The sequence below is a fragment of the Pinus tabuliformis genome, chromosome 9 (genome assembly GCF_031772625.1).
Source record: "Pinus tabuliformis cultivar Carrire ecotype Pingquan chromosome 9, CPIR1, whole genome shotgun sequence".
Classification (NCBI taxonomy): domain Eukaryota; kingdom Viridiplantae; phylum Streptophyta; class Pinopsida; order Pinales; family Pinaceae; genus Pinus; species Pinus tabuliformis.
This window is the reverse complement of record NC_142307.1, coordinates 446,860,463-446,932,551: the sequence shown is the minus strand read 5'-3', so window position 1 is coordinate 446,932,551 and position 72,089 is coordinate 446,860,463. Positions and strand designations below refer to the sequence as shown.

Here is a 72,089-nt window from a genome sequence, read left to right as displayed (position 1 = left end):
AGCAAATTTTTAGTAAAACATCTTCCTACATCTCGAGATCATTCCTTCCAACTACCTTTACCTAGGATAATCAAATTGTTTAACATTCTCCAATTGTCTAAAATATAATCCAAAGGCTCAATGTGATAACAGATGGACAGGAGGGAAGTTATTTTCAACGGGGAATGCCTGATGGTATAAATATAGGGAAGGGAAGTTATTATGTAACTATTGATCTCATTGTCTCCTTGCACTTTCCTACTTTCCATTGCCTTCTTTCTCCAAATCCAATGCGCTCCAAGAATTCTCCAAGAAAACTCTAAGTGTGGAAGAGTGTGAGAGAGAAAGAAATAGAAAGGAGCTCCAAGCTAAAGATGGAAAAAATCTAACGTTGAAAAATGACATGAACTGAACCTCAAAAGCCTATTTATAATTTAGGACTCTATTTTCCCCATTTTCCTCTATTTTTCCTTAAATTTCATTCCCATGAAAATATGTGACCTTTCACCTTTCTTTTCTCCTATTTTCCAATTTTTTCATAAATAAATGTCAATAAATGCCTCTTTTTCTTTACCATTTCCTTTTCCAATTTGCTTTAGCCATAATAAACCAAATGAATACCTAGGACTTTTTTCCCAATATTCATCTTGGGATATGTGTCCCATGACCTTGGTCTTATTTTTTCCTTTATTAACTTTATTACATGTATTTTTATCCAGGGTTATTACATAACACTCCCCCTTAGGGGAACATCATCCATGTTGTTCAATGATACCTATAACCAGTAAGACCACTAAAAACCGAAACATACTACCCCATAGAGATTTATAACCCAATTCATTGCAATATTCATAATGACATCTTAATGAAAACATGACAACCATACCATGTACTAGATCTTTATAACAAAACTCATTACAATACTTACAATCAGAACCACATATACTCATGAACATTTTCTTCAACTAGCAAATAATAATACTTTTTATGGAGCTTTAACCACAACTCGATAGAGTATTTACGAGAAATAATTATCACACACATCTACACAATTATTTTTGGAAAAATGTCCCGAGAAAAACTTAGTGTGGGAAAACTAGTGCAGTAGTTGAGGGTTTGTATGATTAAGGAGTAGTAATCTAAGTACAAATCTATGGATGCTTCAGAACTAGCAATCCATGCAGAGAAAACATATGAAAAACATCTAGTGAGAAAGTTCCCACTTCCATTGGTAATTCGACACTAACCTTAGCTCAAGATGAGCTGCCCCTTGCTGCCTTTGTGCTGCCTTTTCATTAGCTTAATCAGTTTTTTGTCAGCCTGCTGGGACAAGTGTAGCTCTCTCCCTCTGCTCCTGATTAGCTTCTACTTTTGAAAATAGATCTTTTGGCTCTCCAAGCTCCCACCCTAGCTTCTTCCTCTAAAACTCGACTTCTCCTCATTCAATACGAATCACCCTATAAAGGTATGCGCTGCCTCTCTTCACTACTTCTACATTTCTGTGGAGTACACTCTCTCGCTTCTATGCACTCCCCGGATCTGGAAAAACTTCCTTCCAAATACTATCTCTTTCCCTGACTGCAAAGAAACCACTACAAATCTCTCTTTGGTAACTATTGCGTCACTCCCTTCAGAAATTTGATCTCTGATATCTCACTCGATGTTCTCTCCAAGTTCCGAGTAAGCCTGCTCTTATAATCATTCAATTGAGAAACAATGACCCAAATTAAATTCTAATCAATGACTCAAATAATTTTTGATTGATCATCATCTTCTTCTAGAAGTTTCACCCATATATTGATTAATAGCATTTAATTATTTTAATTTCCTAAGCTTAGACTTAGGGACCCATTAAAAATAATTAATTATTTTAATAAAACTGTCTCGAGGTGGAATTTCCCAAAATGATTTCTATGTATTATGGAATACATGTGCCCAAGCCTCCCTACAATTTTTGAAGCTTACAACACATCGGATACTATCAGAAATCAACAACTTACACCTTTATATGTCATGCTAGCCACATATTCTAGGAATCAAAAGTGCATATCATCATGTTTATATTCATATCATCACTAAGTTTGAAATTGTCCTTTTTACAAAGAGTGGTATGCATGACATCTACACTTTAGCATAAGTCATTCTAGCCACATATTCTAGGAATCAAAAGTGCATATCATCATGTTTATATTCATATCATCACTATGTTTGAACTTGTCCTTTTTACAAAGAGTGGTATGCATGACAATCTACACTTTAGCATGGAAATTAGAGAACCAATAACATATCGAAATCTTCCATTCCTATCATTTGAAATTATGATGTCAACACATTCATAGAATGCACAACCATCATCAAAATTATATGGTAGAGCCCCACTTCCTTCTCGAAAAATAATGAGGATGATCCATTTCTTGTGTTAACATTTCCAAAAAATTTAAATATTACAATTCATCATGACATCTGCAATATGGGTAGTAAAAGGGTTTTCACACTAGAATACAAGTCTACACCTCAGCTTCACATTTTTGACCTTTTCAATGGTCCATAAGGCCAAAAGTGTCAGCTTTTAAAACTCAAAACAACAAAGATACTTTTTCAAATTGGGGCGCATTACTAAACATTAAAACCCACTATTCACATTAAGAAGTTTTGTTTTGAGAAAGATACAAGTTCCTTTATTCCATTTTATTTCTAATGATAGACTATTTAATGGTAGTCATAGGTAGTTATGGTAAATTTCTAGTGAGTATTCTAAGTGATTGATGAGTCATTCCTAAAAAAAATACTCATTTTACTCTCTAATATTTAGTTTTGAGCTATTTCAACTAATGTATTTCAAAATCATATATTTGGAGAGCATTTTCTAGGCAATGTAAGGAAATGTCACTTGATAAATAGGTTTAGATGTTTCTAAATTTACATTGTTATCGTATTAATATAAATATGTCCCAAAAGTAAAAATAATATTACACATGTTTTAATGAATCCAATGATTAAGAAATAGAGTAAATTAGAAAAATAAAAGCATTTGTTACCACTTTATGTATACTTCTATTCTTTCTTCCTTCTCAACATCTATAGTTGTATTCAAATGACAAATCTTTGATGTCGAACATTATTAGATATAGGAAGAATGAGATCTCATACAATAGATATGATGTAATAACTTATTATAATAAGGTTGTTAGGTATGAATTCTCTCAATTTTCCTATATGACCATAGTCATTACTAAGAATTTTGTTGAAAAACATGGCAAGTAGTCCAAATCATATGTATGAGTTCCTTGTTTCGTTCGAAGCACACGTCATTTCTTCTAGAAAAATTACAATGAGAAACAAAAAAAGGAATGAAAATATTTAAGGATGAACATGCAATACTATGAATCATTTAGCCCATATCTTAGAGTTGATTCATGACTAAATTTACATGCATGCCATGTATAATTCTTTTATGATATACGAAAGGGTTAAGAAATATATATATATACAATTTTTTAATACACAAGTTTTAGAAATATTAATGGACCAAAATTAAATGTTGAAATTAAGTTTCATTTTGTATCATTTGGATGGATATTCAATTTATTACAAAGAAACATTATGAGATATGTTAAATTTTTAATCATTAATTGACATGCCTTGACCTCAAACCATGTCTTTATATTTGATCCTTGAAGGCAACCGTTATCACATCATGATGAGAACAAATCATTTAGAAAGTCGTAAACACTATCTATATCCTAAGAGTTAATAGATAAATTCACAATTTTTCCATAAAATAATCTTACAATTGATATGTTAGTTTAAAGAGTATCAATATAGAGAAAAAAATAAAATATTAATTAAATTTAAAAAAATACTATTTTTAAGTTTAATAAAGCTTTATAATATGTAATAGTATTGTGTTTATCACCACTAACAATATAAATGTGTTCAAATACTATTCAGATAAAAGAGACATTCATATCATCATGCATAAATAACTAACTGTAACCATTATTTTAAAACTTATACCAACAAAGTTCACAAAATTTTATTGAGATTGAGATAAGAGAAATGTTTTGCCAAATGATTACATTACATGAATGGCATTTATTTATTTACTTGCTAGGAGGTGATGAGAACCTAAGGTAAAAGCAAGCAGACCACATTAGTGATGTGCATGTGCTCCTGGTGAGATTTAATAACACAAAATATGAGACCAGGGAGATTAAGCACGCGGGATAGGACGAAGGCGATGGGAATGGGGAGGTGGAGATGGAGGGCAGTGAGAATGAGGGGGTACAGGGTAGCCCGGTTTGTGGCACCCGGATGCGGCCTTTGTGGACCCTTCTGCCAATCTTCCAGAACCTACTTCTTCGTTAGACTTAGCGGCAGCAGCTTCAGCTTCAGCTCCAGCGTGTGTCACCAGGATCGTCGAAGTTAACAACAGCATTGCTACTATTGATATCAAGCACAACCGCGCCATTTCCGTCTTCTTGGATTTCATGGCCATGGCCATCTTGTTGATATAAAGTGAAAATAAAATGATGAATTCTAACTCTACTTGCAGAATGTATAAGGGAATCGATAATAGAAAAAGGAATTGTGAATTGCGTTTTGGAATTGTAGTGCGATGGATGGATCTTACTTATAGACAACACACAGGCATGGCATGGAGGGTTTACAATCGGTCGAAGGAATGCAGTGAAACTCAACACGAAATCGTGTCAAAGCGAAACCCGACTTTCTCACTCTCCCTTACGGTCAACATCTATTTGTGCGTGACACTTGTTTTGCAGAATCACCCCATCTCTCAAATCTGTTACATGAATCCCCAGTATTTGATTTTGCGTGTTAATCTTTGAGTCTTGAAATTTAGAATCTGATTTCGACTTGCACGATGATGGAATCCTTGTTGCCTGGAATGAAAAGAAGTGCGGGCCAATTCAAATTTAATTTATTCTAAAAGCCCTCATGGTAATTTCTTAACTCGCTTTCTTATTCAATGTTGTTTTTGTGTTTTTTTATTTTTTTGTTTTTCATTTTTTTAACTCTATTTATAGTTTATCTTTAATGATTAAATGCTATTATTATTTATTAATTAATAAATGTTTTTTTGGTCGGTAAGCACCCACTAAGATTTGGACCAGTGACCTATCACAAGGAGTGCCTTAACAATGCACCCATTCACTGTCAATCCAAAGCCCCATGGGCTTATCACTTAATAAATGTTATTTTAATTATGTTGGTTCAAATCTATATTACTAAAAAATATCAATTCGAATCAATGGTAAATTTCGGAGTGCCTTAACAGTGCACCCACACCGTCAATCCAAAGCCCCATGGGCTTATCACTTAATAAACGTTATTTTAATTATGTTGGTTCAAATCTATATTACTAAAAAATATCAATTTGAATCAATGGTAAATTTGGAAATCATACCCTTCTAAGATACTAGCTAGCTTGGAAATTTGGAAATGGGTGGTTTGTGAATGTAGGTATGGATGTCTTATTGAATGTGATGGTTCTCTCACGACAATGTTTTTTTAAGATGCAATGAACCCGTAACTTTGACTTGTTCTGCTGGCAAGAGTAAAGACATTCTTTGGCGAAATGGGTGAAGAGCTCAGTGAGCATTGTCTTTATTGGGAATTGAAGTGATGTTGTTTAGTAAAATGACTATATCAACAAGATTTAGTTGTTTCATATGCATTTATCTTAAAAGCATCATCCCACCTTTCTCAAACTTCGATGATACTCTCTTTGTGGGTGCTTTTTTTTGTGGGAAAATGAATGTTAAGGTAATTAGTTTGCCACATTGGTTCATCATACCAATTTGCATAGTTTTGAGATATCATAGTTGTAATCATATGTCTATAGTTACAAATTAGTTATCAAATAGAAAAAAATAAAAATGATACATATTCTTAGTGGCTTTAAAGTTATACATAAAATCCCGCACTTCGAGAGTATCACAACAATACATGGAGCAAATGTGTATCGAATGTCATTTTTCTAACCACTGAGTATAGTACCACAAAGGTATATTATACATGTCTTCATCAAAGGTACAACAATCTTAATTATTGATATGCTTCTAAGCCAAAAACATTGAACCCCCAAAGAAGCCATTTATTTCAACATTTCCGGGATTATTTTCAAAACCTTGTGTATAGGGGTATCCTCTTTTTGCAATCAACCTACCGTTTAAGTTTTTAAATGCATTCATGTTTTTCCACACAGAAGGATTGACTCGAGTATCTAATATCTCTTGGTCCACTTCTCCCAAAGCTTGTTTTTTGGCATAATGCTAGTTACATAAACAATTTGAAGATATTTAGTAATATAAAAAGGGATTCTATACTTTATAAAAAGAAACAAGTATCAACACAACCATCAATGCAAACTACACTACTACATGAAGGAGGAACAAATATTGGTAATATGGTATTACAATATACCTGAGGAAATGAAAACATTGTTTTGCAGCAATTTGCAATGAGAACATTGTATGGTATGTTGTTACGTTGAATACAAATTCAAGCACTACCAATAACATCAGAGGGATCCTCCAAAGTGTTACCCCCTTCAAAAACTAGGCCCCTCACAGGATAGTCAAGAAGCTCCAAGATATTGTCCCCACCTTCTCAGACTTCCATGGTACTCCTTTTGTGGGTGAGGGAAATAATCATTCCACATTGATTCATCACATCAAATTGTACAATTTTAGGATATCACAGTTGTAATCATATCTCTACAGTTCAAAATAAGTTATTGAATAAAAAAAATTAAAACAATGAATTATTTAACCTTTTATTTATGTTCAAAAGTTTCATTGAAATAGTTTCAATGAGTAAAGAGTCACATCTTGCAACGAAAATAGTGTACTTAAGTGAAAGTGTAGATGGTTTATAGTTGCAAAATATCTGAGGTTATTGTAACCAAGACGAAAAATTGGATTACTAGCCTCGAAAACCAAATGCAATGGTAACGATAAGCTATCATGGTAAATACCTTGGGGAAAGCATTCCAATACTCTAGGCATAGTTACCACATGCCCCTATTCAATTGGATTCACCTGCAGTATAGAAAAGAATAACATCAGAAGTGCGTCAATGAACAATAAAAAACCCCAAACACTGCATGAAAGGGTGTTGTCATAATCGTTATTTTTTATTAAATTTATGGAACACACATTTGTACTGTCAAAGGCATGAAGCGTCTCTTTCTTCCCTACTTTGGTGAAGTTGAATTTATTGGGGTTGAAGCACTGCAAGACCTTCTACACTTGAAATTCAGTAGGACATTTCTTAAGATGATGTCCTTCATTCAGTTGAGAAATGAAACCATATTTGTCTTGGATGATCTACAATTTAATACCCCCACATAGTCTGCGGATAGAATCCATGTTAAAACGTGTCCTTAAAAACATCACCCCAAAAGGCATAACCAAATTAATGTAAGTTCAATAGGAAATTTCAAGAATTTGCATCAAATTTTGCACTTTGAAATTTTATATGTTCCTACAATTTTCCATACTTTCAATGCTTTTATGGGATGTAATATTTTTAGTATGTATTAGGTTCCTGCATCTAAAAAAATTCCAACAATTCTTAGTAACTCTCACAATAGCTAAACTGTTTATTTATATAGCAATGAATATAAAAGGTGAAAAAGTGAGGGTATTGCTTTAAATCTACAAAGGAGTGGGATACCTATTTGAAAAATAAAGAAAACAAGTGTATTAGTCTCACCTCGTAAAACCCAATAAAATTCCATAGGAGACTGACATTCATGCGAAAAATGGAGAAATTGGCACAAATAAAAAATTTTACAAGCTCAAAGAAATGTAAATGGGAAGGCTAGATATAACCCATAAAATGAAGAATAATTTTCATTAGTATGGTCATTACAAAATGTAAGTCTATCAATGTAGTAGCTGCATAGAAAGAAAACAAGAACCCCGCTTCATAGATTAGAGAATTCACCCATCTAACACATATTCTTCCCATTCCCCCAAATTATTGGTAATGTTGTGACCTAGAATAGAAATAAATGTAAATCACTCAAACTCTCTCTCTCTCTCTCTCTCTTAGAAATGTATATGTATTAGAATTTCACATCAAATAAAAGGTTTCAAGCTTAATGATTTGTAAACAACACAAGTAAAAAATCAAAAGAAGTCATCTAACCAGAGGATAAATATCAATAAACTTTGAAATTACAAATGCTTCAATACGATAAAATTAAATAACAGGAGATCCTCTACATTGAGACGAGGTGTTTGTCTTACATATAAATTCTTTGATAGTTATTTATGAGCTTGATATAGATTCTCAGTAAACTCTGTCACTACTTTAGTGGTTTGTTGAACAGTTTCTTGATGATATTTTTGACCTTTTTGGGTTCTATGTTTTCAAGATTTGCAAAGATAATGATTATTTAAAATGTTTTGTAAAAGTCTAGTTAATACTATTAGGTATAAGTAATATATCAGCCCAATTTTAGGGTGTTATGATAGTATTTATATTTTATTGGAATAGTAAAAAAGAACCAAACTTTGTGAGAGCTAGCAAAATGTTCCACACAGATGTATGAATCCTTAACCAAGGGACAAAACAAGTGTGTTGTGTGTAGAACAAAACGATAAAACCGGGTCTTACGTATCCACTGAACTATATTTTTGGTTAGTTTTTTTGCAATTATACGTAAAATCCCTCATTTGGAGTGTTTCATAACAATACATGTAGAAAATGTGCATCAAATGCCATCTTTCTAACCATTGAGTACATTACCATAGTATATTATACATGTCTTCATCAAAGCTATGACAATGCTCATTACTGATATGCTTCTAACCCAAAAACTTTGAACCCACAAAGAAGCCATTTATCTAAACATTTCCTGGATTGTTTCCTAAACCTTGTATATAGGGGTATCCTCCTTTTGCAATGAACTTACCATTTACGTTTTCCCACATAACAATATTAACTTGAGTGTCTAATATATCTTAGTCCACTTCTCCCAAAGCTTGTTTTTCTACTTAGCATTAGTTATATACACAATTCAGAGATGTTTAGTAATATAAAAAAGGATTATACACTTTATTAAAAGAAACAAGTCTTAACATAACCATTAATGTTAACTACACTGTTGCATGAGGGAAGAACAAATATCGGTAATATGCTACTACAATATAGCTAAGGAAACAAAAAACCCTTTTTTCCACCAATTTGAAATGAGAACGGTGTATGGTATGTTTTTATCTTGAAGACATATGACAACACTACCGACATCATTGGAGAAATCCTCTGAAGTATCACCCCCTGAAAAAAACAGACCCTCACAGGATAGTCGAGAATCTCCATTATATTGACCCTGCCTTTCTCAGACCTTCATGGTACCTTTTTTGGGTGCTTTTTCAATGAGGAAAGGAATGTTGAGGTAATAAGCTTTCCGCATTAATTCATCATGCCAATTTTGACAATATTTAGATATCACAGTTGTAATCATATCTCTATAGTTTAAAAATTTGTTATCGAATAAAAAAAATAAAAAGAATGAAATATTTAACCTCTTCTTATTTCTATTCAAAAGTTCCACTAAAATTGTTTCAATCCAAAAAGAGTCAAATGTCGCAACCAAAATAGTGGAGTTAGGTGGAATTGTAGTTGGTTTATAGTTGTAAAATCTCAGAGGCTCTTGTACCCATGACAAGAAAATGGGTTCCCAACCTCGACAACCAAATGAAATTGTAACAACAAACTATCATGGTTGCGTTTAGGCAAGCAGTCCAATACTCAAGAAGCACATTCTCACACTCAATTGGACTCACCTGCATTATAAGAAATAATAACACGAGAAGTGCATCAAAGTGCACTCAAAAACCTCAAACACTGCATCAAAAAGTGCTTCTGTCCTCGCTATTTATGATTTTATTTATGGCAATCATATTTGGACTATCAAATATAGGGAATTTTTCCAAGTACTGAATTTTTTTTTGCTCACTTTGTTCAAAATGGTGAAACACCTCTTCCTCGCCTACTTTGGTGAAGTTGAATTTACTAGGGTCGAAGCCCTAAAGCACCTTGTCCGCTAAAAATTCAGTAGGACATTTCTTAATATGACGTCGTTCATTCAATTGACAATTGAAACCATATTTTATGGGGATGATCTAGAATTTAATACCCCCACATAGTTTGTGGATACAATCCATGTCAAAACATGTCCTTAAAAACATCACCCACAAAGGCATACCCAAATTAATCTATGTTTAGTAGGAAATTTGAATAATTTGCATCACATTTTGCACATTGAAATTTTATATGTTCATGTTGTTTTCCATACATTAAACACTTTTATTGGATGTAATATTTTTTGTATGTATTCGGTTACATATAGAAAAATAACAACAATTCTAAGTAACTTTGACAACATCGCAACAATTTATTTACATACAAATGAACAAAAAAGGTGAGAAAGTGAATGTCTTGATTTAAATCCTACAAAGGAGTGGGATACTTGTTTGCAAAATAGGGAAAACAAGTCTATCAATCTCTCCTAATAAAAATAAAAATAATTCCACATGAGACTCACATTCATGCCAACAATGGATAAATTGGAACATATCATAAATTTTGCAAGCTCGGAGAAATTTTGTAAGTCTGTAAATGTAGTACCTGCATAGAAAGAAAACAAGAACTCCACTTCATAGATAAGAGAATTCACCCATCTAACACATATTCTTACCACTCCCCCAAATTATGAGTAGTGAAAGAAAACAAGAAATTCACTTCATAGATTAGAGAATTCACCCATCTAACACATATTCTAAGGCATGAAGCGTCTCTTTCCACCCTACTTTGGTGAAGTTGAACTTACAAGGGTTGAAGCCCTGCAAGACCTTCTCCACTTGAAATTCAGTAGGACATTTCTTAAGATGATGTCCTTCATTCAGTTGAGCAATGAAACCATATTCGTTTGGGATGATCTACAATTTATTACCCCCACATAGTCTGTGGATAGAATCCATGTTAAAACGTGTCCTTAAAAGCATCACCCAAAAGGCATAACCAAATTAATGTATGTTCAATAGGAAATTTCAAGAATTTTCATCACATTTTGCACTTTGAAATTTTATATGTTCCTACCATTTTCCATACATTCAATGCTTTTATGGGATGCAATATTTTTAGTATGTATTAGGTTCCTGCATCTAAGAAAATTCCAACAATTCTTAGTAACTCTCACAATAGCTAAACTGTTTATTTACATAGCAATGAATATAAAAGGTGAGAAAGTGAGGATATTGATTTGAATCCTACAAAGTAGTGGGATACCTATCTGAAAAATAGAGAAAACAAGTGTATTAATCTGACCTCGTAAAACCCAATAAAATTCCACAGGAGACTGACATTCATGTGAACAATGGAGATATTGGCACAAATCACAAATTTTACAAGCTCAAAGAAATGTAAATGGGAAGGCTAGATATAACCCATAAAATGAAGAATAATTTTCATTAGTATGGTCATTCCAAAATGTAAGTATATCAATGTAGTAGTTGCATAGAAAGAAAAGAACAAGTCCACTTCATAGATTAGAGAATTCACCCATCTAACACATATTCTTCCCATTCCCCCAAATTATGGGTAATGTTGTGACCTAGAATAGAAATAAATGCAAATCACTGAAACTCTCTCTCTCTCTCTCTCTTAAAAATGTATATGTATTAGAATTTCACATCAAATAAAAGGTTTCGAGCTTAATGATTTGTAAACAACACAAGAAGAAACTCAAAAGAAGTCATCTAACTAGAGAATAAATATCAATAAACTTTAAAATTACAAATGCTTCAATATGATAAAATTAAATAACAGGAGATCCTCTACATTGAGACGAGGTGTTTGTCTTACATATAAATTCTTTTATAGTAATTTATGAGCTTGATATAGATTCTCAATAACCTCTGTCACTACTTTAGTGGTTTGTTGAACAATTTCTTGATGATATTTTTGAGCTTTTTGGGTTCTATGTTTTCAAGACTTGCAAAGATAATGATTGTTTAAAATGTTTTGTAAAAGTCTAGTTAATACTATTAGGTATAAGCAATATATCAGCCCAATTTTAGGGTGTTATGATAGTATTTATATTTTATTGGAATAGTAAAAAAGAACCAAACTTTGTGAGAGCTAGCAAGATCTTCCACATAGATGTATGCATCCTTAACCAAGGGACAAAACAAGTGTGTTGTGTATAGAACCAAATGATAAAACCGGGTCTTACATATCCACTAAACTATATTTTTGGTTAGTGCATTTGCAATTATACATAAAATCCCTCATTTGGAGAGTCTCATAACAATACATGGAGAAAATGTGCATCAAATGGCATCTTTCCAACCACTGACTACATTACCACAATATATTATACATGTATTCATCAAAGCTATGACAATGCTCATTACTGATATGCTTCTAACCCAAAAACTTTGAACCCCCAAGGAAGCCATTTATCTACACATTTCCTGGACTATTTCTCAAACCTTGTATATAGGGGTATCCTCCTTTTGCAATGAACTTACCATTTATGTTTTCCCACATAACAATATTAACTTGAGTGTCTAATATATCTTAGTCCACTTCTCCCAAAGCTTGTTTTTCTACTTAGCATTAGTTATATACACAATTTGGAGATGTTTAGTAATATAAAAAAGGATTATACACTTTATTAAAAGAAACAAGTCTCAACATAACCATTAATGTTAACTACACTTCTACATGAGGGAGGAACAAATATTGGTAATATGCTACCACAATATACCTAAGGAAACAAAAATGCCTTTTTGCCACCAATTTGCAACAAGAACAGTGTATGGTATGTTTTTATCCTCAAGACATATGACAACCCTACCAACATCATTGGAGAGATCCTCCAAAGTATTACCCCCTTAAGAAAACAGACCCTCACAGGATAGTCGAGAAGCTCCATGATATTGACCTCGCCTTTCTCAGACCTTCATGGTAGTTCTTTTGTGTGCTTTTTCAATGAGGAAAGGAATGTTGAGGTAATAATCTTTTCGCATTAATTCATCATGCCAATTTTCACAATATTTAGATATCACAATTGTAATCATATCTCTATAGTTTAAAAATTTGTTATCGAATCGAAAAAAGTAAAGAGAATGAAATATTTAACCTCTTCTTATTTCTATTCAAAATTTCCACCGAAATTGTTTCAATCCAAAATGAGTCAAATGTCGCAACTAAAATAGTGGAATATAAGAGAGATTCTTCAGCGTAAATCACAAGAAATTTCATTTGTCGACGCGTTTTGCATCAACAAGTGTGGTTCATCTTGAGGACAAGTTGAATGAATAGATCAGGCTTAGTAAAATTTAATAGATAGAGCAGAAACTCCAACGGCTGTATTCCAAAACCAAGTAACCGCTATATTGACAACGACTTGATTTGACTGGATTAGGGGAATAAGCAATATTTAATTAAAAAATTGACTATGGTTAGTTAAATTCTTAAAAGTGAATGGGCCCTTTTTAACCACTTATATCCAATAAAAATAAATTATAACCTAAATTAATTTACATTAATAATTAGTTATCAAAGTTTTTGTATCTAAAATCTTTGATAACTAATTATTAATGTAAATTAATTTAGGTTATAATTTATTTTAATTGGATATAGGTGGTTAAAAAGGGCCCGTTCACTTTTAAGAATTTAACTAACCATAGTCAATTTTTTAATTAAATATTGGTTATTCCGCTAATCCAGTCAAATCTAGTTGTTGTCAATATAGTCGTTACCTAGTTTTGGAATATAGTCGTTCGAGTTTCTGCTCTATCTGTTTAATCATACTAAGCCTGATCTGCTCATTCAACTTGTCCTGATGATGAACCACACTTGTTGGTTCGAAACGCGTCGACAAATGAAATTTCTTGTGATTTACACCGAGGAAACTCTCTTATACTTGATATGGATCACAGAAGCCACAATTCAACAATAAAATAGTGGAGTTAAGTGGAATTGTAGTTGTTTTATAGTTGTAAAATCTCAGAGGCTCTTGTACCCATGACAAGAAAATGGGTTCCCAGCCTTGAAAAACAAATGAAATTCTAACAACAAGCTATCATGGTTAATGCGTTTAGGCAAGTATTCCAATACTCAAGAAGCACATTCTCACACTGAATTGGACTCGCCTGCAGTATAAGAAAGAATAACATGAGAAGTGCATCAAATTGCACTCAAAACGCTCAAACACTGCATCAAAAGGTGCTTCCATTCTCGCTACTAATGCTTACATTTATGGCAATCAGATTTGTACTATCAAAGATAGGGAAATTTTCCAAGTACTGAAATTTTTTTTTCTCACTTTCTTCAAAATGGAAAAAGACCTCTTCCTTGCCTACTTTGGTGAAGTTGAATTTACTAGGGTCAAAGCCCTAAAGCACCTTGCCCACTAAAAATTCAATAGGACATTTCTTAATATGACACCATTCATTTAGTTGAGAAATGAAACCATATTTTATAGGGATGATCTAGAATTTAATACCCCCACACAGTTTGTGGATACAATCCATGTCAAAACATGTCCTTAAAAACATCACCCAAAAAGGCATACCCAAATTAATCTATGTTGAATAAGAAATTTCAATAATTTGCATCACATTTTGCACTTTGAAATTTATATGTTCATGTTGTTTTCCATACTTTAAACACTTGTATTGGATGTAATATTTTTAGTATGTATTCGGTTCCATATAAAAAAATACCAACAATTCTAAGTAACTTTGGCAACAGCGCAACAATTTATTTACATATAAATGAACAAAAAAGGTGACAAAGTGAATGGATACTTGTTTGCAAAATAGGGAAAACAAGTCTATCAATCTCACCTAGTAAAAATAAACATAATTCCACATGAGACTCACATTCATGCCAACAATGGATAAATTGGAACATATCATAAATTTTGCAAGCTCGGAGAAATTTTGTAAGTCTGTAAATGTAGTACCTGCATAGAAAGAAAACAAGAACTCCACTTCATAGATAAGAGAATTCACCCATCTAACACATATTCTTACCACTCCCCCAAATTATGAGTAGTGAAAGAAAACAAGAAATTCACTTCATAGATTAGAGAATTCACCCATCTAACACATATTCTTCCCACTTCCCCAAATTATGACTAGTGTTGTGACCTAGAATAGAAATAAATGCATATAACTCTAACTCCCTCTCTCTGACATAGAAATGTATATGTATAACAATTCCACCTCGAAGAAAAGGTTTCGAGCTTAATGGTTTTTACCAAAAAAAAAAATTAAAATAAAATTGAATCAATGAATATTATTACATGTTTCTTTAAAATGTATTTATGTATAACTAATATATTTATTCTTTTAATAAAAATAATAATAATAATAATTAAAAAATAAAATAATAATTTAGTTATGTTTTATGATATTGAGATGTATAATGAAGATGTAATTTTGATATGTTTATCAATGTTTACCAATCGTTTAATTTATATGATCATCCTAATTTAATTATAATTAATTAGACACACGTTTCAATACTAATATCATAAAACCATACATCTTTATAATTCACAGACTCGTTTAATTTATATGATCATTCGAATTTAATTATAATTAACTAAACAAACTTTTCAATACTAAAATTATAGAACCATACAACTTTATAATTGACAGACTTGATTACCTACCTACGGAACCATGGTGCAATTTGAAGAAAACAAAAAATTTGTATCAATTTCTTGTTTTTGTATTTTTGTATTGTATTCTTTCATGTGGGCATGATCTTAAATTAACCTTTTATTTCCTGAATGAATTTTACTTGTATTTTTTCCCTCTTAATTTATCTTAAATTAATTAATTAAAGAAAATATCATATCAACACATATAATATAGGCATGTGGTATTGATAAGTAGTGGTATTGGCCCATGGTATTATAAGAAGAGATATTTACAAGTTAATAATTTCTATGATAAATTGAATCAATAAATATTATTACATTTTTTTTAAAATTTATTTATGTTTAACGAATATATTTAGTCTTTTAATAATATTAACAATAATTTAAAATCACAATTTAATTAATATTTATGATATTGAGATGTATGATAAAAATGTATTTTTGATATATTTATCAATGTTTATCAACTATATAATTTATATAATTATTCTTATTTAATTATAATTAACTCAATACACTATTAAATATTAAAAAATAAAACCATACATCTTTATAATTCACAAATTTGATTACCTACATTTTAAATATAAATATCTTTTCCTATCAACTTTTTATTTTAATATTTATGTATTATACTCTTTCATGTATGCATGAACCTAAATTAACATTTTCTATTTCTTAAAAAAAATTTACTTTCATTGTTTTTCCCTTATTTCGTGTTTATTAAACCAGATTACCTACGAAACCATGCTCCGATTTAAAAAAATAAACATGTTTTCGTATTAATGTTTTGTTTTATTACATGTGTATTATATTTTTTCATATGCGAAGTTGTATTAATTTTTCCCATTTATATTTAGTACTCGTTGAACTCGAACCATGTTACGATTTTAAAAATAAATACGTTTTCCTATCAATTTCTGATTTTAGTACTGGTATATTGTAAATTTCATGTGCACATGATTTTAAATTAGTTTTTTTATCAAATTTATTTGTATTTTGTTTCTCTCTTATATTTTATATTTGTTAATCGATAGGTTTTTTTTTAATCTAATCATACCACTTGACCTTACTCATTATGATGAATTTGGGATTCCACAGAATACTCAAGACTTTGAAAATATTCAATATTTATATCTAGATGAAAATATAAAGGGGTAACATATCCTGCAGTGCTTATTATTTCATCTTATCAAACAAAGTATTATGTCTACATTTTTTATTTGATTTTTTTTTTAATTTTGACAATATTACATAGGAATCATCCTTTCCAATTTGATTGTGATAGAAGAACCACTGAACAGAGTGTGTACGTAGTTTTTTTCTTCTGAAATTTCAATAGCTATTTTTCTGATACTACAATTTTGTTTGACTGCGCTGATTATGATGAATTTAGGAATTGATGATGAATTTGGGAATCTAGGGAATACTGAAGACTTTGATTATATTCAATATTTCTCTCATGATGAAAATATTTAGAAAGGAGGCACATTATTTCATCTTGTAAAATGATGTATTATGTTTACATATTTTTAGTTCGAATTTTGTTCTAATTTTTGATAATATTACATAGGAATCATCCTTTCCAATTTGATTGTAACAAAAGAACTGTTGAATATTATTGAAAGCCCATATATAGACTCCTTTTTCTCAAATTTTAACAATTGTTTTTTTGATATTACAATTTTTTTTATACATTTTAAATGCCGATATGGAATATTGAAAGGAGGTATTAATTGAAAATTTCTCATTTCATTGAAAGATTCTAAAAAATGTTTGACCCTTTAGATTTGAATGTCAGTTTAGGAAGTTACGAAATCGATTTATATAGTTTGAAAATACAAGAACAAGGACACTCTACGCCCAGTTCTGTTGAATGTAATCGTGGGCACTATAGAGGAAAATGGATATCTATAGTGTAAGGAGACACTATAGAGGAAAATGGATATCTATAGTGTAAGGAGACATATCTATAGTGTAAGGAGACAAAAAAACTACTAAAGATTAGGATCATATGATATTAAAGATTAGGGTTACTGATCTAGGAGGATTTCGTTGATTCAATTGCATAGGTGTTCAAGTGTCGTCATAAGTATTCAGTGTTGTCGTCAATTCAGTTAAGCTTCGACAGTTCGACAGTGTTGATTATGGATCATGTTGTTCATGTAATGTTTATGGTTTTCATGGCATTTAGTGGATATGGGTTTGTACTTGGCTGTCGACTTGTGTCCATCAATAGTTCTGCCAAGATTGGTCGACGACATGTGTCATGTCATTACCTCATAGGTTGATCATCATTATGGGTTGTCATCCACATTGCAGGGTTTGATATGGTTTGTCGACATAGGTTATCGTCCTGTGATATTGGTACAAATGTAACTTTGTGACGAAGGAAAGGTACATAGGTTATTTTGTGAAACCTAAACCTAATACAAACCTAATGCTAAAAACCTAAACCATAAGTGCATTAACCTAACACCTAAGCCCTAAACCATTTATCAAAGCCTAATTCTATACCTAATGAATCATTGCCTAAGTCTAAACCTCTAAACCTATGCTCATATAACTTTGGACTATATTCCTATGTTAAAACATTGTAAAACAAATATAAAACCAAGACCATAGGCCTTGACCACAACCACATTGGAGGTTAGTTGCCAGATGTAACCGCTGGGTAATTGTCACATGCGGGTGGTTAACGAAGCCATCGCCGAAACTGTCGGGATAGCTGCCAAATGTCAGGTCGTGGTTAGACCACCCCATTCACATGCAGGCGGTCAACCTCCTCGACCCAGTTAGCAAGCTGCGAACGATCCTGTGGTTATTATAAAGTTTATTTATGGTTTTTTTTGTTGATGTTGTTAAAGCAACAAATGTGATGGTCATTAAACCTCGCCTAGGTGTCATGGAACCACAAGATCAAGTTCCAAAACTCATCCTGAGGCAACCAAATTCACCCTGAATTTAGCCAAGGTGGTTTTCATGAACCTAGAGGCTTTTAAAAGGTGAAGTTTTCCTTCATCGATGAGGAGAGTGGTTTTTTGACTTTTTTATTGCAGATTCTTGAGGTCCTAGGCAATTGTGTTTTCATTGTTATAGGAGCATCCGGGGTTAGAATTGGAATTCATAAGAGGCATTGGAAAGCTAGTTCAGAGGACTACCTAATGACAATGAGCAGAAGTTCCTCTGTGCACATTTATACTGATCAAATATCTGTGTAATCAACACCTTCTTTTCATTCCTAATAAAAACAGTCATCCATCTTGAAAGCAGACCTAGAGACGTCCATCAGGAACGAACTTCGTCATCAATCTCGCTGTTTAGTATCACTGTGTTTTTACTATTTTCTCTTCTGTTATGAATCTTTATTGTGTTTTTACTATTTTCTCTTCTGTTATGAATCTTTATTATGTTTAATCAACTATCGTAAAGTCTTCCTCTCAAGTAGTTTTCCTCGATTTCCGCACTTTCAGCTAACATTCAAATCATTAATGGTCAAACAATTCTACATCAGTTTTAGTTTATGATCATTTCAGATCATATAATTTGGTGTCAGAGTAGGTTGCATTTTTAGAATTTTCCATTTAGTGTTAACTAGGTCAAAGTCACAACGAGGAGAAGGAATCCTTGAGTAGATTGATCTAGAGATTGGAAAGCGATGAGTTGATAATAAATTGACCATGTCAGGACGTGATATAGGTGAAAACAATGAAACTAAGATGAGTGAAGAACAGTTTCATCAGGCATTCTTGACTATGCAACAGATGTTGGGAGAATTGTACGAATAGAAGAAGGTGAGAGATGTAGATTCTTCTTCAAAGGCATCAGAGAAGGACAAAGGTAAAGGGAAGACTGATAAACCACCTTCACCTCCATCATCTCCATCATCATCATCATCTTCTTCTTCTTGCAGTGTAGAATCTGAAATGGAAAAGAAACCTAAGAAAACATATCTTTTGAAACTTTATGTTAAATTTGAGTTACCTATTTATGATGGAAAAATGAATCTTGAAAATCTAGATAAATGGATTAAGAAGTTAGAAGTGTATTTTCGTATTCAGAACATTTCTAGCAATAAAACTAAAATTCAGTTAGCTACACTTAGAATGGGGGGAACAACTTTAATCTGGTGGGAAAGTAAAAATCAGATAGATGTAAAGCATAAAGGAAAAGTCATCTCTTCATGGTCTAAGTTTTTAAAAGGTCTTAGGAAACAATTCTATCCTATAGGATACATGCAACAAGCTATTATTGATTGGCAACATCTGAGGCAAGGTAAAGGGCAGAGTGTTTAGGAGTTTACTCAGGAGTTTAGAAAGAAAGCATTGGCACTTAGTATTTCATTGGATACACGCGATTTTTTTTTAAATACATCGACAATTTACATTCATATTTGCAACATACTTTATTGATGTTTACTCCTGATGATTTTGACGAGGTGTGTGTTCAGGTCATACATATTGAATCAGGTGGTAGACCCTTCAAGTTTTCATCACAGTCATCCAAAGAGTTGGAAACCAAATATTCTAGTGACAGTAAGGGGAAGAAAAATTCGAAGGGGGAGAAATCAATGATTTCTCAAAAGGAAAGACCTACTTTTTCTCATTTCCAGAGAATCAGTCATGATGAATCGAAGTGCTGGAAACTTCATCCAGAACTTAAGCCCAAAAAGTTCCTTAAGGAGAAGGATGAAAATAAGGCAATTGCAATAGTCCAGCAAGATCTAGGTTTAGATTCAGGTGATGAAAAGAGGATAACCATCATGGCTATGATAGGTAAACTTCTAACACTGGTTCAAGATCGAAAGCTATTGCATATTAATCGAACATAAATCCTCCACATGAGGATAAGAGAGTTGATTTGTTTAACGTAAGGATAACTTCTAAGCATACAAAGCTAGATACAATGTTTGACAGTGGATCACAAGCGAATGTAATCTCTGAATATTTAGTTAAAAGTTTGGGTTTGGAAAGACAGAATCATCCAAGACCTTACCCATTAGGATGGCTAATCAGTGGAAACATCATGAAATAAATGAAGAAAAAGTGATTCAAACAAATAAACAACTAAGTCAATACTTTCAAAGACAAACTAAGTTGCAGCAAGTTCACTTAGTAAATAGGAAGCAGAAAAGTATGTCAATTCAAGTAGCTGGTTTTATATCAAGTATACCTTTGATTGTCTCTATCATTATGAAAAATAGATTGTCTATACATATTGATGGTATTAAACAACATCTAGTAGAGACTATTTTCAAAGATTTTGAATCACTAACTCATAGTTCTTAGTGGAAATAAATCAATTTCCATGTTGATAATAAGTTGCTTGCCCATCATCGTAAGTTTTTCATACTACAAATGGATGAAACAGGTCACCGACTCAAAATGTTCCATGGTCAACATCATCACGGTAAACACTTTCAAGTAATTGATCGAATGTATTGGTACATCGTTAAGTCAAGGTGGAAAGAGAGGGAGTTCTACCCTCATCGACTAATTTTTTAGTCGAACTTTTGTGGTTCAAAAGCTTTCAAGTGAAGAGGAATTATCCAGGAGGATTCCATTGATTCATTTGCACAGGTGTTCAAGTGTCATCATCGGTATTCAGTGTCGTCGTCAATTCTGTTAAGATTCGACAGTTCGACAATGTTGGTTATGGATTAGGTTGTTGAGGTAATGTTTATGGTTTTCATGGCATTGAGTGGATATGGGTTTGTACCTAGCTGTCCACTTGTGTTCATCAACAGTTCCGCTAGGATTAGTCGATGACATGTGTCATGTCGTTACCTCAAAAATTGATCATCATTATGGTTTGTCATCCACTTTTCAGGGTTTGATATGATTTGTCGACATAGGTTATCATCCTATGATATTGGTACAAATGTAACTTTTTGATGAAGAAAAGGTACATAGGTTATTTTGTGAAACCTAAACCTAATATGGGAACCTAATGCTAAAAACCTAAACCCTAAGTGCATTAACCTAACACCTAAGCCCTAAACCATGTATCAAATCCTAATTTTATACCTAATGAATAATTGCCTAAGTCTAAACCCCTAAACCTATGCTCATATAACTCTCGGACTATATTCATATGTTAACACATTGTAAAACAAATATAAAATAAGGACCACATGCCTTGACCACAATCACGTCGGAGGTTAGCTTCCAGATGTAACCGCTGGGCAGTTGTCACATGCGGGTGCTTAACGAAGCCGTCGCCGAAACCGTCGGGATAGTCGACGGATGCCAGGTCGCGGTTAGACCGCCCCGTTCACATGCAGGCAGTCAATCTCCTCTGACCGATTAGTAAATCGAAAGCGGTTTTGTGGTTATTATAAAGTTTATTTATGGTTCTTTTGTTGAAGTTGTTAAAACAACTAATGTGATGTTTATTAAACCTAGCCTAGGTGTCATGGAACCACAAGACCGACTTCTAAAACTCAACTTGAGGCAACCAAATTCACCCTAAATTCAACCAAGGTGCTTTTCATGAACCTGGAGGCTTTTAAAAGGAAAAGTTTTCCTTCATTGATGAGAAGAGTGGTTTTTTGACTTTTTGCTGGTAGACTGTGGAGGTCATAGGCAGTTATGTTTTTAGTGTTACAGGAGCATCCGAGGTGAGAATTGGAATCTGTAAGAGGCGTTGGAAAGCGCATTCAGAGGGATATCTGATGACAGTGATCAGAGGTGCCTGCGTGCACATTCAAACTGATCAAATCTCTGTGTAACCAACACCTTCGTTTCATTCCTAATGAAAACTATCGCCCATCTTGAAAGTGGAAATGGAGATGTAGGCCATCAGGGACGAACTCCGTCATCAATCTTGATGTCTGGTATCACTGTGTTTTTACTTTTTTACTTTTGTTATGTATCTTTATTATGTTTAATCAGCTGTCGTGAAGTCGTCTTCTCAAGTAGATTTCCTCTATTTTCACACTATCAGCTAACATCCAAATCATTAATTGTCAATCAATTCTACATCAGTTTTAGTTTATGATCATTTCAGATCAGTTACGTAGGCATGGGGTTTAAAATTTGACTATCTCAATATCATTCTCATAAACATGCCCAATTAGGAACTTGCAGAGGCCATGAAAATCACAATCTACTAATTCCATATCGAGCTCTCATGGCCTCATGTATCTTTCTATGCCAAGCTTTGACCTTGAAATGACTTTCTAAACTATAAGAAAATGCCTATAAAGGATCATCTTTCTAAAAGAAAACTTCTGCTTCAGGAACTTCAGCTCTCCATTCGTCCAAAAAATAATGAAAACTAAAAGCAAATTTTTAATAAAACATCTTCCTACATCTCGAGATCATTCCTTCCAACTACCTTTACCTAGGATAATCAAATTGTTGAACATTCTCCAATTGTCTAAAATATAATCCAAAGGCTCAATGTGATAACAGATGGACAGGAGGGAAGTTATTTTCAACGGGGAATGCCTGATGGTATAAATATAGGGAAGGGAAGTTATTCTGTAACTATTGATCTCATTGTCTCCTTGCACTTTGCTACTTTCCATTGCCTTCTTTCTCCAAATCCAATGTGCTCCAAGAATTCTCCAAGAAAACTCTAAGTGTGGAAGAGTGTGAGAGAGAAAGAAATAGAAGGGAGCTCCAAGCTAAAGATGGCAAAAATCTAACGTTGAAAAATGACATGAACTGAACCTCAAAAGCCTATTTATAATTTAGGACTCTATTTTCCCCATTTTCCTCTATTTTTCCTTAAATTTCATTCCCATGAAAATATGTGACCTTTCACCTTTCTTTTCTCCTATTTTCCATTATTTTCATAAATAAATGTCAATAAATGCCTCTTTTTCTTTACCATTTCCTTTTCCAATTTGCTTTAGCCATAATAAACCAAATGAATACCTAGGACTTTTTTCCCAATATTCACCTTGGGATATGTGTCCCATGACCTTGGTCTTATTTTTTCCTTTATTAACTTTATTACATGTATTTTTATCCAGGGTTATTACATAACACTCCCCCTTAGGGGAACATCATCCATGTTGTTCAATGATACCTATAACCAGTAAGACCACTAAAAACCGAAACATACTACCCCATAGAGATTTATAACCCAATTCATTGCAATATTCATAATGACATCTTAATGAAAACATGACAACCATACCATGTACTAGATCTTTATAACAAAACTCATTACAATACTTACAATCAGAACCACATATACTCATGAACATTTTCTTCAACTAGCAAATAATAATACTTTTTATGGAGCTTTAACCACAACTCGATAGAGTATCTACAATAATATACACATATATACATATGAACATTTACTTAACCAACAAATAAAAGGATATGGTGACAGTATAAGCAACAAGGGAATTTATAGGCTTACACCTCCACCCTCAAAGTAGTACTAGGATTCACCTCCTTCTTAGGAAGTCTGGAATCCACTGCCAAAGACAAGACTACATCCATTTTCCACGCTAAAATCGCGTGCCACTTGTCTTCTCAATGAACAACTACTAGCTCATTATTCTAGGGGACCCCCATGTTGGAAAAAATACTGAGGGGGTTGGGGTGAATCAATATTTTAAAACTCACTTAAACCTTTCATTTTCTTATTTAGATTTCTGTATGCTACTTTCATTAAGTAAAACATTGTATGTACGCACCAATGATGAAGGACAACTACATATATCCAATTAACTAACTTTTCATATATTTTGCCATTTGTTCTACTTTAACAAGTGTATCATCACTTCATTAAAATTTCATTAAAAGGTATGCATGAGAAGTAAAAAAAAAAAAACCATCATACATAATCAACATAGCAACACATGAGGAGACCATAATTTTTAGGTGGAAACCCAATGTGCAGAAACCATTGTTATTGTTCTCTTTGTCTTCATCCTCTATTATAAATTAAAATATCTTACAATCTTGTACTGGCACATACTATTACCAGTACGCAATCACTGACCTACACAAGGATACAATCATCTCTCATTCTCCAACACCCACTAGAAGGAAATCCAATCCCCTGATCTCATTTACCGGTACCCACTGGAAGAGAGCCCCAATCCCCTAATCATATTTACCAACTACGAGTTCATATTGATTTATCTTCTTCTTGTTCATATTGTTTTGATCGATCTATTGGCTTCCGCTATTTGAAAGTAGAAGTAGAATCTTCTCATGTGCTCTAGTACATTGCATGAGCATGTGAATCTACAATATTTTCTATATTTAACATAGGTTTTGATATCCTGCTCATCTAGAAGGCATGATATCCTTGTCTTCCAGATCACGTAGTTGGATGCACCCTCCAACTGATCCTGATCTCGCAACCCATGAGCTGTCATTTTTTCCAGTGAAATGTCAAATTGCCTCCTCTCTCCTTTGCGTTGCTGGTGGGCTGGCCTACGGACCCCATGTTGGAGTTAGTAGATCTGCGGCTCCCTCCTGCTACTTAGAAAATTAGAATTTAGACTTCTTGGATGGAAGTCCTTTGAGGAAGAGGTCCGTTAAGTGAGTCTTCTTCTCACCCCACTGATGCTATTTTGACAACAACTGCTGCAAAATATCTGCGTCGCCATCGAAGATATGCTCTACAAAGAAACGTAGGATGCTCACTTCTACCTGTGGAAAGCTTTGATTTGGAGATCAAATTTCTCTATCAACGCACTCTGAAAAATTGAATTCTCCTCAAAACTTTGACCTCCTTAGCCCAAGGACTACGCTGCCTCTGGGGTTTCGAATTGCCACCTCTGCAGTAATTTTGAATTCCTCTTCCTTTCTGCTTCTGATCTCTTCTGCTCGTGATTTGTGTTGTTATACCATGTGAAAATTTAGTTAGTTGATTCCTACTACAACAACTGATTTTAATTCTTCTTATTGTTAATTCAATTAAACAATTTACTTGCTGTGTTCTACGAAAAATATTGAATTAAATACACTACAACATACACAAATACAAACGGTGGAAGCTAAATACAAGACAGACGAGAAATAATTATCACACACATCTACACAATTATTTTTGGAAAAATGTCCCCAGAAAAACTTAGTGTGGGAAAACTAGTGCAGTAGTTGAGGGTTTGTATGATTAAGGAGTAGTAATCTAAGTACAAATCTATGGATGCTTCAGAACTAGCAATCCATGCAGAGAAAACATATGAAAAACATCTAGTGAGAAAGTTCCCACTTCCATTGGTAATTCGACACTAACCTTAGCTCAAGATGAGCTGCCCCTTGCTGCCTCTGTGCTGCCTTTTCATTAGCTTAATCAGTTTTGTGTCAGCCTGCTGGGACAAGTGTAGCTCTCTCCCTCTGCTCCTGATTAGCTTCTACTTTGGAAAATAGATCTTTTGGCTCTCCAGGCTCCCACTCTAGCTTCTTCCTCTAAAACTCGACTTCTCCTCATTAAATACGAATCACCCTATAAAGGTATGCGCTGCCTCTCTTCACTACTTCTACATTTCTGTGGAGTACACTCTCTCGCTTCTATGCACTCCCTGGATCTGGAAAAACTTCCTTCCAAATACTATCTCTTTCCCTGACTGCAAAGAAACCACTACGAATCTCTCTTTGGTAACTATTGCGTCACTCCCTTCAGAAATTTGATCTCTGATATCTCACTCGATGTTCTCTCCAACTTCCGAGTAAGCCTGCTCTTATAATCATTCAATTGAGAAACAATGACCCAAATTAGATTCTAATCAATGACTCAAATAATTTTTGATTGATCATCATCTTCTTCTAGAAGTGTCACCCATATATTGATTAATAGCATTTAATTATTTTAATTTCCTAAGCTTAGACTTAGGGACCCATTAAAAACAATTAATTATTTTAATAAAACTGTCTCGAGGTGGAATTTCCCAAAATGATTTCTATGTATTATGGAATACATGTGCCCAAGCCTCCCTACAATTTTTGAAGCTTACAACACATCGGATACTATCAGAAATCAACAACTTACACCTTTATATGTCATGCTAGCCATGAACTTACCATTTATGTTTTCCCACATAACAATATTAACTTGAGTGTCTAATATATCTTAGTCCACTTCTCCCAAAGCTTGTTTTTCTACTTAGCATTAGTTATATACACAATTCAGAGATGTTTAGTAATATAAAAAAGGATTATACACTTTATTAAAAGAAACAAGTCTTAACATAACCATTAATGTTAACTACACTGTTGCATGAGGGAAGAACAAATATTGGTAATATGCTACTACAATATACCTAAGGAAACAAAAAACCCTTTTTTCCACCAATTTGAAATGAGAACAGTGTATGGTATGTTTTTATCTTGAAGACATATGACAACACTACCGACATCATTGGAGAAATCCTTTGAAGTATCACTCCCTGAAAAAAACAGACCCTCACAGGATAGTTGAGAATCTCCATTATATTGACCCTGCCTTTCTCAGACCTTCATGGTACCTTTTTTGGGTGCTTTTTCAATGAGGAAAGGAATGTTGAGGTAATAAGCTTTCCGCATTAATTCATCATGCCAATTTTGACAATATTTAGATATCACAGTTGTAATCATATCTCTATAGTTTAAAAATTTGTTATCGAATAAAAAAAATAAAAAGAATGAAATATTTAACCTCTTCTTATTTCTATTCAAAAGTTCCACTAAAATTGTTTCAATCCAAAAAGAGTCAAATGTCGCAACCAAAATAGTGGAGTTAAGTGGAATTGTAGTTGGTTTATAGTTGTAAAATCTCAGAGGCTCTTGTACCCATGACAAGAAAATGGGTTCCCGACCTCGATAACCAAATGAAATTGTAACAACAAACTATCATGGTTGCGTTTAGGCAAGCAGTCCAATACTTAAGAAGCACATTCTCACACTCAATTGGACTCACCTACATTATAAGAAATAATAACACGAGAAGTGCATCAAAGTGCACTCAAAACCCTCAAACACTGCATCAAAAAGTGCTTCTGTCCTCGCTATTTATGATTACATTTATGGCAATCATATTTGGACTATCAAATATAGGGAATTTTTCCAAGTACTGAATTTTTTTTTGCTCACTTTCTTCAAAATGGAGAAACACCTCTTCCTCGCCTACTTTGGTGAAGTTGAATTTACTAGGGTCGAAGCCCTAAAGCACCTTGTCCACTAAAAATTCAGTAGGACATTTCTTAATATGACACCGTTCATTCAATTGAGAAATGAAACCATATTTTATAGGGATGATCTAGAATTTAATACCCCCACATAGTTTGTGGATACAATCCATGTCAAAACATGTCCTTAAAAACATCACCCAAAAAGGCATACCCAAATTAATCTATGTTTAGTAGGAAATTTGAATAATTTGCATCACATTTTGCACATTGAAATTTTATATGTTCATGTTGTTTTCCATACATTAAACACTTTTATTGGATGTAATATTTTTTGTATGTATTCGGTTACATATAGAAAAATAACAACAATTCTAAGTAACTTTGACAACATCGCAACAATTTATTTACATACAAATGAACAAAAAAGGTGAGAAAGTGAATGTCTTGATTTAAATCCTACAAAGGAGTGGGATACTTGTTTGCAAAATAGGGAAAACAAGTCTATCAATCTCACCTAATAAAAATAAACATAATTCCACATGAGACTCACATTCATGCCAACAATGGATAAATTGGAACATATCATAAATTTTGCAAGCTCGGAGAAAGGTAAATGGGAAGGCTAGATAAATCCCATATAATGAAAATAATTGGCTTCATTGTGGTCATTCCAAAATGTAAGTTTGTAAATGTAGTAGCCGCATAGAAAGAAAACGAGAACTCCACTTCATAGATAAGAGAATTCACCTATCTAACACATATTCTTACCACTCCCCCAAATTATGAGTAGTGAAAGAAAACAAGAACTCCACTTCATAGATCAGAGAATTCACCCATCTAACACATATTCTTCCCACTTCCCCTAATTATGAGTAGTGTTGTGACCTAGAATAGAAATAAATGCATATAACTCAAACTCCCTCTCTCTGACATAGAAATGTATATGTATAATGATTCCACCTCGAAGAAAAGGTTTCGAGATTAATGGTTTGTACCAAAAAAAATTAAAAATAAAATTGAATCAATGAATATTATTACATGATTTTTTAAAATGTATTTATGTTTAACTAATATATTTATTCTTTTAATAATAATAATTATTATTATTTAGCTATGTTTTATGATATTGAGATGTATAATAAAGATGTAATTTTGATATGTTTATCAATGTTTACCAATCCTTTAATTTATATGATCATCCTAATGTAATTATAATTAACTAAACACACTTTTCAATACTAAAATGATAGAACCATACATCCCTATAATTCACAGACTTGTTTAATTTATATGATCATCCGAATTTAACTATAATTAACTAAACACACCTTTCAATACTAAAACCATAGAAGATACATCTTTATAACTCACATACTTGATTACCTAAGAAACCATGGTGCAATTTGAAGAAAACAAAAAATTCCTATCAATTTCTTGTTTTAGTATTTCTGTATTGTATTCCTTCATGTGGGCATGACCTTAAATTAACCTTTTATTTCCTTAAGGAATTTACTTGTATTTTTATTTCCCTCTTAATTTATCTTAAATTAATTAATTATAGAAAATATCATATCAACACATATAATATTAGGTATGTGGTATTGGCCCACTGTAATATAAGAGGAGTTATTTACAAGTTAAGAATTTCCATGATAAACTGAATAAATGAATATTGTTACATATTTCTTTAAATTTATTTAGATTTAACTAATATATTTACTCTTTTAATAATAATAATAGTAGTAGTAATTTAAAAATAAAATCACAATTTAGTCAATTTTTATGATATTGAGATGCAAAATGGAAATTTATCTTTGATATGTTTATCAATGTTTACCAACCTTTTAATTTATATGATTATCCTAATTTAATTATATTTAACTCACCATACTTTTCAATACTAAACATAGAATCATATATCTTTATAATTCGCATACTCGATTACCTAGGGAAGTATGTGGCGATTTTAAAAATAAAAATGTTTCCCAATCAATTTCTATTTCTTGTTTTAGTACCTGTGTATTGTATTATTTGATGTGCACATAGTCTTAAATTAACCTTTTATTTCCTAAAGAAATTTACTTGTATTTTTTCCTTCTTAATTTATCTTAAATTAATTAATTAAATAAAATATCATATCAACATATATAATAGTAGGCAAGTGGTATTGATAAGTAGTGGGATTGGCTCATGGTATTATAAGAAGTGATATTTACAAGTTAATAATTTCTATGATAAATTGAATCAATAAATATTATTATATTTTTTTTAAATTTATTTATGTTTAACTAATATATTTAGTCTTTTAATAATAATAACAATAATTTAAAATCACAGTTAATTTTTATGATATTGAGATGTATAATAAAAACGTATTTTTGATATATTTATCAATGTTTATCAACCATATAATTTATATAATTATTCTAATTTAATTATAATTAACTCAATACACTTTTAAATATTAAAAAATAAAACTATACATCTTTATAATTCACAAATTTGATTACCTATAAAATATCCGTGCATTTTAAATATAAATATCTTTTCCTATCAACTTTTTGTTTTGTTTTAGTATTTATGTATTATATTCCTTTATGTATGCATGATCCTAAATTAACTTTTTTATTTCCTAAAAAAATTTACTTTCATTGTTTTTCCCTTATTTCGTGTTTATTAAACTAGATTACCTACGAAACCACGCTGCGATTTAAAAAATAAACATGTTTTCGTATTAATGTTTTGATTTATTACATGTGTATTAAATTTTTTCATATGCGCTCGCATGATCTTAAATTAACCTTTTACTTCTTAAAGAAAGTTAACGATTTAAAAATAAATATGTTTACCTATCACTTTCTGATTTTAGTATTGTTATATTGTATTTTTCATGTGCACATGATTTTAAATTAATTTTTTATTTCCTAAATAAATTTACCTGCATTTTGTTTCTCTCTCATATTTATTGCTTATTAATCTTGTAATTTTTTTCCCCTTATATTTTATATTCGTTAATCGGATAGGTTCTTTTTTTAATCTAATCATACCACTTGACTTTACTCATTACGATGAATTTGGGAATTGAGAGAGTAATAAAGACTTTGAAAATATTCCATATTTCTTTCTTGATGAAATTATTCAGAAGGAAAAAAAGACACGTATTTTTATATATATATATATATATACTAAAATTTGATAATATTAGATATCAATGATCCTTTCCAATTTGATTTTGATAGAAAAAAGAATTTTTTTTTCTCAAAATTTAACATTTTTTTCGGATATTACAATTTTGTTTAACCCCACTCATTATGATGAATTTGGGATTCCATGGAATACTCAATACTTTGAAAATATTCAATATTTATGTCTAGATGAAAATATAAAGGGGTAACATATCATGCAGTGCTTATTATTTCATCTTGTAAAACAAAGTATTATGTCTACATTTTTATTTGATTTTTTTTCTAAATTTTGATAATATTACATAGGAATCACCCTTTCCAATTTGATTGTGACAGAGGAACTACTGAACAGAGTGTGTACGTAGTTTTTTTTCTCAAATTTTAATAACTATTTTTCTGATAATACAATTTTGTTTGACCGTGTTGATTATGATGAATTTAGGAATCGATGATGAATTTGTGAATCTAGGGAATACTGAAGACTTTGAAAATATTCAATATTTCTCTCGTGATAAAAATATTCAGAAAGGAGCCACATTATTTCATCTTGTAAAACAATGTATTATGTCTACATATTTTTAATTTTATTTTTATTTTTTCTATTTTTTGATAATATTACATAGGAATCATCCTTTCCAATTTGATTGTAACAAAAGAACTGTTGAATATTATTGAGAGCCCATACATAGACTCCTTTTTCTCAAATTTTAACAATTGTTTTTCTGATATTACAATTTTGTTTGTACATTTTAAATGCCGATATGGAATACTGAAAGGAGGTATTAATTGAAAATTTCTCATTCCATTCAAAGATTCTAAAAAATGTTCGACCCTTTAGATTTGAATGTCAGTTTAGGAAGTTGCGAAATAGATTTATATAGTTTGAAAATACAAGAACAAGGACACTTTACGCCCAGTTCTGTTGAATGTAATCGCGGGCATTATAGAGGAAAATAGATATCTATAGTGTAAGGAGACATATTTGGAGACTATTTTTTTATCAAAATGATGGACAAAAAAACTACCAAAGATTAGGATCATATGATATTAAAGATTAGGGTTACTGATCCAGGAGGATTTCGTTGATTCAGTTGCATAGGTGTTCAAGTGTCATCATCAGTATTCAGTGTTGTTCTCAATTCAATTTAGCTTCGACAGTTCGACAATGTTGGTTATGGATCATTTTGTTCATGTAATGTTTATGGTTTTCATGGCATTCAGTGGATATGGGTTTGTACCTAGCTGTCGACTTGTGTCCATCAACATTTCTGCCATGATTGGTCGATGACATGTGTCATGTAATTGCCTCGCAGGTTGATCATCATTATGGGTTGTCATCCACATTGCAGGGTTTGATATGGTTTGTCAACATAGGTTATCGTCCTGTGATATTGGTACAAATGTAACTTTGTGATGAAGAAAAGGTACATAGGTTATTTTGTGAAACCTAAACCTAATACAAACCTAATGCTAAAAACATAAACCCTAAGTGCATTAACCTAACACCTAAGTCCTAAACCATTTATCAAAGCCTAATTCTATACCTAATGAATCATTTCCTAAGTCTAAACCTCTAAACCTATGCTCATATAACTCTGGACTATATTCATATGTTAAAAAATTGTAAAACAAATATAAAACCAAGACCATAGGCCTTGACCACAACCACATCAGAGGTTGGCTACCAGATGTAACCGCTGGCTAGTTGTCACATGCAGGTGGTTAATGAAGCCATCGCCAAAATTGTCGGGATAGCCACCAGATGTCAGGTCGTGGTTAGACCGCCCCGTTCACATGTGGGTGGTCAACCTGCTCTGCTGGGTTAGCAAGCCGCCAATGGTCTTGTGGTTATTATAAAGTTTATTTATGGCTTTTTTTTTAAGTTGTTAAAACAACAAATGTGATGGTTATTAAACCTAGCGTAGGTGTCATGGAACCACAAGACTAAGTTCCAAAACTCATCCTGAGGCAACCAAATTCACCCTGAATTTAGCCAAGGTGGTTTTGATGAACCTGGAAGCTTTTAAAAGGTGAAGTTTTCCTTCATTGATGAGAAGAGTGGTTTTTCTACTTTTTGCTTACAAATTCTTGAGGTCCTAGGAAATTTTATTTTTAGTGTTATAGGAGCATCCGGGGTCAGAATTGGAATCCGTAAGAGGCATTGGAAAGCTGGTTCAGAGGACTACCTGATATATCCCATTGAGTGAAAATAATTGGCTTCATTGTGGTCATTACAAAATGTAAGTCTGTAAATGTAGTAGCTGCGTAGAAAGAAAACAAGAACTCCACTTCATAGATAAGAGAATTCGCCCATCTAACACATATTCTTACCACTCCCCCAAATTATGAGTAGTGAATGAAAACAAGAACTCCACTTCATAGATCAGAGAATTCACCCATGTAACACATATTCTTCCAACTTCCCCAAATTATGAGTAGTGTTGTAACATAGAATAGAAATAATAATTATCACTCAAACTCCCTCTCTCTGAAATAGGAAGGTATACGTATAATAATTCCACCTCGAAGAAAAGGTTTCGAGCTTAATGGTTTGTACCAGAAAAATTTAAAAATAAAATTGAATCTGTTATGAAACTAGCTCACAAAAAGATAGAAAAGATAGATCAACGCCTTAGAATTCAGCCTCTTCGAGGGGGCAACCTCCTTTACATTACACAAATGAATGATTCTTTGATGATTCAAATGACAAAACCTCCTTTCTATATATAGGAGTCTAAGGAGTCACAATATAACCCATCTGACCTAACAATAATAATATAAAAGCACAAAAATAACAATAGAGGGATTTTATGGGGCACAGTAATAACAATGTGAGGAAAATAGGGGCACAAAAATATTAGTAAGGGATATAACTACAATAGTAATGGGGTAATCACTAGTATTATAGGGACCTAACATGCCCCTCTCCTTCAAAAAAGTGTTGTCCTCAACGCTTGAGTAGTTCTAGATGCTTCTGTATAAAATTCTCATCCTCCCATGTGGAATCTTTAGTGGATAAGTTCTTCCACTTGATGAGATACTCCGAAATTGATCAATTTCATAGTTGTCGAGTTCTTGTTTCTGTGACTGCTTCCGGTTCAAATATATTTTTTTCTTCCTCATCAAGTTTTGGCAATATTATTTGAGCTAGAAGCTTGTCGCCTATAAACTTCTTTAAACATGAAACATGGAAAACTGGGTGCACTCGAGAAGTTGCAGGAAGCTCCAATTTGTATGGCATAGTACCAATATTTTGCAACACCTTGTATGAACCATAAAACTTTGGTAATAATTTATTATCCTTCTTAGCTTGCTTGAGGGACATTTGTTTATATGGCTGTAGCTGTAGGAATACCCAATCACCTACATCAAAACTTCTTTCGTTGCGATGTTGATCTGCCTGTTGTTTCATTCTATTCTGCGTCAACACGAGGTTATCCTTTAACAGTTGGAGCACTTGTTTTTGATGCCCGATGTGATGTTCCACTACTTGAACCTTAGAATTTTCTCTTAAATATGATGTGAAGGATGGTAGTTGATATCCATAAAGTGCCACAAATGGGTCATTTTTGTTGTTGTATGGAAGGAAGTGTTATACCACCATTTAGCTAGAGGTAACCATTTGTCCCATTATGTTTGTTTATCATATACAAAGCAACGAAGATATCCTTCCAAACATTTGTTTACTATCTCAATTTTCCCATCAAAATGAGGATGATAAGATGACCTATGAGTTAACTGAGTATCGAGACAAGAAAATAATTATGTCCAAAAATTTCCAGTGAAAATGGGATCTCTGTCACTTACAATAATCTTTGGGTTTCCATGTATCTTTTGAATTGTTTCCATAAATGCAGCATAAACTATATTGGCTTTAAATGGATGTGATAATGCACAAAAGTGTGCATATTTGGTAAGTCTGTCAACTACCACCATGATGACACTCGTTCCCGCAGAATTGGGTAAACCTATGATAAAATCCATTGAAACCTCCTCCCAACGTTGGCTTGGAATAGATAAAGGTTGTAATAGACCTGGGGTCTTAATTGTTTCAATTTTATTTTTTTAGCAAACCAAACATTCTGCCACAAACTTTGAATATCTGATTTAAGGCCATCCCAAAAAAATTCCTCCTTTACCCTGTGGTAAGTTTTTAAAAATCTTGAGTGCCCTCCTAAGGGAGAAGTATGCAATTCCACAAGAATATTTTGTTTGAGTTGGGAATTCTTACAGAGGTATAAGTGATCTTTGTGCCGTAACGAATCATTTTGCCAGCTAAATGTATCAGATGTACTGGAATCTTGTTGTAACTTCTGAAAGATGCCCACACTTCTTCATCATTCTTCCATTCCTCCCTTGCTTCGTTTATCCAATCTGGTTGGATAATAGAAATGGTGCACAACAATGCTTCCACATCCTCATCCTTTCTTGAGAATGCATCTGCCACCATATTTTGCTTCCATTTTTTGTAGATGATTTCAAAGTCATAACCCAAACATCTTTGTGACCCAATTTTGTTGCTCTTCAGAGGATAGTATTTGTTCTAAAAAGTATTTAAGGCTATCATGATCCATTTTTACCTTGAAGTGTCTTCCCATTAGGTAGGGTCGCCATTTCTTAAGTGCATGTAATATTGCCAACATTTCCTTCTCATAAATGGCTTTGTGTAAAAAATTTCCCTTGATTAGATGACTTTCAAAAGCAATGGGTCTTTCATCATACACTAAAACAACACCAATTCCATTTCCTGAAGCATCACATTCCACAATAAAGGTTTTTGTGAAGTCCGGTGTAGCTAAGACCGATGCTTGGCACATTTCCTCTTTAAGATGTTTGAAGGTCTTTGTTGCTATTCTCCCATAATTTTTAACAAACTTGCGATAATACCCTGTCAACCTAAGAAATCCTCGTAGACGGTCTATGGATGTGGGTATTTGCCATTCCTTAAAGGCTTTAATTTTTCTAAGGTCTACCTTAAATCCTTCATGAGATACAATATGACCTAGATATTCCACCTCTTGTACTCCACATCGAAATCATCTGATTCCAAGAAGTGTTCCTCCAAACATGAGGCCGTATAGATATTCCTATGCCCAAAAGAGTGAAATTGAACATATGGTTGTAGAAATGCTAGAGGCTGGTATAATTCAACCTAGTCATAGTTCTTTCTCTGCTCCAATAGTATTAGTGCACAAGAAAGATAGATCATGGCGCATGTGTTCGGATTATAGGGAGCTCAACAAGTTCTGATACCAAATGTTATGAAACTAGCTCACAAAAAGATAGAAAAGATAGATCAACGCCTTAGAATTCAGCCTCTTCGAGAGGGCAACCTCCTTTACATTACACAAATGAATGATTCTTTGATGATTCAAATGAAAACACCTCCTTTCTATATATATAGGAGTCTAAGGAGTCACAATATAACCGAGCCGACCTAACAATAATAATATGAAAGCACAAAAATAACAATAGAGGGATTCTATGGGGCACAACAATAACAATGTGAGGACAATAGGGGCACAACAATATTAATAAGGGATATAAATACAATAATAATGGGGTAATCACTAGTATTATAGGGACCTAACAGAATCAGTGAACCATACATCATAGAACCATACATATTTATAATTCACAGACTGGATTTCCTACGAAACCATTCTGCAATTTAAAGAAAACAAAAAATTTCTATCAATTTCTTGTTTTAGTATTTCTGTATTGTATTCTTCCATGTGGGCATGATCTTAAATTAACCTTTTATTTCCTACAGAAATTTACCTGTATTTTTTCCCTCTCAATTTATCTTAAATTAATTAATTATAGAAAATATCATATCAACACATATAATATTAGATATGTGTTATTTAGTCGTGGTATTGGCCCATGGTAATATAAGAGGAGTTATTTACAAGTTAAGAATTTCCATGATAAATTGAATCAATGAATATTGTTACATGTTTTTTTTAAATGTATTTATATTTAACTAATATATTTACTCTTTTAATAATAATAATAATAATAATAATAATAATAATAATTTAAAAATAAAATCACAATTTAGTTAATTTTCATGATATTGAGATGCATAATGGAAATGTATTTTTCATATGTTTATCAATGTTTATGAACCATTTAATTTATATGATTATCCAAATTTAATTATAATTAACTCACCATACTTTTCAATACTAAACACAGAATCACATATCTTTATAATTCACATAGCCAATTACCTACAAAATTACGCTACTATTTTAAAAATAAAAATGTTTTCCTATCAATTTCTATTTCTTGTTTTAGTACATGTGATTGTATTCTTTCATGTGTGCATAATCTTAAATTAACCTTTTATTTCCTAAAGAAATTTACTTGTATTTTTTTCCATTGTAATTTATCTTAAATTAATTAATTAAGGAAAATATCATATCAAAACATATAATCTTAGGTATGTGGTATTAATCCGTGGTATTGGCTCATGGTAATATAAGAGGAGTTATTTACAAGTTAAGAATTTCCATGATAAACTGAATCAATGAATATTATTACATGTTATTTTTTAAATGTATATATATTTAACAAGTATATTTACTCTTTTAATAATAATAATAATAATAATTTAAAAATAAAATCACAATTTAGTTAATTTTTATGATATTGAGATGCATAATGGAAATGTATTTTTGATATGTTTATCAATGTTTACCAACCATTTAATTTATATGATTATCCTAATTTAATTATAATTAACTCACCATACTTTTCAATACTAAACATAGAATCATATATCTATATAATTCGCATACCCAAGTTTGATTAATAAAAATCCTTCAATGTCTTTCAATAGTCTCCCTGATTCAACCTCACTCCATTAAATTCACCCACAATCTCGATTTTCTCCACTCCTAACCATTCTCACATACAAAACCTTTGATGCAATAAAATAAGACACAAAGAAGTCTCAATTTGATATAGCAATTACAATGCCAATTCTATATATTTCCATGAATATATTCAATCATGAATTCTTGGATAACTTTCCTAAGAATGATAATTCCTCATCTGCATGATCTGGAGGCACCTTAGTTATGGTCTTATGATGGGCATAAACATTGGTGTTTCCTCTCTCAGGTATCACACCATTTATCTGCAAGTAAATGAACTCAATGTAGAGGAACCCATTTCAATTTTAGGAAACAAACTTGCAAAGCCATTCATACATGACACAAACACACTCATCAGCCTAATCAGTTTTGTGTCAGCTTGCTGGGACAAGTGTAGCTCTCTCCCTTTGCTCCTGATTAGCTTCTACTTTGGGAAATAGATCTTTTGGCTCTCCAGGCTCCCACTCTAGCTTCTTCCTCTAAAACTCGACTTCCCTTAAGAAAATACGAATCTTCCTCTAGAGGTATGCGCTGCCTCTCTTCACTGCGTCAATATTTCTGTGGAGTACACTCTCTCTCTACTATGCACTCCCCGGATCCGGAAAAACTTCCTTCCAAATACTATCTCTGCCCCTCACTGCAAGAAACCACTTCAAATCTCTCTTTGGCAACTGTTGCGTCACTCCCTTCAGAAATTTGATCTCTGATATCATACACGATTTTGTCTCGAACTTTCCACTAAGCCTGCTCTTATAATCATTCAATTGAGAACCAATGACCCAGATTAGATTCTAATCAATGGCTCAAATAATTTTTGATTGATCCTTGTCTTCTTCTAGAAGTTTCACCCACATATTGATTAATACCATTTAATTATTTTTATTTCCTAAGCTTAGACTTAGGGACCCATTAAAAATAATTAATTATTTTAATAAAATTGTCTCGAGAGAAAGTTCCCACTTCCATTGGTAATTCGACACTAACCTTAGCTCAAGATGAGCTGCCCCTCGCTGCCTCTTTGCTGCCTTTTCATCAGTTTTGTGCTAGCCTGCTGGGACAAGTGTAGCTCTCTCCCTCTGCTCCTGATTAGCTTCTACTTTGGGAAATAGATCTTTTGGCTCTCTAGGCTCCCACTCTAGCTTCTTCCTCTAAAACTCGACTTCTCCTCATTAAATACGAATCTCCCTCTAAAGGTATGCACTGCCTCTCTTCACTGCGTCTACATTTCTGTGGAGTACACTCTCTCTCTTCTATGCACTCCTCGGATCTGGAAAAACTTCTTTCCAAATACTATCTCTTTCCCTCACTGCAAGAAACCACTTCAAATCTCTCTTTGGTAACTATTGCGTCACTCCCTTCGGAAATTTGATCTCTGATATCTCACTCGATGTTCTCTCCAACTTCCGAGTAAGCCTGCTCTTATAATCATTCAGTTGAGAACCAATGACCTAGATTAGATTCTAATCAATGACTCAAATAATTTTTGATTGATCCTCGTCTTCTTCTAGAAGTTTCACCCATAGATTGATTAATACCATTTAATTATTTTAATTTCCTAAGCTTAGACTTAGGGACCCATTAAAAATAATTAATTATTTTAATAAAACTATCTCGAGGTGGAATTTCCCAAAATGATTTCTACGTATTATGGAATACATGTGCCCAAGCCTCCCTACAATTTTTGAAGCTTACAACACATCGAATATTATCATAAATCAACAATTTACACCTTTATAAGTCATGCTAGCCACATATTCTAGGAATCAAAAGTGCATATCATCATGTTTATATTCATATCATCACTAAGTTTGAAATCATCCTTTTTACAAAGAGTGGTATGCATGATATCTACAATTTAGCATGGAAATTAGAGAACCAATAACATATCAGAATCTTCCATTCCTATCATTTGAAATTATGATGTCAATACATTCATACAATGCACAACCATCATCAAAATTATATAGTAGAGCCCCACTTCCTTCTCGAAAAATAATGAGGATGATCCATTACTTGTGTTAACATTTCAAAAAAAATTAAATATTAGAATTCATCACGACATCTGCAATATGGGTAGTAAAAGGGTTTTCACACTAGAATACAAGTGTACACCTCAGCTTCACATTTTTGACCTTTTCAATGGTCCATAAGGCCAAAAGTGCCAGCTCTTCAAACTCAAAACAACCTAGATACTTTTTCAAATTGGGGCGCATTACTAAACATTAAAACCCACTATTCACATTAAGAAGTTGTGTTTTGAGAAAGATACAAGTTCCTTTTATTCCATTTTATTTCTAATGATAGACTAGTCAATTGTAGTCATAGGTCGTTATGGTAAATTTCTAGTGAGTATTCTAAGTGAGTGATGAGTCATTCCTAAAAATTACTCATTTTACCCTCTAATATTTAGTTTTGAGCTATTTCAACTAATGTATTTCGGAATCATATATTTGGAGAGCATTTTCTAGGCAATGTAAGGAAATGTCACTTGATAAATAGGTTTAGATGTTTCTAAATTTACATTGTTATCATATTAATATAAATATGTCCCAAAAGTAAAAATAATATTACACATGTTTTAATGAATTCAATGATTAAGAAATAGAGTAAATTAGAAAAATAAAAGCATTTGTTACCACTTTATGTATACTTTTATTTCATTCTACCTTCTGAATATCTATAGTTGTATTCAAATGACAAATCTTTGATGTTGAACATTATTAGATATAGGAAGAATGAGATCTCATACAATAGATATGATGTAATAACTTATTATAATAAGGTTGTTAGGTATGAATTCTCTCAATTTTCCTATATGACCATAGTCATTACTAAGAATTTTGTTGAACAACATGGCAAGTAGTCCAAATCATACGTATGAGTTCCTTGTTTCATTCGAAGCACATGTCATTTCTTCTAGAAAAATTATAATGAGAAACAAAAAAAAAAGAATGAAAATATTTAAGGATGAACATGCAATACTATGAATCATTTAGTTCATATCTTAGAGTTGATTCATGAGTAAATTTACATGCATGCCATGTATAGTTCTTTTACGATATACGAAAGGGTTAAGAAATATATATATATATATATATATATATATATATATATATAGATATATATATATATATATATATATATATATATATATATATATATATATATATATATATATATATATATAATTTTTTAATACTCAAGTTTTAGAAATATTAATGGACCAAAATTAAATGTTGAAATTAAGTTTCATTTTATATCATTTGGATGGATATTCGATTTATTACAGAAAAACATTATGAGATATGTTAAATTTTTAATCATTAATTGACATGCCTTGACCTCAAACCATGTATTTATATTTGATCCTTGAAGGCAAATGTTACCACATCGTGATGAGAACACATCATTTAAAAAGTTGTAAACACTATTTATATCCTAAAAGTTAATAGATGATTTCACAATTTTTCCATAAAATAATCTTACAATCCTTTAGGCTGAAATGAATTTTTGATCTGTTAGTTTAAACAGTATCAATATAAAGGGAAAAATAAAATATTAATTAAATTTTTAAAAATACTATTTTTAAGTTTAATAAAGCTTTATAATATGTAATACTATTGTGTTTATCACCACTAATAATATAAATGTGTTCAAATACTATTGAGATAAAAGAGACATTCATATCATCATGCATAAATAACTAGTTGTAACCATTATTTTAAAACTTATACCAACAAAGTTCACAATTTATTTTTGAGATTGCGATAAGAGAAATGTTTCACCAAATGATTACATTACATTAATGACATTTATTTATTTACTTGCTAGGAGGTGATGAGAACCTAAGGTAAAAGCAAGCAGACCACACTAGTGATGTGCATGTGCTCCTGGTGAGATTTAATAACACAAAATATGAGACCAGGGAGATTAAGCATGCGGGATAGGACGAAGGCGATGGGCATGGGGAGGTGGAGATGGAGGGCAGTGAGAATGAGGGGGTACAGGGTAGCCCGGCTTGTGGCACCCGGATGCAGCCTTTGTGGACCCTTCTGCCAATCTTCCAGAACCTACTTCTTCGTTAGACTTAGTGGCAGCAGCTTCAGCTTCAGCTCCAGCGTGTGTCACCAGAATCGTTGAAGTTAACAACAGCATTGCTACTATCGATATCCAGCACAACCGCGCCATTTCCATCTTCTTAGATTTCATGGCCATGGCCATCTTGTTGATATAAAGTGAAAATAAAATGATGAATTCTAACTCTACTTGCAGAATGTATAACGGAATCGATAATAGAAAAAGGAATTGCGAATTGCGTTTTGGAATTGTAGTGCTATGGATGGATCTTACTTATAGACAACACACCGGCATGGCATGGAGGGTTTACAATCGGTCGAAGGAATTCAATGAAACTCAACCTAAAATCGTGTCAAAGAGAAACCCGAATTTCTTATTTCACTACAACACAAAGGGGGGTTTTAAGACAATATTTAAGACAATATTTGGGTAAATTCTCTTAACTTGAGACAAAAGAAAACTTGTCTATTGTCTTAGATATTGTCTTTAAGCGGGTGTCTCAAATTAAATTGTCTTAAAATATTGTCTCTATAAAGACAATATATAACACAAGCATTTTTGTCTCTCTAGAGACAATTTCATTTTTGTCTCTCTAGAGACAATAGTTGGAATTAAAGACATATTGTCTTTAAAAAGACAATGTCTTTGATCTTAACTATTGTCTCTCAAGAGATAATAAAAAATTACTTTCAAAGATAATACATGATCACTTTTGTCTCTTTAGAGACAATATAAAATAATGAATCTAGAAAAATATCTCACCGTTGAAATAAACCAATATTAAAAATAAACTATAATATCATTGAATAATTTATATTAGGACACAAAGGAATCGAACCACCAACCTCCTTCTTAGAAAGCAGGGGCTCTACCATTGCGCTAGAAACCTTTAAAGAATTATGTGAGAATTATGGTAGTCCTTGAAATTGCATATATAGGCATTGAGGTGCAAAGGAATGCCGATAGAAGTGGGAATGTGGAAGCCAATAAGCAAGTGAAATATATGGAAAGTGAAATTACAAAAAACTCAAAGACACCATATTAATCCATTTTACCCCATCCTGCTTGCCCAATAAAAGTTTTGGAGTACCTATTCCAACATTTTATAAGCTACTTGAAAAGAAAAAAAGAAAAAGACACATAAACCAATTTGACCCGCAACTAGAAATTTATCAATAATTGCAATCTTCTTGAAAGGTAGTAGGTCAATATTACTCCAAGCTTGAACTTTTCTTTTTTAAAACTTGTCTAATATCCATCTCCAACAACCAAATGCTGAAAAACTACAACTGAAACACTATTTACTGAAGGACCTGCCCAAATAAGAAATAGTCTCCCTAAGATTCATAAGCTTTCATTTATGATTCAGCCAAGTAGGGGATTCATCTTGGCAAAAAAAAACCCTGATTTTTCCTTTCTAACAACTACTCTTGCTCCTTTTGCAAAAATGTCCCAGTAAAAATTAGTAGCTTCCATAAACTGTTGAATCAACGAATGTGTATTTGAGCCATCTGCAAAGTGGAAATTTGGGTATATTACAATACATATCCTGAAATTTGATATCATATGGATAACCTTTTTCCCCACTGGAAAAATCGTAATCTTTCATTAATATAGTGAAAAATTACATGTAGTAATTGCTATTCCGCATATGCAGTTTATGTTCTGTATCTACAAACCATTCATATATATGGCTGGATCAGTATCAAAAAGTCATCTCGCAGGATGATGCTGTATCAAAAGTAAAAAAATCACCACACAAGATGATGTTGTAAATGTGTTCTGTACATATGTACACCTCGCAGGGTGTTGGTCATGAAATATAAACTGTAGTATCTACATCCACGCTGAATAAACAATAATCCTTCAAAAAATTTAGTGACCATCCACCTGATGGTATATTTGATCTATATAGGGCCTGTGGTAGTACTGATAATGAGATGTTCCCCTCTGTTCTTGTATTATCCACTGTCCTCTTGGAAGGTGCGTGGCTTCCTTGGATAATCCGTCGGCACTGTGATTATGCTCCCTGTAGATATGACGAACGAGTATGGAGTCAAATTGATTTTTGAGATGAAAAACTTCGTCCAACAACATAATGAGTGTGTGTGCGTGACATCTAGAATTTTTATTGATCCAATTTATAATAATATTTGAATCCCCATAAATCTGTAACTTTCTGCATCCATGATAAAAAGCAAAATGCATAAGATAGCGAAGAGATATAAGTTCAGCATAGTTGTTCGTTCCTTCTCCTAGGCCCATCATGACTTTGTAATAATGCTGATCTGAAATATATAGAATGAAACCTCCCCCACAACCGTGTTGTTGGGCAGCTCCATCAAAGAAAGCCCAAGGAATGGAATGGTCAATGGGATCAGGGGCAGACGGTCTGCGAGCGCACGGGGGAGTAAATTCGGGCAGCTCGCGATAAGAAGCAATGATTTTGGATATAATTGATTGCCAGCAGATCGATCCATTTTCAAAAATCATTTTATTCCTGGCCAACCAAACCACCCAGCAAATGATGAGGGGAAGGCAAGGAAGGTTTGATCCAGCATGGGTTCGATTCCAGGTTTCCCAAGCTGATGTTATATTATCTCCTTCCCATGTTCCCGTGAAACTGATAACATTGGCCACGCCATTCCAAATCTGTTTAGTGATATTGCAGAAGAGAAAAAGGTGATCCAATGATTCAAATTGTTGTTTGCATAATATGCACCAGGTGGGTCCATGCACAGATCGATGCATAAGCGCATCCCCAGTAGGGACCTTTTGACGAAGGATGCACCAGAAAAATAGTCTGGTGCAGGGAGGTGTCTTTAAGTGCCAAATGTGTTTCCACCAGCTCTGAATGATATCTGGTTTTGTGTTTGAGATCAGGCTCAAGTAGCCTTCTTTGGGAGTATATAAACCAGATTCTACTTTGCTCCACAATAGCTCGTCTGGTCCCTCCTTGATGCGGATATGGGATTCTCTTAGAGCACTTGTGTAGTCCTCCCATCTATGATGCCAGAAAGGTGGCAGATTTAACTGCGCGACTGATTTCCATGCCTGATAGAAGAGGGTAGAGTTTCCCTGGTCTACGATGTGAGCAATTACCTTAATGTTCTGTTGCTCAAGAATTCGAATAAGTTCCTGAGGAAGAGAATATCTCCCTCCTCCACCAGCCCAAGGATCCAATCCGATGTGCGCCCTGGTGCCATCATTTATTCTCCACGTTAGATGGCTCCGAATAAGGGGTAGTGAACATAATAAAGCCTTCCAAACCAAGGAGATGCCGATTCTGTTCCAGCCTGTCATCTGAATCCAATCCATGATCTGTAATGGCCAGATGTATTTATGGTATGAGATGGTTGTCCAGAGATTTTGCTTGGTAAGTAAAGTCCATCCCATTTTTGCAGCCAGCGCATGTGTGAATGATGTAAGCTGTTTAATCCCCCATCCTCCCCATTTTTTGGGCAAAGCAATATTATCCCATTTAATCCATGCAAAAGTGCGCTTGTCCTGCCCTCCATTCCATAGATATCTGCAGCAGATTTGTTTGAGGCGGGCTAGAATACCTCTAGGTATCCAGGCCAAAGCCATCCAAAATACTGGGGTAGCTTCTAGCACGGATTTAATGAGGACTAGCCTTCTAGCTCTGGATAAAAAGCGGTGGCTCCAGTGAGATATCCTCTTCTCAAATTTGGATATCAGCCAGGTCCAATCTGCTATCTTGTGTCCCAAGGGCTTGATCCAAAAACCCAAATATTTGAAGCCCTGATCCAGTGGTCACGGGTTGAATGGGAATCGCTGCATGGCATGATAAGATTCTTGTGTTGTAGTGTATGCCAGGGATATGGAGGATTTTGTGTGATTTTCCACCATACTCGTGGATCTGTAGAATATGGCAAGGATCTTGTCTAGAGAGGTCATGTCTCAAATGCTTCCATCCAAGAAAATGAGAACGTCATCCACAAACAGGAGGTGTGTCAGGTAACACTGGTCAGTTATTTTTAAACCTGACAATCTGCCATTCTGCTTCTCATGATAAATGAGTCTGCTCAGGCATTCCATGACAAGCAGAAAGAGGAGGGGTGACAGTGGACAGCCCTGCCTGAGACCTCTTTTGGCATGAAAAAAAGGAGAGGCAGAACCATTGATGAGGAGACTGTAAGAAGGGGTGGTAATACAGGCCATTATCCAGTTGGTAAATAAGAGGGGAAAGCCTAGGTGAATGAGAAGCATTTTGATATAAAGCCAATTAACACGATCAAAAGCCTTTGCCAGGTCAATTTTGAGGATGATACCCTTTAGTCGACGGGTTCGAATGGAGTGGATGGCTTCTTGAGCAGTGCCGATAGCTTCATGAATCTGGCGGTCCTCAAGGAAAGCAAATTGTTCAGGGAGAATATGCTGAGATAGGATGGGCTTGATACGATTTGCAATAATTTTGGAAATGATCTTATAAAGACAGTTGCAGAGGGAGATGGGCCAGAAGTCATCAAAAGAGGCAGGGGAGTCCGATTTGGGTATAAGGGCAATGAAGGTGGAGTTGATGGCGTTGTACAATTTGCCAGTAGATCGGCATTCCTCCACAACTTGTAGCAGGTCCGTGGCCATTATATCAAAAAAAGCCAAGTAGAACTCTATAGTCCACCCATCCGGGCCAGGGCTCTTGTCTTTTTTGAACCACTTTAGGACTCCCTCAAGTTCCTCCAGAGTAACAGGAGCAGTTAATTCCCCTTCTTCCTCCTCCCCTACCATTCTAGGGAATAGTCCTGCAACTTGAATGATATTTGCTAGATTTGCCTCTTGTGGCGACCTGAAAAGAGTCCGAAAATGGGAGGTGCCCAATCTGGAGAGCTTTCGGAAATTATCAGCTTGTTCCCCATCAGGCAGGGGCACTTTCCATATGGTGTTTGAAATTTTCCTTCCCTTAGCGAAATTCTGATAGAATTTGGTGTTCTCATCACCTGCCTTTAACCATATGGCCCTGCTCTTCAGCCTCCAAGATTCTTCCTTTTCCTTAAGAATCTGGTCTTTCTGCATCTCCAGCTCAATCAGCTTAGACTTCTCATCTGCTGAAGGAAAACCAAGATTTCTGTCATCCAAATATAATTCCATCTCCGCTTCAATGGCCGAGATTTTCTGATCATCCTTAATCTTCTTCTCCTTTACCCAGGCCTTGGTTATCTGCTTTATTTGGGTAAGGTTGTGGCAGAAACCTTCTGCCGCAGATCTGTGATTTGTGATGGGGTGGGTAGCCCAATAGTCCTTGATGAGATTTATATACCCCTCGTCTTGAAGCCAAACATGATTGAATTTAAAAGGGGCTTTTGGCTTGACATCAGGTCCAAGTATCTCCATGTATATAGGGGAATGATCAGATATTCCCCCTGATCCCACCCATTGTCTGTATCTGGAGAGTCTTTGAAGCAAGGGGATCTTGATGAGGAATCTGTCCAATCTTCTGGCCAGGGCAGCATCCCCTACTCATCGGTTCCTCCATGTAGGCATAGGTTTATTCATGGGGATGTCTGTAAGTTGATGTTGTTCCATAATATCCTTGAAGTAGTCGGAAAGGGGGTCAATTTGGGCTTGGGATCCCCAGGATTCCCCATATCCAATGGAGTAATTTAGGTCTCCCCCAATGATGACATGGTTCTCGCTTGTCAAATTTAATCCAAGAAACAACTGCCAAAAAATCTCCCTCCTCTGACAAGGTCCATAAACATTGATGATCCTCAAGGTCTCTCCTAGCTCCGCCGAGAAGAGGTCCATTCCTACAAAACCCTTACCTCCCCAAGTGGAGGATACATTAATAGTCTGAGGGTTGTATCCAATGGCCATACCCCCAGCTCTGCCATTGGCATCCATAGCATGGAATGTCCATCCGGATCTGATGGATAATAGGGCATGTTCAATTGAGGCAGCGCTACCCAAAGTCTCTTGCAGCAAAATGATATCAACTGGATCTTTATCAATCAATCTCCGCAGGGCTAGTTTTTTGGAGGTACTAGCCAGACCTCTGCAATTAAATGAGAGGCATTTCATGGCGGAACCCCATCTAGGGTTTGCAATGCTCTAAGAACCCCTTCCATGGTAGATTGCCTACCAGATGCTACCTCTGCACTGGCCTTCTAAATGGCCTTTTTTAGGTCAGATTTATGCCCACGAGAGGCCTAAGTAGGTGGACTAGTGAAGGTTAACCCCAGCCCCGACAGTGCTTCCGACCCTGGAATGAGTCTGGAATGGAGGTTGTAGGAATGTGGTATTGCCGGGATCAATGAGGCTGGAGCCCCAGTTTCAGATGGGGTCGGATGGACCGTAAGGGAGGAGGGGGCTATGATAGGCGGGGCGAGGGATATCACACAAGTAATAACTGGAACCATAGGTGCAATAATATCCGAAGAAGGAAACACTGAAAGAGGAAATGAAGAAGAGTGAGATGAGAGAGGGGGCAGAGGTGGAGTACCCGATATGCTCGCCATTTCCGCAGCAGCAGCAGCCCTAGCCCTGGTCAATGGAGGCGAGGGCGGCTTGTAGACTTCATCCACTACCTTAGTGGATTCCCTCGAGCTACCTTTTGAAGCTGAGATGTTGATACGCGTAGCCGAAACAGGTACCCGAGGAGCCGACTCCGGTGCTTTGCCCTTTTGTGTTATAGGCGCCACCTGCCCACCTACGGCCATGTCAGAGCCCAGAAGCCCATCCTCCAATACCATGAATAATTATTCGATATCATATGGATAACTTACGTAAGGGAAATAATGAAAATCTTTTACAAGTGAAGTTTTTGAGGCTGAATTTCAATTCCCCAACACCTTTATTAGAGGTAATAATACTTCGATATTTTCTCCAAAGAATATCTAAAATTCAAATAATGAGGTGGAGATTGCAAGTTACCTTTAAACTAGCATTCATCACTCATTCCAGCGACTAAAATGGTCTATATATCAATGCATGTTTTGTACATAGTAAAAGTGGCCAGCTTTTAGGAGCTCTTTTTGGTGGACAAATTCTTGAACTAGCCTAGTGATCTTACAAGGGTGTGAAAAGCTTGACCTAACACTCAATCCATTTCCTGCATCCCATCAACATCTAGCACCATTTTGTGATCTTTCTTCAAGAAGGTATCCAATCTTGCAAAAGCTAAATACCTTCGTAAGATTGTATCTAGATACAACAAATCTTGTTGCTCTTTGATTTTGTGTTCGACAAAGAGTAGAAAAGAAACAAAATTTAGAAAAAACTATATTCTATAATGGTAATTGTGTCCTGCATCTCCAGGTAACAAGATACTACAAATAAAAGAGAATAGTGGGGCATGAAACTAGTGTTACGATATTCTGACACATAGGAAGTAGTTAAGTATAACTTGGTCTAGTATAGAGTTAGGTAAAGTGTGTTTCTTTACTATCTACCTTTTGTAACTTACAATCTGACGGTCACAATATGTAGTGATCCGAGAGTTCATTCTCTCCTCGGTATTACCGACACTTGATTCGTGGCTTAACACCCGATTGGTCCATGATCTCTATTTAAAGAGCATGGAGGGTCATTTGTAGGGTACCTGTTCATGAGAGAAGCTTATGTAAATTTTCATTCCTTTATTAATATATTGCCTAAAGTGGTTGTGTTGGCTCAAGCCGTGGACTGTTTCCCTCTTTGAGGGTTTTAACCACGTCAAAAATACTAGTGTATTGATCTATGATCTGTTTTTTAGCGGTGTCCTTTTGTGTTCTATCTGAGGAACTTACCCTGAAAATTCCTACATGGTGTCACAGCTATTTGAGGGCCGCGTTCGTTGGTGATCCAAATTTGAAGCCAGTAGAACTGCATCCGACTGTCGTTTCCTATATCTATTGTTTCTGACTACTTTCGGGCCGAGAATACTACTCTATTGTGTTAGGAGCATTTGTTCCAGTGAGGAACCCCTTTCGTTTCACGTGAAAAGGTTTCCGGTAGCCCTAGCTACGTCATTTTTAAGATCTGGAGGTATACAATGTTTATTTGTAGTTTACAGTTACTTTCTCTCTGTTTATTTTGGTTTCGGTTTATTTAGCTTTTTGTTTTTTTATTACCGGATATATACCTTTCATTTCTGTGTATGCTCTTTGCCCTGGGACTTTGTGCGATCTGGGAAAATCAGAAACAGAATAGAAGGATTTTTTTCATGCGTATGCTCTTTTCCGCCGCGCCTTAGTGTGATCTCGGAAAATCAGAAACATTGAGGCAAATATTTAGTTTCTGGCTAAAGCTAACTTTGAGCCGTAAGGTTTGTTTTTTCTGTATGTCCGTGTTGGGTTTTGTGTTTTTTTTTTGTAGGGAAAAAGAGTTTTCTCAAGTAAGCACGCAGCCAAAAGCTTCGGCGAGAAAAAAAAAAAAAAAAAGCCTTCCTCTTTTCCAAAAATTACTAAACTTTTAGTTTAGCTCACTTGGTTCAAAGCTACTTTATGAGAGTAGAGGTCTTGAGTTCAAGTCTTATTTTTGTTGAGCTAATTATATTAAGTTTGGAAAGGGGGCAGATTTTTTTTATAACATTATCATTCATTTCCGCACATTTGCGCACTTCGTCAGCATCTTCATCAACTTTTCTTCAAAAAGCCATAGCTTCTTCATCCGGAAGCTGTTTTTAGAGCTATTTTTTTGAACCAGCCTAATTTTTCGAGATTTTTCCATTGGAACACTTAGTTTCAGCATCTATAGCTTTAGTTTTTGTTAAAATGGAAAGTCCATGCCAAGTTATTCTTAACAGCACCAACTACTTCCAATGGTGGTACTACATTGTGGATTTACTTAGAAGTAAAGGTCTCTACATAATAGCCTCAGGCCAAGAAACCAAACCGAAATATGAAGATAAGGCAGCTAAATGGGAAAATAGGCAAGATCAAGCACGAGAGTTGATAGGGATGTCTATTTCTTGAGATCTTAGATTCCATATTATAGAACTTGATACTCCTGATGAAGCAATGAAACATATTACTAAAGTTTTTGGAATTAAAAATGAACTTAAAGCCATTCAACTCAAAAATGAGTTGCTTACATTGGACCCCAATAATTTTTCTTGCATTGAAGAGTTTTTGTCCAAGTTCAAGACCCTTAGACTTCTCTTGGAAGTTGTTAAGGTTAAGAAAGAAGATAGTAACCTGATCTATTCCATTCTTACTAAGCTGGGACTAGCCTACTCTGTGTTTGTTTCCACCTTCCATTCTACAAGAGAGGCCTTCATTTCTCAAGGACAAGCCTACAAGTCCCCTTCCTTTGATTCCTTTTGTGATTCTTTAATAAGAGAACAAGGAAAGTTCTTACACCTTGGTCTTCTTAATCTTGGAAACTTTTCTAAGAACTTACAAAGCCATGTTTTCTTCTTTAAATGATTGTAACACCAAAAATATATATGTTGGGGATGATAGATCTCTTAGTGTTGTAGGGACTAGAACTGTTCATATAGACAATGGTCAATTTAATGATGTATTATGTGTTCCAACCTTATCCTGCAACCTTCTATCTGTATATCAGATAACTCATTCAGGTGAAGGTAAAATCGTTGAATTTTCACCTCACGATGTTGTAATTAAGGACCTAAGAGATCCTAGACAGATTTTAGCTACTGGCATTGCTGATGATTTTACAAGATTGTATAAGTTTCACAACTTTGGGTCATCAAATCTTTCCTCGGTATTTGTTGCTCATAATGATGAAGTGAGCAAACTTTGGCATGAGCGATTTGGTCACTTAAACTATCGCTCCCTTCAGAATCTATGTAAAGAATATGGTGACAGGTCTTCCAATGGTATCTTGCAGAGATGGTGTTTGTTCTAAATGTGTACTCAGAAAACATCATCGGGATAGTTTTGAAAAATGTGCCTCTTGGCACGCCTCAGCCCCATTACAGCTTGTGCATAGTGATTTATGTGGTCCACTTCTAGTTGTTTCATTGTCTGGCTACATGTATTTCTTAACTTTCATTGATGATTTCTCCAGACGCACTTGGGTATACTTCTTAAGACTTAAGAGTGAAGTATTTAACATGTTCTTGGCCTTTAAGGCCTTTGTTGAAAAACAATTTGGACATCAAATTCTTAAGCTAAGACCTCATAATGGTGGGGAATATGTTAACAACAAATTCATCAAATTTTGCATTGAGAATGGAATTCAAATGCAACATACTATTCCATATATGTTGGAGGGAAGTGCTCCCCTGGGGCTTTTTGGGTTGAAACCCTAACAGACTGAAAGTTGTCTATTCAAAGAAACACGCATTCACACAGCCATTATTCTATTATAAGCATATTCTATGATAAGGGTACGTACCTTTGGTCCTACGTTTGAGAAGGCCCTTAGGGTCCAAACCCTTCTTGGAGTTCCCTTCTTCTTTTTTGTCCTGCAAAACAATGAATTCAAAGAACACAGCAGTATATGGACAAAAACTTATAAAGAAACCATCTTCATGTTATAAAGAAAGGTAGTTAGCTATGAAATCCAAACAGCCATCTACATATGAATTCTAAACATGAATATCATTAACATAAAGAAGATTCATTTCGGGAACCAAGACATGTGTTTCTTTTATTATAGACAAATAAAGTACATAAAAAAGGAATATTTTCACCTGAGTCACCTTCAGCAGGCTCCAAGCAAAGCTTCCTTCCGGATCCGTTCCAGCCTCAAGCCTCTAACAAACTCCTTCCATGACTCTCTCCATGATGTCATAAATGGTGGATGAACATCAACACACAAGGAAACAAAGGTTTCCAATACAAAATGGGGGAAGTGCAGAAGGCACAAGGGACTTCGGACCTGGTCAAGGGAAAAATCTAAGCATAATAACCTTTCTCTCTCTTCTCTCCTCACTTTGGCCTTCCCTTTGAGGTCTTTTTATACCTCTCCCAAAGTAGTTTTTTAGTTGGGAGTTGGTTGGGAACAGTTGGGCCACAGGGAATAGCAGGTGATCAGCAGGTAAAACCCGCGATCTCCGCCCAAAAATAAGGAATTTTATATTTTTTTAAGTGTTTTAATACATACACGCGGGTTGGGTATACACAGATCCGCGTATACATGCGTTTAACTCAGGGCAATGTCGTGTATAAGGGATAAAACACTGTTTTTTAAATTTTAGGACCAGGTCTGGAAGGAGCGGTTGCCCTAGGCCATGAGTACAACATCACAAACAATAGGAGTGAGATTTGGAGCTATAACAGATGCCCCCTAATATATGAGGTTAGAAGGGGTACATGATGGCTGAAATATATTACGCAAGTACATGGAAAGGAAGTCTGTCAAAAACCGAGGATGACTTCACCAGAATTCAGCCTGCCAAGCCACCAAAGGAGATCAGAAAGAAACACTGTTTGAGGCGGGCATACCCATGCTCAAAAAAATTAAAGCATGTCCGCATATCAAGTACAAGCGGATCGACGAAGTGTACAAGTATAAATGACTGAAAAATGCATAATGGATCATCTGATCATGATGAGAAAGTACATGTCTGAATATCACATATAAGACTGTCAATGATGCTGAAAGATGCAATGGATCACTGATATCAAACACTGATCCCAAAAGGTACCAACTGAACATGATCGAATAGGATGGTACTACACTGCAAAACTTAGGTGCCAGCATATAGAATGTCGCCATGACTGACTGCAACATATAAAGTGGAGTGGTATCAACTAGCAGCAACAAGAGAAACTGTCAAGTGAACCAATGAATGCTTATACAACTTGAGGTCTTCACCGACCGTCGTGGTACATTTCTACACCATGGGAATAAATGACCTGAAGTCGACCATGTGAGAAATCGTTTGATTACCGGTCATTGATGTATACCGTTAACAAACGCGAGACTACTCACCGATAATGATAATGAGCGTCAAGGTACCCAGTACAATATAGCAAGTGTGAATAGATGAGCTGGAGTCGAAAACCTGTAAGAATCTATCAATCAAGAGACAATGATGGTTTCCCACTGTCGATAGCGAAGGATCTGCCACTAATGACTGCAAACCCCAAGGTACTGCCAAATGGACTCTAGATCTTTGCCCCAGAGCAATGAGTCGAAGTCGATAGGGAAAGATCCACTAGAACGAAGGCATTAAGGCATCCTTCATCAATCTAGCGCGAGTGTAACCCGTAGGCCAATAATGTGGAAGGAATCAGACGAAAAAGATGTAGTAACCCAGCCGAAGTACGTTTCCGACGTACACAAGATGTGGCTAGCGCACGACAGAAACCCTCTGAACCAACCAATAATGAAAGCTGACACAGAGGCGAGGTATCCACCAATAGGGTGAAATGGAAACCAAGGTACTGCACGAATCCCAATGTGTGATGATGTAAGCTGATGTCGAATACAAGGGAAACCACTCATTCAAAGACCCATGATACTGATCGATGCTAAGCACAAGGTGACCTATCAATAATGAAAATAGGGCCAGGGTGCAGCTCTAGGCCTGTCCTCAGAGCAAGATGTCGTCGTCGATAAGGACAAGACCCGCGAGCAAGAATTCAATGGGGACCTTCTCAAACCGGCACGGGTAAAGGACCAATATAGCTGATGTGATGATAGACATGACACTCACAACCAGGGATGGCCAACTAAAAAATGAGTTAAGAGACACCGCAGAAAGGCCGCCTCAGGCTAACTTCCCTTGAACAAAAGCATGACTCAATGTGACTATGTGGCAGCATATGATGACTCTGTATAAGGTCGCCATGTACGAGTTATGAACGAACCCTCCATATGATTGGAAGAGATAACCAATCTGGGGAGAACTAACTCAATAACAAGGTTATGTCGTACCCAAGTCAAACTAAATCCCACCCATGCGGAGGAGACTTCGTTTTGAGTGCTTTGTTCAAGGGCGACACGACTGACTCTAGCTGCCAACAATAAATGGAAATATTGTTCCGTTCCCGCTCTTTTTTGGAATATTTAATTTTTTTGTCTTTTTCTGTTAAGCCGGAAAAAGAATAAAAGAATGTTATGGTACAGTGGAAAGAACGAGTGTCGGTGAAACAGATGATCTAGTTCCTGGGAATGGAACGTTCCTATGCTCAATGCAGGGAGGTGAAAACTGGTCAGTGACACTCAAAGGTGTGTTCCTTCTACAGGTCAAGGTGTGTCAAGCTGCAGAAGTCAAAGGTATGCAAGGTTGATTTTGCAGACGTCATGGTCAAAAGTTGGCTTAAAGACGAGTCCAAGTGAAGCTGGCTCTAGGCCAAAAGGTGCAAGTGGTCAACATGCAATGTAGTAGTACAACTCAACACAAAGGAGCCTCTAGGGTATAAGGCCAGAACAAAGCGAAGAAGTCAAGAGGAATGAGTCTTGATCGCATAAGTCATGGTGGGACTACAAAGGACTCCCGAACCTAAGGACAAAAAATCTGCATGAGTGCCATGTGACAACAAGGTACTAACTAAGGCACCCATGATAAGATAGGCTCTACCACACAAGTCATGATACTTCTAAGCAATGAGAAGGTTCCGCATCATAACTTGGTGGGGTCGATCCTAAGGCCAAATTGGAAAGGAAACTGATAAGTGCACAATGCAGGAAAAAAACCTAACCTATATGCCAGTTTCAAAAACCAATACCTGTCAGAACGGACCAACCATAAAATTCCAAAGGAGAAATCTTCCAAGCTCTGTAAACATAAATAGGAACACTAGACGAGAAGTTAATGCATCCCACATATAAACTTCATATAAAATCTTGTGTTATAGACTACAAAACTTGAAAATGCGTACCTTATATATACAATATGGTACAGGGAACCACAGAACCTTTCAGCTTACGTATAATAGCTCTTTGGAACGAACCCCTTGTAGGGCTTAGACCAAGGACTCCTTTGGTAGTCAAAACTCATGGCTTCAAAGAATTCCTCCTGTGAAGGAAAAACAAGTTCTAAGAAATCATGAGAGCTACAAGGATCAAAAGAGGGAATTAAGGGGTCCCATGTCCCTATAGGAAGAATCTCTCGGTTAGCTGTCGGGACCGAGTCCCAAGAAGGAGAATAATAGGTCAAAGGATATTTCTTAGAAGCGATTGAGCATTGAGGATTCAATGTCACATAATTGACCCGTGGCGGGGTAGAGTCTACTTGAACACTTGGAACAAACCAAGGGGCATTCTGCAATAAAGACGAATTAGGGTGGTGATTATCAGATGCAAGTTGATCAATAGTGACAATATTCCCGTTATGAGGAAAGCAAATTACTCGAAAGAGTGAAGACACCACGGCATTCACAGCATAGACATAATCACACCCAAGTAGCATATTAAAGTCTAAAGGGCTATCGACCACCATCATATCGATTAAGACAGTCTTCCCACCTAAAGTGATAGGCAATTGAGGAAGAACACCCATAGATTCACCAGGTATTCTATCATAGGATAACAACTGACTCTGAGTTGTCAACATCTTTGGGGAACCCAAAGCTTTCCAAGTCAAAGGGGATATAATACTTGCAGAGGATCCTTCATCCACCATACATCGATAGGCATTTGTGGAATTCACTCTGACCTTTATTTGGAAAGGTGCAGCGGAAGGAAGACGAGGTTCAACAAGACTATCCCAGTCAAAGGAGACACTCTTAGAACCTGGAGGGGGAACATTTGAAGAAGCCGGAATGCCCCCTATACTAGAAGACTTAGTACTAGAGATCAAACTGACTCTTTTGTTAGGCACTTCAACCCCCAAAAGAGGAGTGTAATCAGCAAGTGATTGCACTGATGCAACCACATTATCAACCAATGGTTGATGGGATTGATGAGAAACCATATCGGATCTAGGAGTAGAAGTACTTTCAGACTCGAACCATATCCTTTGAACCTCTGGAATACCAGGGCATAAATGAGTAAGATGGTCTCCCTTGCATATCTTACAAGGGAACTTAGGTTTAAAACTTCTACGTCCAGGTTTGTTATCAACCTCCATTCCACCAACATGACTAGTAGTGGTTTGCAGAGAGTCCTTAACATGACTTGCAGAGGTCGGTGACTCTTTGATAGTATGACTCGCAGTGACTAGGCTCATGCCCCCAGCATGACTTGCAGCGGCTGAAGACTCATCTCCAACATGACTCACAAAGGTTGAAGATGAAGTGCTAGTGTGACTTGCAGTGACTAGACTTGTGCCCCCAGCATGACTTGCAGCGGCGGAAGACTCATCTCCAACATGAATCGCAGAGGTTGAAGATGAAGGGATAGAATTATTCTTCTTCTTTGACTTCCTTTTTCTCCTTTTTTTAGATTTCTTGTTACAAGAAGGAGGAGAAGAAGGAATCCCAGATTTCTCTTTGAAAGAAGATGAACAATTAACACCCATGTGATGCCCTTGAAACAAAGTATTCAACTGAGAAGCTTCAAGAGCATTTGGAATATTCGGAGTGGAGCACAGCCAAATGGGTAATCCAACATTCAACCCAAGAATATTTAAAGTGGCCATCAAGGGAGTACCAACATTTCCAAAGAAAGGAAAAGCACAAGGATCCCCTTTCGGGGGGGCACCTTTGTTGGTTTCCACAGGAATATTGGCCATATCTAATTGATCCAAAGACCCTTCCCCTACAGGAATATAGAAATAACTTTTCAAGGAATATGGATAAGCAATCAAAACCTTTGCCCTTGAGGAAGCAACTCCATAACTTCTGAAAGAATGACCAAAAGCCTTTCAAAATCGGTAGAGTGGTAAGCCGGTCACTCAGAGCACAAATTCCAAATGTGACAAGACAAAAATACCTAAAGCCAACTATATACAAGGAACAAAGAGCACACACTATAAAGTCCCTAAAGATATCAGCCAGTCAAACAACTTCCGAGTATTTCCACTCCGAGTGATGAGGACAGGACACCAAAATACAAGAAAGTGGAGTAAGGGGCCTTCCGAAGATAGTCTGGGATAATGACGGCCTAGTCCTATCAGCGAAGGTAACAGAGGAAGTTACGCTGGCCTCCTAACAATAGCCTGCACCAGTGCAAGCCCCCAAGCTTCGCAAGGGTGCCCTCTAGTAGTACTGTCGAGAGTGATGCAACGTCGACCTCAGGTGCCACGGGATTCCCCTCCGCATCCACCTGTGTAGATCCCTAAGAGTAGCAACTATGGATACCAACTCGTCGCAGAAGCCAGGCGGAACAGTCGTGAGGTAAGTTCGGACAAGTAGGAGAGGGGGTATCTCTCTTCCCTGTCTTCACAGACCCTCGTGCTTAACTCCCAGATCCAGAGCTTTCCTAGTCTTCCTAACGCTATTGGATTTTCTCTCATTATTCAGACTCCTCCGTTTGACGTTTATATGGCCTTGGAGAGTTAACTCTCCACTCTCCTAATCCAAGGCCCTAAAATTCTAAACTTGTTGCTGTAAATGACTAAAGCAAAAAGTTCTAGTGAATTTTAGTTAGTGCTTGATTTTAAAATAGGCTGTTCTTTAAGTCACAAGGTAACGGAAGTGAAACTAGTGGTGTTTTTTGACACAAAAGAAATTAATAAAAACTTAACTACATGCACATGCACTTTTTCGTTTTTTGATGAAGAGCAATTTCTATAGGGTTCAGAGGAACTTCTAATAAAACAAAATTTCTTTTCTTTTCGTTAATTCACGCTTCACACTCACAAAAGCTAACAAAGCTATGTATGCCTAAAAAGATATGCAAATCTATCCTAATGCAACAAATATATGCGGATGCAAGATTTTAAAACTACTCTAAAAACAAAAAATGCAAATTGCTTGCTTATTAATCTTTATCTTGCCACTTAAAATGTCTAGATGGAATATGAGATGCTACAATTCATTTCGTCTAAACACTAAAAACAAGTTCTAAGAAAAAAATAAAGCACTTTCACTCACTAAAAGGAAACCAAATGAAAACCAAGTTCAAGAAAGAAAAACTAAGATTTTCACAAAGATTTTCTTCAAAACCAACAACAAAAAGAGTCTTTTCAAAAAATGCTCTCAACAACACTGAAACTTGTGATTGAAGAATAGGCAATCAAACACTTTTGCGAATCAACACCACTCAATGGATGAAAACTCAACAAAAATAAATGTGTTTAAAATCGCTCTTAACAATCAAAAGCAACAATGAAAGCTTTGGCAATGAAAACCAAAAAGATCAAAAAGACAAATTCCAAGAAAGTGTCAAACAACACCTTTCATGAAACAAAGAAGTGGATGGTCACAAAAAGCGATTTTTGTCAAGCAAACAAAAAGTCACCAAAAGTAAGGTTAACACAAAGATTGAGATCAATCTTCCTACCCTGATGAACCAGAGCAGCCAAGATTCCTAGCAAGAAATCTTGCGTGCTTTAGCAAAAAACGATGACGCTTGCAATCAACAAAAAAGAGACCAATACTCCTTATAATCAGAGAGAATTTGAAACAAGATGCTCGCAGTAAAAACAAGGACTGGTACTGGAAAGTGATTGTTTCAGACTAACTCAAACTACCAGACAAACCTTCAGAGACACAGATTTACAAATCTTGAAAATTGAAAGATATACGCGACTGTACTTATGTACAGAATGCGTGTATACGCTACTGTAACTAAGGAAACCTACGTATACGCGGGTTCACTTAAAGAAAATGTTATCACTCACTCAGGTTGTAATAAAGGGATACAGCCGTGGTAACCATAGACCAACTTTGGACTACAGGTTCTAGCCCACCCGCAATTAGAGAGGTCTCTCTCTTTATGATTTAGCTTTATTTGAAAGGATTTTAGGCTAGCTATTGAATTCGGGAGTTTTTGTTTTGATTTTGGTGGGAAGATTGATGTTTTCAGGTAAAGAGGCATGTATAGTGTGAAAATTTCAAACCACTGGGCATGGAGTCAAAGAGTAGGACTGCTGGTGCGTTTTCTTGGTCACAAGAGAGGTATGGAGCAAGGTAACTACGCATGAAACAATGTTTCAGGTTTAAAGGATGGAGTGAATGCTAAGTAATGAGAGGCAGTTAAGAATCTCTCAATCAGCTTAACATAGGGAAACAACGGAGCCCTACCTAGGGGCAGTAAAGAATCCCTAGATAATTGGCAAACACAGGTGATATAGGGTAAATATGAGCCAGAAGGAATTCATATTCATTACCAATTCATTCAGATGAAAACATAAAGAAACAGTAGAAATTGAGCATAGACTGTATTTAAACAAGTTCTAGGCTAATCTTTCTTTCTGCTATTTAGATAGTGGTAAACAATGAACATAGCTAAGATGCACTTATTGTTTCATGCTGGAGCGCAGGAATTCCATCTTTCAGTCTCTAGAAATCATTAACAAGACATCAGATAGTGTCTTCTCCAGGCTTTCAGCAATCTTTGATTACAGAAACAGTCTCAGGTATACAGTGCGAGTTTCTAGTGAGAATTATCAATCGACCAACCCTTAAAACAGTACAGAGCGTGGTATATATAGGGTAAACTCTCCTAATTGCCTTTATTACAACCCGAACTAAACAGGTCTCAGAAATGATTACTTTTAACCTAATCCTATCCAGATATAAATGTAAGAAAACATCTTGAGCTGCGCTGAGGGCAGCCGTATCAAAACTGAGTAAATGTGTTGTCCTTGGTGCCTTGGTGCAGTGTTTCTATAATAACTGTGCATAGGCTTCTGCTCCATTGTTGTTCAGTGGCTTTAAATGCTTTAACTATGATTTGAGAGCTGGGATGGGTTTGCACAAATTGATTTGACTTTGCTGGCTGCCATTCAATGTAACCTGCTTTGGGAACTGAAGGTTTCCATTAAACAATTTAACTAGTACACTTTGCTGCTTCATCTCTCCTCTGATATTCTTTGACAAATGAATTGAGTTGCGTCTCTCCTTTCGCTGTGGGTCAAATCACAAATTAATGGCCATTGTTCGGCCCTCTGTTTCTTTTAGAACTGTCTTCTGATCCTTTCTGCATGCTTCGCGGAGAAAAACGGGTCATTCGGCACCTTTTGGGCTTGCTGGGGGCTGCGCGATGAGGGTTTTCCACTTCGGCTCATTTCCCGTAGCCATGCGCGATTAGCGCTAGGCGCTAATCGTACATGAAAAACTGCCTCAGATACTGATTTTGGGCTTCCTAAGCACGATTTTCGCCTTTTGCCTCAAAAATTGATGATGACGTCAGCATGACGTAAGCAGGCGGGACCTGGTACGGCGGATGACGTCAGCGTGATGACTTCAGTGAGATGAAGTCAGCATGTACGGTGGATGACGTGGCAGGCACATGGTGGCAGTGACGTGGCTAGGGTGACTCAGCAGGAGGACGACGTGTGCAGATGATGTGACGAGGTCCTGGGGCAGTCGTCAAGGGGGGGAATAGGCGGTTTATGGTTTTCGTGGGACCGCCTTTGGTACGACGGTGGTTTCTGTCAGAGCGGCTCCGACGCAATAGAAAGCGGACGCACGTCCTCCTGTATGAGGAGAAAACCACTGCAATATCGGAGGCTAACGTCCGGACGCAGGGGGCGCTCCGAAATCGGCGAGAGCCGTCGGATGGGGAGGGGGCATATCGAAGGGCTGTCGGGACAGTTATCTGGCGGGTGGTTAAAGGACGGGGCCCGCCCAAATATTTAATGAAAAATGCGATGCAGGGGGGGTTTGAACTTAGGAAAGTGGGTTTTGGGGTTCTTTATATCAGGTTTGGGTGGGGTAATTGCTTTAAATAATGTTTAATAAAACTTTTAAACATTAATTTTTGAGAAATGATTGCGGAGGGGAAAGATAGAAGGTTTTGAGGGGTAAAGGGGTGAATGGGGAAGGTTATTAGGCTAATCCCAGGACACGGAAGGCTAATGCTGGGTTCTGGATGAATTCAGCATTTCCAAGACTTTGATAAATATGGCTATAATGCCAAGGGATGGGAATATATACATAGGGGAGTTATATAGTACTTTTTAGTAAGGGAAGGGGAAGTGATGTAGGGAGTTAAATAGTATAGTTAGGAATTTATATGAATTTGTGAGATAAAGTGTGGGGGAGAGCCTAAGCTTGTGAACTGAACTTAGATATGGGGAGTGGATGAAAATGTGAAGAAATGATTTTTACACAAGGAATGTGGCTTCTTTACATCAAGGAAAGCCCAAAATTGACTAAGTTTTTCACAAAAAATGAAAAGATGACAGGACTGTTGGGCAGATCCCAAGGTCCTCAATGGGATGTTAGTGAGTGATATGAGGAATAAAAAGAATGGGGGCTTAGACATGCCTCGCTTGAGCTCCTTCATATACAATGCCGGACATATGTGACCTGAATAGATGTAAGACTTAAAAATAGGAAATGGATCACATGGCTTGATTCTGCAACCATAAAAAGTACCTACCCAGCCTACTTACCTAACATTTTTTGCTTCTTTTGGTTTGGGTGCACTTGAACTTGCAGACCCAGATTTACAATTTTTCTTTGCTCTATTCTCCTATCTAAGTCTACACTTATTTCTGCCAAGGGCCCAGATTAAGCAGTTGGACTCCTTTGATTCTCTACCTATCTACAAATCTGCCAAGATTAAATTGTTTGGACAGATATCATTCTCTATATTCTAAAACAAGAAATTGAAACCTAGGGAGGCCAAGATTAAACTGTTTGGCCTTCCCTTAACTGAAAGAAATCTTCAAAAATGGAATACAACAGTGGCACTTAGACTAGCACACTTTCATGGCATCTTGTGGAAATATGGAACACTGCAACCTGCAAAGTATGACATATTTGGCATGTAAAAATGTCAATCATGAAAAATGAACACCTATTGCAACAGGAGGCTAATAGTGCCTCCACTTGGGGATGGCTTTTCCTTCTGAAAAGCCAAGAACAGCAGGTCAGAATGCCTTGATCTTCTATGGTTGCTGTGGATTGAAGGAACTTCTTTGTGTTGGTTGTTAGATAATTGAAGCTTTGTAATATGAACAACATCCTCCTCAACTGAACTATTGTGAAATGCATAGCATTGCTTGCTTTCTTTTGCGTGCTTGCTATTATGTAGAATGTTGCTTGAGCATTGTACCTTTTGAAACATTCTCAAACATGGATCAAAACTGGTGCGTTTGCTTTACTTTTGCTTTGACCAAGGGTGCTGATATAAACCAAAAATACTGCTCCACTTTGATCCCTTTGGCTGAAAACTGCGAACAGTTTGCTTTTACCATGAATTGCTTGTGATTCGACAGTGCTTCTCTTGTTGTTTTTTTGAGATCAGTGCAGGGACAGAGCTTTTTGAAACTGGAACACTTGTATTGGGTGTGTCTTCACAAAATTTACTGCTACTCCCTTAACAATTGGTTTGCTGATATAAAAATGAAAACAAAGTGCTGATATATACAAATATCAGTGTACAAAAGATATACACAAAAAGCCGCACTGTATCCCCTAAATGGGATCATGGTAATGTTTCAGCATACGGCCATTGACAGGACCTTCTTCAGCAGTATTGTCATCTATAGATTTGAGAAAATATGTGTTATTTCCCTGAACAGTAGAAATAACGAATGGTCCTTTCAATAAAAAATCAAACTTGGCATGTTTGCCCTTGTCCTCTCTTCTTGAGTCCCACCTTAGAACTTTGTCACCAATGTAGAAATCCTCCGCCTTAACTCTCTTGTCAAACATCTTTTTGAGCTTTTCTTGCAGAATTTGAGCTCTGTCATAAACTTGTTCTCTGGTTTGCTGAAGATGAAAGGTCTGATTAATTCTTTTCTGAATTTCATTTGGTTCAACCTCAATCTCCTGTAACAGCATGAATGTCCATGGATGAAGGAAATCTGGCCTCCATGCCATATACTAGCTCATAAGGGCTCATCCCAATGGATCTCTTAGTTGAAAGTCTGTCTGTCCATAGGGCATTTACTAGCTTTTTATGCCAGTTCTTCTTGTTCTCTTCCAGCACTTTTTTTATGATGTTGATGAGGATTTTGTTAGATGATTCGACCAAGCCATTACCTTGAGGGTAATAAGCTGTAGAGTGGCCCAAGGTAATATGAAATTGGTGCCAGAAATTGATCATCTTTTTGGACTTAAAGGCAGCGGCATTGTCAATGATGATTTTCTCAGGGCAACCAAATCTAGAAAGGATATTGCACTCAAGGAATTGGATAATGATGGTGTCATTGGCTTGCCTACAGGGAATGGCTTCAACCCACTTAGTGAAATAGTCGGTGGCTGTTAGGATCAATTTGTGCTGGCGTGAGGAAGAGGGATGGATTTCTCCAATGAAGTCAAGACCCCATTGTTGAAAAGTTTTTTCGGTTGAGATGGGTTTAAGGGGCAAAGGTAACAGCCTTCTCTTTCCCTCAAAGATTTGGCACTTGTGACATGACATGGCAAATTTCTTTACATCTGCAAAAAGAGAGGGCCAATAGAAACCGGCCCTTAAGATTTTATCAGCAGTGGACTTCCAATATAGATGTCCTCCACAGTCACCTGCATGGAATTCTTTCATGACTTTGTTAGTTTCATTCACGGTTAAACAATTCAGCAATATACCCTCGTGATTTCTCCAAAATAATGCACCATCTATTACACAAAACTTTAAAGCCTTCATTTTCAAAAATCTCTTCTTGGTCCTCGACAATCCTGGGGGAGCACACAAGTTTAACAATACAAAGCATATATCAACATACCATGGGGATTGCAAAACGATTTCACTGATCTGTGGAGTCGCCAGCTCCGGTTCATTGTCCAGTTGGTTAATGTCTAGGACCTAAAAGTTTGTTTCGGACATCAGTTTGGCTAAACCTTGTCCCTTTATTAGCTTGGTTGGTTTTATTTCTATGTCATACTCAAGGATATTTGCTATCCACTTGCCTCTTTTGCCTTCTAATCCCTCTTGAGTCAGTATGTCTTTTACAGCAACGTGTGGGACATAGGCAATCACATGTGAATATAAAATGTATACTCTGAAATCCTTGATGGCCTTAACGAGTGCATAGGCCTGCTTTTCCATGATTGGGTACTTCAAAGGGGCGTCTCTTAAGGCTCGGCTCAAAAATGCAATCGGCTTTTCAGCTCCGTGTTCATCCTTTTGCAAAATGATAGCAGCTATAGTATGATCAGATGCAAACGAAAATATGATAAAGTCTTTGTCAAATTGTGGGCTGGTGAGGACAGGGGTTTGGGTTAAGGCCGTTTTGATGCTCTCAAATGCTTGCTTGGTTTCAAGAGACCATTTTACCTTGGCATCCTTTTTTAACATGTTGCTTAATAGTTGTATCATTTCAGCTAGATTTGGAATAAATCTTCTTAGGAAATTGATCTTTCCAAGGAATGCTTGCAACTCTTTTATGTTTCTTGGATATGGGATTTGGAGGATGGCTTGGATTCCTTCAGGATCAATTCTAATCCCATCTTTTGATATGATATGGCCAAGTAATTTGCCCTCTTCAAGGCCAAATAGAGACTTCTTGGGGTACAAGGAAATGCCATATTTCTTGCATGTCATGAATATTTGCCTAAGATGCTTGAGGTGCTCTTCGTCAGATTTGGAAAATGGGGTAAGATCATCAGGATAGACAACTAGGAAGTCATGTATTTCTTTAGCAAATGCAATATCCATTGCTCGTTGAAAGGTTGCACCAGCGTTTTTAAGTCTGAATGGCATCTTAACATACTTAAATGTTCCCCACGGTGTGGTAAAGGTTGTTTTATCTTGGTCATCCGGGTGAACAAGTATTTGGTTGAAACCTGAAAAGCCATCCAGCGAAGAGATTCTAGATGACCCCACTACTCTTTGTAGGATGTGGTCCATTTTGGGCAAAGGATAGTGGTCTTTTAGGGAGACTTGGTTTAAATTTCTCATATCTACACAAAGTCTAATCTCACCTGTCTTCTTTCTTGTGGGAACAAGGTTGGATACCCATTCAGAAAATCTGATGGGTGCTATTATGCCTGCTTCAAACATCCTCTTCACTTCCTTCTCAATCATGGGAAGAAGCATAGGGTTAATTCTTCTAAGTTTCTGTTTGAAGGGTTTCTGGTTTGGTTTTAAGGGAATTGTGTGTTGGATCACCGAGGTGTCATAGGATTTCAAATCCTCATAACTCCAAGCAAATACATCTTGGAACTCTTTAAATAAATCAATATACTTGGGCTTTCGATCAGGTGGAAAATTTTTGGATAGTTTGATCATTTTGGGATTCTCTTTTGTCCCGATGTTGTGTTCTTCTATAGCAGCGTTTAATGGTTGTAATTTTGGCTTTCTGGGAACATCATTGGCGTCAAACATGTCTTCTAATGGGGTTAAGCCAGCAGGCAGAAAATTATCCTTCAAGTCAATGATCTCTGCCTCTGTTTTGGCAATTTCTTCCAAATGCATTCATTTCAGTTGTTCTATGTTTGTTTTGTCAAAAACAGTTGGGTTCAGGATCTGTTTGGTTGTTGCAGCTGTTACAGCTTGCTGATTTACCTCCTGATTTTCAGTGGTTTGCTATTGGTCATCTGTCATAGTGTCCATGTCAATGTTAATATTTGAAAACTCATGCTCAAGGGTAAGGAAATTATTAATCTGGACATCATTCTCGAACACTTGCCAATCTTTGACGTTATTTGGGACAACAGGCCTATGTTTTATTTCAGCTGTGAAGTGATGGTTTGGCTCAAAGGGAAGCTTGCATGTACTAGCAAAGGTGGCTAGGCTGTGTGCATGAATGTTATGCTCTCTTGAAATCTTGGCCAGGCTGAATTCAGTGAATGCAGTGAGTATATTAGTGGCAGCAATCCTATAGGCCCTCATTCTACTGTCATTGGTTACAAAGTTACCTTTCATCTATTGTATGATTAAATCAGAGTCACCTAAAATGGACACCTTTGCAGCTCCTAGAGCTTTGAGTAGTTTAAGGCCTAAAAGCAGAGCCTCATACTCTGCCATATTGTTTGTGCATTTGAAATTCAGTGTGTAGGCATGACGTTCTGCATGATTGTTATGTGTATTGTGAATCCATACACCTGCACCTGCTCCTAACTTGTTGACAAAGCCATCAAACTCTAAATACCATGCGATTTCTTGGTTGTGGTTAGCACTAAGAGTTTCAGCTATGTTAGGATTGGGCAGACTTGAAATTTCTGTTTGGGGACCTTCTTCTAGCATGTTGGTTGCATTAATTGTTGTGACAGTCTCATGGGTATGTGCAACTGATTCTTCATTGATGTGCGCTTGTTGTTCTAGAGCCAAAGGCTCATCGTTAGTTGGAGAATCTGTATCATCAATAAACAAAATAAAGGAATCCATATCAGAATGGATTGAGTAAATGGGAAAATTTTCAGGCTTGCTCTCACTACTTACCACATATTTCATAAGTGTTCCTCTGTATAGTCTCTTTGGTTGCCCAAAGACTGAAATCGTAGCATAGGAGAGGTCTAGTTGAAGGGATCCTTGGAGCTTTGCTCCCCATGATCTTGACAGGAGCATACCATATTTTGGTGGGATGTCAGCCACCACCACATCCATGAAGATGGTCTTGTTGGGATATTGGACTAGGGATACACACAAGTCTTTGATAAGGCCTAAACACTTGACCTGGCTTGAGTCAAAGGAAAACAGATCTTTGTAGGGTTTGGTAATATCAAGGTTCAGCTTTTCCATAACTGTCTTGGGCATCAGATTATGTGATGCTCCTGAATCAAACATAGCGTTGTGCAAAACTTTGTCATGTATATGCAAACTGACATAAAAGGGTGGAATAGGTCCATATGTTGATTTTCCATTAACTTCTGGGCCAAACAACAGTTCAGGAGTATCATCCAGAACATTTACATTGTCCTTATTCTCTGGTATTTGAAGTGATCTTTGAATTTGTTGCCTATATACATTGTGCTTGGCAAGTTCTGAGAGGGGGATGGATATCTTCAACTTAGCTATTTCTGCCTCTAAAGTAAATGGCTTTTCCAATGGTGTCTTGGTGTTGATAATGGCAATTTTTTCTATTTCATTTGAATTATCTGGTATTTGCTCTTGTTTATCAGCGTGATGGGAAGTGATCGCCTGCGGTTTTTTGACTTCGGGAGAATTTTTTGAAACGTTGTTCGAGTTTCGCTCAGAGGAAGAAGGTGGAAAAAGCTGATCTATAGAAGGCTGCACTTCTGTAATGTCTTCTACAGTCACTTGATGCGGGTTTGGGGCAGTTGTATCAGCTGGTTCTGTTATGACAACCTTGCTCTTAATCTTGTTGGGTTGTTTGGCATCCTTTGTTTTGCTAGGTTCAGAAATATCAATGGTTCTAGTTATCAACTTATATTGTTTTTGTACGTCATACACAGTAGTATCATAACCTTGTTTAAAATCAAAAGACTCACCAGACTTAGTGTGAAACTGATTATAGTTATCGTCATCTTGGTCTTCTTGGCTCAGAAAAGTTTGTTGTTCACCCTTTAGATCCATCAGGTTCATATGAGTATCTTCTAAGGGTTCACTAGAAGTAGATCCTTCAACATAGTTATCTTGAAAAGGAGGTCTTATGTCATGGTCTAGGCTAGACCTGCTAGCATTTGTGCTCTGCGTTTTCCTAAAATTTGGGTTCTTTATGGTATTGGGTTGTTGTCCTTCCCATGATGATCTTCTCTCAACGCTTTCTACTCTTTCTCCCAGCCTTTGCAGGCCATTGATAATAGCATCAAGATTTTGATCAAAGGTTGAGGATTCTTCCTTAAAGGTGGTTCTTCTTTCCATTCTAGCTTTGCTCCTTTTGCCAATTAGGTCGGCCTCTACGCTAACAACAACATTTTGCATGTCTGCAAGGGTCTGAGGAGCTCTTTCTTTTAACTGGTATGCCATCTCTCAGTCGAATCCATCAGGGAATTTATACAAGGCAAGGTCAGGTGGGGGTCATAAGTTCTGTGGTATTGCATTATAGACATTATTGAATCTTGCACAGTACTCCAAAACGGTCTCCTGAGGACCTCTTTTAATTGTATCATATTCAGCTAGTATGTGCAAGGGGTCTTTCTTTTTCTCCCATCTGTTAGTAAAGGATTGATAAAGCTCATCTTGGGTGGTTATGGAGTTTGCCGCAAGTGATCTAAACCAAGTTCTTACATCACCGGTTAAAATTTGAACAAAAATTATCATTCTCATGCTATCGTCGTCTATCTCGTAGTTTTCAAAATAGTCTTGCATCTTTTTGGTATGCTGAAGGGTTGTGAAAGGACCGGTACTGTCAAAATAGGTAATTTTGGATTGATACTCCTGAGGTAAGGCGCCAGGATTAGCAGGCAATTGCAGGGGTGCATATCTATTAGCCATATTTGCTCAGATAAGTGGAACAACTGGGACAATAGGGATAACATGGGTAACTGGAACGACAGTAGCGGTAGTTGTAGTATGTGCAGTGAATGGAGGTGTGGAAGGAGTGCTATGAGATGTGGATGATGAACCAGGGGAAGCAGGAGTTGAACGAAATAAAACCTTGACTGGGGTTGGAACACAGCTTGGGTGAATTGTTTCAGGACTCAAATCAGCAAAAGCTTCCTGTCTTTCTTGCTTCCTGAGGATCTTTGGGATTAAGTTCGGATTTTTAAAAGCAGCTGGTGGGTCTGGATCTGGATTTGACCTTCTATATCGTGGATTCTTCTTGGGAGCCAGCTTCCGAACTGTTTTGGTGTTTTTCTGGGGATGCTTTTATAATTATCAAGGGACTGATCAGATTTTGGAATAGCTGTGTATAGTTTGAAATTAGCATGAAGATTGACTAAAGCAGCCTTTATCTACTCCTGTAAATGTAGAACAAGAACAGTTTCTAAGGCTTCCTTGCTGACATTCAGGCTTCATCTGTAGCTTTAAGGGATATACAACAATTAGAAAATCAACTTTTCCAGTGGATTTTTACAACGTTCTTCGTAAAATTAACTGAGGAGGGTCCCAAGCGGAGTCACCATTATGTTATCACTCAGGTTGTCCCCAAGGTTGTAATAAAGGGATACGGCTGAGGTAACCACAGACCAACTTTGGACTATAGGTTCTAGCCCACCTGCAATTAGAGAGCGATCTCTCTTTATGATTTAGCTTTATTTGAAAGGATTTTAGGCTAGCTATTGAATTCGGGAGTTTTTGTTTTGATTTTGGTGGGAAGATTGATGTTTTCAGGTAAATAGGCACATATAGTGTGAAAATTTCAAACCATTGGGCATGGAGTCAAAGAATTGGACTGCTGGTGCGTTTTCTTGGTCACAAGAGAGGTATGGAGTAAGGTAACTACGCATGAAACAATGTTTCAGGTTTAAAGGATGGAGTGAATGCTAAGTAATGAGAGGGAGTTAAGAATCTCTCAATTAGCTTAACAGAGGAAACAACGGAGCCCTACCTAGGGGCACTAAAGAATCCCTAGATAATTGGCAAACACAGGTGAATTAGGGTAAATATGAGCTAGAAGGAATTCATATTCATTACCAATTCTTTCAGATGAAAACATAAAGAAACAACAGAAATTGAGCATAGAGTGTATTTAAACAAGTTCTAGGCTAATCTTTCTTTCTGCTATTTAGAGAGTGGTAAACAATGAACAAAGGTAAGATGCACTTATTGTTTCATGCTGCAGCGCAGGAATTCTATCTTTCAGTCTCTAGAAATCATTAACAACACATCAGACAGTGTCTTCTCTAGGCTTTCAGCAATCTTTGATTACAGAAACAGTCTCAGGCATACAGTGCGAGTCTCTAGTGAGAATTATCAATCAACCAACCCTTAAAACAGTACAGAGAGTGGTATATATAGGGAAAACTCTCCTAATTGCCTTTATTACAATCTGACCTAAACAGGTCTGAGAAATGATTACTTTTAACCTAATCCTATCCAGAAATAAATGTAAGAAAATATCTTGAGCTGCGCTGAGGGCAGCCGTATCAAAACTGAGTAAATGTGTTGTCCTCGGTGCCTTGGTGCAGTGTTTCTACAATAACTGTGCATGGGCTTCTACTCCATTGTTGTTCGGTGGCTTTAAATGCTTTAACTATGATTTGAGAGCTGGGATGGGTTTGCACAAATTGATTTGACTTTGCTGGCTGCCATTCAATGCAACCTTCTTTGGGAACTGAAGGTTTCCATTAAACAATTTAACTGGTACACTTTGCTGCTTCATCTCTCCTCTGATACTCTTTGACAAATGAATTGAGTTGCGTCTCTCCTTTCGCTGTGGGTCAAATCACAAATTAATGGCCGCTGTTCGGCCCTCTGTTTCTTTTAGAACTGTCTTCTAATCCTTTCTGCATGCTTCACAGAGAAAAACGAGTCATTCGGCATCTTTTGGGCTTGCTAGGGACTGCGCGATGAGGGGTTTTCCACTTCGGCTCATTTCTCGTAGCCATGCGTGATTAGCGCCTACTAATCGTGCATTAAAAACTGCCTCAAAAACTGATTTCGGGCTTTCTATGCGCGATTTTCGCCTTTCGCCCTAAAAATTGGTGATGACGTCAACATGACGTAAGTGAGTAGGACCTGGTACGGCGGATGACGTCAGCATGATGATGTCAGCGAGATGACATCAGCGTGTACAGTGGATGACGTGGCAGGCATATGGTGGCAGTGACGTGGCAAGGGTGACTCGACAAGAGGACGGTGTGTGCAGATGATGTGGCGAGGTCCTGGGGCAGTCATCAAGGGGGGGAATAGGCGGTTTATGGTTTTCGTGAGACCGCCTTTGGTACAGGGGCGGTTTCTGTCAGAGCGCCTCCGACGCAATAGAAAGCGAATGCGCGTCCTCCTGTACGGGGAGAAAACCACTGCAATATTGGAGGCTAACGTCCGGACGCAGGGGGCGCTCCGAAATCGGCGAGAGCCGTTGGATGGGGAGGGGGCAGATGGGAGGGTTGTCGGGACGGTTATTTGGCAAGTGGTTAAAGGACGGGGCCCGCCCAAATATTTAATGAAAAATGCGATGCGGCGGGGGGGTTTGAACTTAGGAAAGTGGGTTTTGGGGTTCTTTATATAAGGTTCGGGCGGGGTAATTGCTTTAAATAATGTTTAATAAAACTTTTAAACATTAATTTTTGAGAAATGATTGCGGAGGGAAAAGATAGAAGGTTTTGGGGGTAAAGGGGTGAATGGGGAAGGTTATTAGCCTAATCAAATGTTAGGCTAATCCCAGGACACGAAAGGCTAATGCTGGGTTCCGGATGAATTCAGCATTTTGAAGACTTTGATAAATATGGCTATAATGCCAAGGGATGGGAATATATACATAGGTAAGGGAAGGGGAAATTATGTAGGGAGTTAAA

At 35.9% G+C, this 72,089-nt stretch overlaps 2 protein-coding genes and 1 pseudogene across 2 annotated transcripts; all 3 read right to left on the bottom strand.

Moving 5' to 3' along the window:
* Window positions 1–4,712: 4,712 nt before the first annotated feature.
* LOC149149083 (GDP-L-galactose phosphorylase 1-like) lies at window positions 4,713–9,333 on the bottom strand (annotated as a pseudogene).
* Window positions 9,334–41,781: 32,448 nt separating this feature from the next.
* On the bottom strand, window positions 41,782–42,039 carry LOC149149082 (uncharacterized). The gene has a single exon (XM_089445085.1). The coding sequence runs from the start codon at window positions 42,037–42,039 to the stop codon at window positions 41,782–41,784; it is 258 nt and encodes an 85-aa protein (XP_089301211.1).
* Window positions 42,040–47,406: 5,367 nt separating this feature from the next.
* Window positions 47,407–47,967, bottom strand: LOC149149081 (uncharacterized). Its single transcript, XM_089442384.1, has one exon. It carries the CDS (start codon window positions 47,965–47,967, stop codon window positions 47,407–47,409), a length of 561 nt encoding a protein of 186 aa, XP_089298510.1.
* Window positions 47,968–72,089: the final 24,122 nt, after the last annotated feature.

Excerpts from the sequence above, each read along its gene's own strand:
- LOC149149082 (XM_089445085.1), bottom strand. The coding sequence starts at position 42,039 with ATGGCGCGGTTGTGCTGGATATCGATAGTAGCAATGCTGTTGTTAACT.
- LOC149149081 (XM_089442384.1), bottom strand. The coding sequence starts at position 47,967 with ATGAAATGCCTCTCATTTAATTGCAGAGGTCTGGCTAGTACCTCCAAA.